This window comes from Aegilops tauschii, chromosome 3 (assembly GCF_002575655.3).
Source record: "Aegilops tauschii subsp. strangulata cultivar AL8/78 chromosome 3, Aet v6.0, whole genome shotgun sequence".
NCBI classification, from domain to species: Eukaryota; Viridiplantae; Streptophyta; class Magnoliopsida; order Poales; family Poaceae; genus Aegilops; species Aegilops tauschii.
This window is the reverse complement of record NC_053037.3, coordinates 447624513-447694702: the sequence shown is the minus strand read 5'-3', so window position 1 is coordinate 447694702 and position 70190 is coordinate 447624513. Positions and strand designations below refer to the sequence as shown.

General features: G+C 47.5%; 6 protein-coding genes and 1 long non-coding RNA gene across 14 annotated transcripts; 3 read left to right on the top strand and 4 right to left on the bottom strand.

The window, feature by feature from the left end:
* Nucleotides 1-31416: 31416 nt before the first annotated feature.
* Nucleotides 31417-32890, bottom strand: LOC109731916 (psbP domain-containing protein 6, chloroplastic). The gene is made up of 3 exons (XM_020291090.4): nucleotides 32453-32890; nucleotides 32004-32320; nucleotides 31417-31913 (listed from the first exon to the last, which is right to left on the bottom strand). The coding sequence occupies exons 1-3, from the start codon at nucleotides 32778-32780 to the stop codon at nucleotides 31743-31745; spliced, it is 816 nt and encodes a 271-aa protein (XP_020146679.1). The 5' UTR covers nucleotides 32781-32890; the 3' UTR covers nucleotides 31417-31742.
* Nucleotides 32891-32906: 16 nt separating this feature from the next.
* Nucleotides 32907-34353, top strand: LOC109731917 (uncharacterized). The gene is made up of 5 exons (XM_020291091.4): nucleotides 32907-33194; nucleotides 33301-33404; nucleotides 33524-33610; nucleotides 33735-33893; nucleotides 33991-34353. Exons 1-5 carry the CDS (start codon nucleotides 33062-33064, stop codon nucleotides 34132-34134), a joined length of 627 nt encoding a protein of 208 aa, XP_020146680.1. The 5' UTR covers nucleotides 32907-33061; the 3' UTR covers nucleotides 34135-34353.
* Nucleotides 34354-39286: 4933 nt separating this feature from the next.
* On the top strand, nucleotides 39287-52439 carry LOC109731907 (uncharacterized). Of its 8 annotated transcripts, none has more exons than XR_005773317.3 (9): nucleotides 39287-39621; nucleotides 41497-41673; nucleotides 41761-41799; nucleotides 41939-43036; nucleotides 43768-44130; nucleotides 44351-44713; nucleotides 45337-45540; nucleotides 51393-51597; nucleotides 52158-52439. It is a non-coding gene; the product is annotated as an uncharacterized lncRNA (long non-coding RNA). The 8 variants fall into 8 exon arrangements; XR_005773313.3 differs by having other exon boundaries at nucleotides 39288-39621; nucleotides 41939-42057; nucleotides 42191-43036; nucleotides 43768-44713; nucleotides 52158-52438; XR_012205304.1 differs by having other exon boundaries at nucleotides 39289-39621; nucleotides 43768-44464; nucleotides 44547-44649; nucleotides 52158-52437.
* Nucleotides 52440-56688: 4249 nt separating this feature from the next.
* LOC109731918 (large ribosomal subunit protein bL34c) lies at nucleotides 56689-59078 on the top strand. The gene is made up of 2 exons (XM_020291092.4): nucleotides 56689-56991; nucleotides 58653-59078. The coding sequence occupies exons 1-2, from the start codon at nucleotides 56754-56756 to the stop codon at nucleotides 58904-58906; spliced, it is 492 nt and encodes a 163-aa protein (XP_020146681.1). The 5' UTR covers nucleotides 56689-56753; the 3' UTR covers nucleotides 58907-59078.
* Nucleotides 59079-59367: 289 nt separating this feature from the next.
* Nucleotides 59368-61237, bottom strand: LOC109731919 (cytochrome P450 CYP94D108). Its single transcript, XM_040404352.3, has one exon. The coding sequence runs from the start codon at nucleotides 61095-61097 to the stop codon at nucleotides 59469-59471; it is 1629 nt and encodes a 542-aa protein (XP_040260286.1). The 5' UTR covers nucleotides 61098-61237; the 3' UTR covers nucleotides 59368-59468.
* A 1111-nt stretch (nucleotides 61238-62348) lies between these two features.
* On the bottom strand, nucleotides 62349-64283 carry LOC120962008 (cytochrome P450 CYP94D108). The gene has a single exon (XM_040404353.3). The coding sequence runs from the start codon at nucleotides 64169-64171 to the stop codon at nucleotides 62561-62563; it is 1611 nt and encodes a 536-aa protein (XP_040260287.1). The 5' UTR covers nucleotides 64172-64283; the 3' UTR covers nucleotides 62349-62560.
* Nucleotides 64284-65690: 1407 nt separating this feature from the next.
* Nucleotides 65691-67625, bottom strand: LOC109731920 (cytochrome P450 CYP94D108). The gene has a single exon (XM_020291094.4). The coding sequence runs from the start codon at nucleotides 67425-67427 to the stop codon at nucleotides 65886-65888; it is 1542 nt and encodes a 513-aa protein (XP_020146683.1). The 5' UTR covers nucleotides 67428-67625; the 3' UTR covers nucleotides 65691-65885.
* Between the last annotated feature and the right edge of the window lie 2565 nt (nucleotides 67626-70190).

The window sequence follows — 70190 nt, the reverse complement described above, 5'->3', positions numbered from 1 at the left end:
GAGTAAGTAACATGCATTTGCGGGAAAGGGCATCCGCCACAACATTCTCTTTGCCCTTAATGTACTTGATCACATAGGGGTAAGATTCAATAAATTCACTCCATTTAGCATGTCGTTTATTCAACTTGGTTTGGCCTTTAAGGTACTTAAGTGTCTCATGATCGGTATGTATGACAAACTCATGCGGTCTAAGATAATGTTCCCAAGTATGCAACACACGCACTAAAGCATACAATTCTGCATCATAGATGGGGTAGTTAAGTTGAGCACCGGAGAGTTTTTCACTAAAATATGCAATAGCTCGCTTTTCTTGCATCAAAACTCCACCAATTCCATTACCACTCGCATCACAATGAACCTCAAAAGTTTTGTCAAAGTTGCGCAAAGCAAGAATCGGAGCATGAGTAAGCAAGGATTTGAGCTCATCAAAAGCGGTTGATTGCAAAGGTCCCCAAACAAAAGGAGCATTTTTCTTACTAAAGGCATGCAACGGTGTGGCAATAGTGCTAAAATCTTTCACAAAGCAACGATAGAAACCCGCAAGGCCAAGAAAACTACGCACTTGTTGCAAATTGGTGGGTTGTGGCCAAGTTTTAATTGCTTCAATTTTAGACTCATCAACATGGACACCCTTTGAGGAAACAACGAAACCCAAGAAAACAAGCTTGTCAACACCAAAAGTGCACTTTTTCATGTTTGCATAGAGACGTTCCTTGCGAAGAGTTTGCAAAACAGCCCGAACATGTTTTAGATGCTCTTTGATGGATTTGCTAAAAACAAGTATGTCATCGAAGTAGACCACAACAAAAACTCCATGTAAGGACGAAGCACAAAATGCATAAGACGCATGAAAGTACCGGGAGCTTCCGATAAACCCATAGGCATAACCAACCACTCGTACAAGCCAAATTTGGTTTTGAAAGCGGTTTTCCATTCATCACCTTCTTGTATGCGGATTTGATAATAGCCACTTTTCAGATCAATTTTTGAGAAGATGGTGGCACCGCTAAGCTCATCTAGCATATCATCTAGGCGAGGAATGGGATGCCTATAACGAACGGTGATAGCATTGATGGGTCTACAATTGGAGCACATGCGAAAACTACCATCTTGCTTGGGCACAAGTATAACCGGAACGGCACAAGGGCTTAAGCTTTCACGTACATGACCGTTGTCGATGAGTTGTTGTACTTGCCGTTGGATCTCCTTAGTTTCTTCGGGGTTGACGCGGTAGGGAGCCTTGTTCGGAAGAGGTGCTCCAGGGATGAGGTCGATCCTATGTTCAATGCCACATAGAGGAGGAAGACCGGGAGGAAGCTCATCGGGGAAGACATCCTCGAATTCCTGCAACAAGTTAGAAAACACTAGAGGAAGAGGATTAGGAGTGTTAGATTTTTCCACCTCATCTTTGCATAGGAGAACAAAGTGGATGACACTCGATGGGTTCTCACACACTTCTCTCATCTATCTTTTTGTGGCTAGGAGGACTAAGTTTTTCTCTCTTGGCGAAGAGGCGCTCAATTTTGGCTTGTGTCTCTCACTTTCTTTTTGGTGGGTCACTCTCTCACTAGGATCTCCATGATGGGTGGATGCTTGCTTATCGGCGATCACTTGGCTTGGTGACATTGGTCGAAGCACATATTCCTTGCCTTTCATCTTGAAGCTATAGTAGTTGGTTCGGCCGTTGTGGATGACTCCACGGTCAAATTGCCAAGGTCGTCCCAAGAGAAGGTGGCACACCGACATAGGAACTACATCACACTCCAAGGTGTCCTCGTAGGCGCCGATCTTGAAAGAAACTTGCACCGTATGCTCCACTTGAATAGTGCCGGAGTCGCTTAACCATTGCACCTTGTAGGGACGAGGGTGCTTCTTCTTGACCAATTGCAGCTTAGAGCATAGCTCTTCACTTGCCAAGTTGTGACAACTTTCTCCATCGATGATGACTTTCACGGAACGCCCATTGATGCCGGCCTTTGTGTGGAAGATGTGGCACCGTTGGTCTTCGTCTTGGTGGTGTTGAAGCGTCAAGACCTTGGAGACCACGAGAGAGAGACTTGAATCGTTGTCACAAAACACTTGGTCGTCTTCATCTTCGTTCATGTGCCGATGCATTGCCACGTGCTCAGTGGCTTCCATTTCTTCTTCACTCATCGAGTCATATGTGCCATCATCGTTGAATATCATCGTACGCTTGTTGGTGCATTCGAAGGACTTGTGTCCTCGGCCACCACATGTGAAGCACTTGAATGAACTTGTCTTGACGGTGTCAGTTGGTGGCGCCGAAGATGAGGAATACTTGGGCTTGTAGGTGCTTGCCGGAGGACGAGTCGAGGAGGGCGTAGCTTGCTTGGAACTTGACTTGTCGCCGGTACTTGGTGATGCTCTAGTTGAGGTAGGAGGTGCCAAAGTCGCGGGAGCTTGAGAGTAGGAGCCGTAGGTCTTGGACGAGTACTTGGCGTATTTGAAGTCATCTTGGACTTGTCGCTCGGCCTTGGTCGCTTGATGAACTAGCTCGAGAAGGTTTGAGTATGGTTGGAAGTCCGCAATCCACTTGATTGGGTGGTTGAGGCCGTTCAAGAAGCGTGCCATTGTTTGCTCGTCGTCTTCCTTGACATTGGCTCGTATCATGGCAATCTCCATTTCTTGGTAGTATTCTTCCACCGTCTTCGTGCCTTGTTTGACGAGTTGCAACTTCTTGAAGAGATCTCGGGTGTAGTGTGTAGGCACGAAGCGAGCTCTCATGACATCCTTCATTTCCGCCCACGTTGTGATTGGTGGTTCGCCTCTTGTATGTCGTCGCTCGATCACTTGTTCCCACCAAATGAGAACATAGTCTTGAAACTCGAGGGAGTCCATGGCGATCTTCTTTTCCTCGTCGTAGTTGTGAAGACGGAATATCTTGTCCACCTTCAAAGCCAATGAGAGATACTCTTCGGGATCATTGCTTCCTGAGAACTTGGGCATGGTGAACTTGAGCTTGCGTAGCGGAGTTCTTCATCGAAGTAGCGGTTTTGATGTCGCTCTTGCCGTGGGGGAAGGTCCTCAAATGCTCGTTCCTCGAGATGTCGCTCTTGCCGTGGAGGAGGGTCTTGAAGCACTTGATTCTCTTGATGTCGTTCTTGTCATGGAGGAGGACGAGGGATATGCGCTTGGTTGTGCCTTTCTTGTTTCTCTTCGTGTCGCGCGGCTTCTTCTTGTATCTCTCGACGAAGAGCTTCCTCCTATTCTCGCACTTGGCAGTTGCGCTCTTCAACGGCTCGAGTGGTGTCGTGGAGTGCGCGTTGTGCTTCGAGTGCTTGCGCTTCACGTTCGAGGGCTTGTGCTTCATGGCGCTCTTGTGCTTGTCGAATTGCCTCACCATCTTGAGGTTCGTGATGAGGCACTTGTGGAGGTATTTGCTCTTGCTCCATTGCTTCTTGCGCTTGGTGTCTTGCCCTTTCACGTGCTCGAACTCGGTCTTGTAAAGCATTTCCATGGAATGGATTTTCTTGAGAATGCCGATCTTGGGGAGCATCCCGTCGAGGGGCTCGAGCTCGGAGAGGACTTGTATAATAAGATGAGTAGTCCGAAGTGTGTCGACTTGAGCGGTGGCTTGAGTGGCGCCGTCTTGTTGAAGTAGACAAGGAAGGCGGGCGTCGCACGATCATGTTGCGAAGCTCTTCCATTTGTGTAGTGAACTTGTCGTCGATGTAGTCACGGTTCCTTGCTTCCGCTTGACGAACGTCGGCGGCGAGTCGGTCGAGGCGTTCACCCAAGGCCTCATTTTCTTGATGGAGAGCTCTTTGCGCGATGAAGAAGTGGTTCTTGGTGACGAAGTCGTTATCACCATCTTGCTCCACGAAAAGCGGGTTCGCCGATGAACTTGGCCTATCCATCATAACCAAGTGGGGTGAGTAGGAAAGTGAGAGAACAATACCGAAGTTACCTTTTCCGAGGATTGAGGATGTAACAAGTGTCACTCAATGTAATGCCACAATAGGAGAATTGGAACCGGGTTTGTTTCTCACACCAACAAGTAAAAGGCTTATAACACTACAAAAAAAATACACTTCCGTGATGATACGTGTTTTTCACAGTAGGTCGCGTTTTTTGTCATGCATGTACATCCATGACAAATTTATGACAGAATCAAGATAGTCATACCTGTGCTGTCGTAGAAGTGTTCCATGACATTACCAAAATTATCATCACGGAAGTGTCCACTTCCATGATGATAAATCGCGCGTCACAGAAGTGCTTTCGTCAAGGGTGACCAACACGTGGCATCCACCGTAACGGAACACCGTTAAGCTACCGGGTCGGGTTTTGGATCCGATAACCCGTTAACAGCCCCGACCAATGGGGATTTTCCACGTGTAAAATCATCATTGGCTGGAGGAAACACGTGTCGGCTCACCGCTGGGACAGATGTCATCCACTCATTGGACAGAAGGCGCCTATGATACGTCGACACGTGGCACGGCCCAACAGTGGCCCATTCCTGTGAAAAGGTCGGCCCGTTTGACTTGGGCAAAAGCTGGCAGGCCGGCCCATGGAAAGCCTGTTAACGGCCTGTTCGCATATAGCCCATTTACAGCCCGCTAACCCAAGGCCCGTTACGCCCTATTCGAATTAGGCCCAGTAGCGTCATCTGGGCCATCCAATATGATTCCAGCCCGTTTTCACTTCTGGCCCATGTATGGCCCATGACGTCTTTCGGCCCATATGAGGCCCTATGTAACTCTTGGCCTATTAACGACCCTTGCTGAAACTGGCCCGTAATGAACAGTGTATTACTTTACACCCATTAATGGCCCGTGGTGAAACTGGCCCGTAATGAATAGTGTATCACTTTATACCCATTAACGACCCGTTATTCCGTTGGGCCGTTTCCAGCCCATGTTATCTTTCGGCCTTCTTAGAGCCCATTTATTCTAGGGCTATTTTCCAGCATTCGTTTACTTACGGCCAGTTACTGTCATTTTCTGCTTGTGGGCCAAATTCAGCCCGTCGTTACAGTCGGCCTGTTTGTGGTCCGTTAATACGTTGGGCCGTTTTCATAGCGTCATCAAATACGGCCTATTAACGATGGCCCGTTATGGTCGGACCATGAACGAACAATTCCAACTCTAGCCCATTTACGGCCAGAATGTGGTCTGTTTGGCCCATGTTTGGCCAATCGATCATACGGCCCGTATAAGGCCCATTGATGATACGGCCCGTAGAAGGCCCATTGTTTCTACGGCCCATAGAGGGCCCATTGTTTCTACGGCCCGTAGAAGGCCCACTGTTTCTACGGCCCGTAGAAGGCCCACTGTTTCTACGGCCCGTAGGAGGCCCAGTGTCACTACAGTAAATATTAGCCCATGGTTATTGTGGCCTAGTTTTAAAAAATAGGTTATTGCAGCCACTAGCAAACCGCGGAAAAAGAACTGCAATGACTACAAGCAAACAAATAAACAAGACAACAAGGAAATAAATAAGCAAGCAACTTACGCTAGGCTATCACGGCTATCACACATATTACATCCACTGGGCATCAAAGTTCGCCACCAGTGCAAATAAACGTGCCGACAAAAGAATATACAAAACTGAGAGCACTTCAGAAGGCACTAGGCCTGGCCATGTCGGGCCCCCCAAACAGCTGAAGAAGCTGAGTAGACCTCAGTTGTGTCAACGATAGATGCATTAACACTAGATTTAAGGCATGATGGTGCGCACGGCAGTCCTCTGACATCTTCATTGCATCTTTGACTTCAAGTCGGAGCTGAGATGAAACAAGCCTTTCCGCTTTAAGTTGAGACTGAAGAAGTCGAACTGATTGAGGCAGAGACTGCACAGAGGTTGTCTCACACCTGCTGGTGAGTAGCTTCAACTCACTGTCTTCATCAAGACAGGACCTTGGGGTCATCTCGCTGTCCTCAAGATGGTTTGGCTCACTATCTTCCCTAAAGTTCTGCCTGGCGTAAGAGATACGAGTCTGAAAGAGAAACAAGGAGACACGTAACAGGTTTCACAATTATATAAGCAAATAAATGGATCTGTTCTGCATAAGGAACATGTTTTTACAACTACAATTTGAAACTGGTAGTTGTTGCAAACATCCAATCAGATGTAAACAGCAAAGCAAACAACAGTGGAGGAAATGATGCCTATCCAAATCTATACTAGAACAAAGTTTGAAGGCTTGAGAAGGATGAACTTACATTACATGTTAACACGGGCTGGACAAAGCCCTTCTCCATGTTGATGGAAGGATAATTCAATAAATTCCCCAAAGAAAATTCTTTATAAGCGTTGCCATTATTCTACATTTTGCAAAGAGTAAATATAGATCAAATAATATTGGAAGAAACAGAGGATAATGAAGCTCAGGTGCAGACTGATGATACATAATCAAATAGCAATTAATTAAGTACAGCGTTACAAGGCAAAAGGGAGAGAGGTACTAACAAGAGCAATGCAGAGCCCATTATTGTTTTGAGATCGTATGATCCTTTGAGCAAGGAGATTCATCTGAAATTAGTTTTCATACAAGAGAGAAGGTAAGGCACAAGCAGAAATTTAGGAGTTCAAATTTTGAATTGATATCATAGACAGTACCTGACGCTGGGCTCCCAGCAGTTCTAATAGGGGTTTGGCCACTGGAGTAGGGGTAAAGTGTGGTACAGTTGGGCCTGTGTTTTCTGTGGCTGCTGATCTATCTGATTTGACAGGTATCACTACCTTTTCCAAATACCTAGTTTGTACTCCTTGAGGATCTGCACTCACCCTCTTCCTTTTGGACATCTATTACGAAAGAACAACATTTGACTGGAAAAACATAGTGTGACGACACATGGAATAGGTACAGAAAATGGATAGGTATGGCATATACTCATATATGATGCTTAAACTAAGAAGATGGTGTAACGAAGTAGAAGTAATGCAAGAGGTCAGATGCAAAATATGTGCGACCAATACAACTTTGCAAAGTTAGAGCAAGCACCTTGATGGGTGAATAAGATAGGCCATCCTCCACCATGCCAAGTTTGTTAGCCAGTGGATCGTTCCGCAATATTCCTCTCGTGCGCCCATTCTCATATTCATTTTGATAATGTTCAATATCTGACATGCATGAAAACATAAAAACAAGTGAGATTTTCTTTGTAATGCAGAAGTGATTCTAATCCAATACTGCCTGCCTGTAAACCCCTTTGTGCTATCTCTGCAATTCTTTTAAAAGATGCCATGCATGCTGTAATTTGTTGTGTGCATTAATATAATGTGGCCTACTACTCAAAATATGAGAGCTCCAGAAGTGATGACACTTTGCAGATGATAGCTTCAACAAATAGTAAAGAAGAACAACTCGACCTGACCAATCGACCGCAAGAGAAGAGTATCATCTTAAAGAAGAGCAGAAGAGCAAGCAGATTGAAGATATTACAAGTCTTTCAATACAATGTCGGTTGGCCACCCATGATGAACCAGAGCGCACAGAGAAATACTATTCTTTCCGGTCTCTCCATATGTGGCTCACATGCATTTCGAAACTAAAGTAGGAACATTTAGCTAACCAATTAAACATCTCTCAGTTTTACTAATATCAGCAATAATATCAGATATGAATTTGTACAACTAAGCTTGTTTAGCTCGATGGGTGGAGCAGTGCTATTACGACACGAACCACGTAGGCTGATTGTGGTCATCATAAAATGGGGAAAACATAAGCATGATGAGTACAGTGTTGACCGTGGCAGTGGGATGGCAGATCTGAAGCTGCAAACCGCGCAAAGTGTAGTTAGCAACCGATGTTTGCTTTGAAATAACGACTAAGATTTGGTATGGACAAGAAAGTACGGTCAACAAGTGACAAAGAAATGCAATTATGATGTCTCTCTATATGTCGCGACATGCATTTGGAAACTCAAGTGGGACCTTTAGCTAACCAACTAAATGTGTCGGTTAACTAATATCAGTATCATATCACAATCATATTTGAACAACTAAGCTTTCGAATTCTGAGTGTTGTGTTGTTTAGCTTGAAGGGTGGAGTAATGCTAGTACGATAGAAAGCACCTACGCAGATCATAGTAGAGTAGATAAAAGGGGAAAACCCTAAGCATCAAGAGAAAAATCAGGAAAGTGGAACTAGCTGGACCAGTGGGTGGCGCACATGCTTTTCGAAACGAATATAGGAACATTAGGTGACCAATTAAATTTTCTCTATTTTAGTGATATGAGCATCATATCAGATTCGTATTTCAACACGTAAGCTTTGGGTTGAGGTCTTGAGGAGCAGTGCTAGCACGACACGAAGCACCTACGATGATGGTAGTGAATATAAAGGGGGGAAACCATAAGCTTTAAGAGTATAGTGCCCGTGCCATGGCGGATCTGAAGGGGCAAACCGGACAAAGCTACTTCGCAACCAATGTTTGCTTTCAACTAGCCACTATGATTTGGTACGGACAAGAAAAGTACAGTAAACAAATTACGATCTATTTTCCAGGTGAGATCAATAACTTAAAGCACATATGGAAGAGTACCACCTCTCTTGCGATGCCGTGTAGGCCTATGCTGATACGTTGAGGGTGCTGCGGGTGCGATGACTGTCGGCGTCAGGGAAGAAGACTTTAGATGGCAGACGGCCGGGTCGGGGGATATATCCTGTTGTCGTGGACGAGGCGGTCGTAGGAGCAGCAATGGCAAGGTGGACGACGGCGCCGATGAAGCGAGAGGAGGCGATGAAAGGATCCTGGTCCAGCGCCGTGGATGAGAGACGTCCATCTCTTGCAGTGGACGACGGGGTAGGGGTAGCGGCTCCGGCAAGGTGGAGGATGGGGTGGCGGACGGAGGAGGCTGGCCGCAGTGCGGAGATTATCATGTCGCCGACGGTGTATGAATGGGGAAATGGAGGGGAGGGGGATCTCAAACTTTGGGACGCGCTTCTCTGAAATGGGGGTAAGTTACGAACTTATCCCCCGTTTAAAATTTCGGGCATCGCATCGGTTGGGGATAGGACGGTAATCTCGCATCTCCCAAATATTTGCCGGTAACTATTTCGGGCGAGGAGAGGGTGTTTTGCCGCCCACGGTTGGCGCCCACGGTGTATGAAAGGGGCTGACAGGTAGGGCGGTTGTGTCACATCTGATGGAAGTTACACATCTGCCCCTATTTAAAATATTAGCCTACATCGCTTTCGGACGAGGAGAGTTTGTTTTGCCGCCCACCGTGTATGAATGGGGAAATGGAGGAAGAGACACATGTCTTTTGGACGAGCTTGAATCAAATGTGTTTTGCCGCCCACGTTTGGCGCCCACCATGTCTGAATGGGCTTAGAGGCCGTCGTGTCACGTCTGATTGAAGTTACTAGTCTACCCCTATCGACAGCAGTGTAAATCCGGTCGATAAGGATGTCAAGTGTCAGGGGTAGACAGTAATTTCCATCTCGCAAACACTTTCTTCGGGCAGCCCACAAATTATAGTGGGTGTTTAGCCGCTTCGTTCAAAACTTGGGAGAATTAGCATTCACGTTTGCCCTGGGACCTGGCAAACTAAATTCAAGTCCAATTTGTATTCGATTACGAATATCCACACATAATTATACGTTTTGTTATTTATTTCTTCAAAACCACAACAAAGATTTATTCCACCTTTATATATGATTATGATTGAGAAATGCCGTGATCTTCGAATTCAGTAGGTTGGATACACTCTGAGTCAAACAGTTATTTCATCCAATACAATATGCTCACACGAAAAACAGTTCACCTTATGTCAATCATACAAGTACTGAGGATTACCTCACCTAAAAAATTCGGATCATTACAACACATGGACAACATAGGGGTTCTTGCAACATAATCCATTCAGAGACATGACACAACATGCAAGTACAATAATCTAATGACAATTTCAACTGGTATCTAAAGAAGAACCGAAATTACCTTGGGCTTTAGATAGCAGAAACAGCAGGACCTCCTCCGTCTTCAAATGCAACATTCTTACTTCCTCCAATTCTTGGGTTGCTTGCATAATGCGTGCCGCTAATTCCGTAATTTCCAGCCTCAAGATAAAGATTACCTCATTCATGGCAGCCACACCATCTCTTTCTGCCTCTAGTAGAGCCTCAAGCACTATAATATCTGTGCTCAGACTGCTCTCCGGCGGTGTTGCCTCTGAACTGCTACCATCTGGTAACATGGATGGCGCACTGCTTCCACAAATAGATTCTGGGGTTGTACATTGTGTCCTAGTGTGAACGGCATCCTGAAAGGTTTCCGCTGTACATCAGTAAGAGATAGTTATCGTATGATCCAGGCAGTAAGCTTACATGGTAAACGACGGACGAATTATTGCCGAGCATGGCAAACTATATTTAAATGGTTCGAAGCAGCATCAGCCGAAAAGAAATTAAAATGGTAAGATGAAACTAGGGATGTAAGTGGCAAATAAACGACATCCGCCAGTCCCATCTAGTTAGTTTTTGCTACCTCCCTAGTTCATTTTCCTCAAAAAACAAAAACTCTTTTGAACTATCATACCACTAGTGGACTTTAATCGGGATTAAACGGGACCCAGTTGACATCCCTAGTTGAAAGGGAGTGTACAACCGCTATATTTAAGTTGCCAAGGCATCTAAGCAGTTGAAATAATCTGAGAAAGCACTTAACAGTGTGGCCTCATATAAACTACGAAGACAGTCTTGTGATGAAGTTGAGAGGAAAAGTTAAGGACTCAAATGAAATAGGCATGCATTTCTTTACGATAGTACAGCAGGCACTGCTGACATATTGGCCAACTCAGGTATAGCATAACAACAAATAAGCATTCGAATCAAGCAATATAGCAAAGCAGACAACTGAACTATTTGTAATTCGGTAGGATTACACGTTGAGGGCACAAGCCAAGAAAGCAGCCCACTCGCATTACATTTCACATGTACTAAAACACACTGGCTTACCATATGTTGCTGTGAAGCCTAGCTGCTGTTGCAATGTTCTTTGAAGATATCGTCAGCATCTCGTGGTTGCAAATCTAGTTGTTGTAGTTTATTCTGCACCATCTATTTAGGTAAAATTAATTTTAATCGCATGCACTGGTCCAAATTGATCATCAATGGTTCATCTAAACTAATGAAAGAAGGGGGTGTGCATACACGACAATATATCTGCTTCCCTCTATTTTTATGCTTGTTCGAGGTGCCAGCCCCAAAAGAACAAATATTTTGCTTGATGGGGTTGGCAGCTCCATAATTAATAGAAGCATCAAATTAGTCATGCAACTTGGGAAGATCAAGAACACACAAACAAGTAATGAACAGAGGCTCGGAGCAGTGATGTAATAGCTAGCATCAGAAAATGTAGGGTAAAACGAACAAAAAGTAGCGGAACCACATGCTAGTTTGCTGATGTGTAATTAAGCATAGAGAACATTAAGCAGTCTGATGGAACCAACAGGTGGCATCAGAACAAAACTAAAGCATATTAACTATATGTGCACTGGTATGTAACTTAGCACATGTAACATGTTCACTGCCAGAAGTATGGCCCTACAGGTGCAAGCAGAATAACGCGTCTCATGAAAAACTGAATGATGCCCTGAAGAAATTCAAAGGTGCGGTGCTTATGCTAGGAAAGTGAACGTAGGCGCCGGCCGTTGGATAATAGTACCTGATTCTTGGCGGCGTATGGGTATCATTGTCATACTTGATAGCTAAGGATCGTCGATGGTGCTCGTGTTGCGGTTGAGTTTGGGCCGGCTGTCGCCGTTGCTGAAGCGGCTCCGGTGCTACGGTTGCGGCGCCTGTCGACATATAAGAAAGCTCATCTATGGTAAGTGAATAGTTGCACGATAAAGAGAAAAACTGAAGGAGTACAAATCGAAATAACCTGATGAGGCTGCGGCGTCGGTAAAGCAGGGCCGGTGGAGTTGAATATGGCGTCCGTGGAGCGGGTCCGGTGCAGTGGACGAAGGCTTCGGTGGGCACGTTGTACAGTGCTTTCGGTGAGGCGGATCTGTTGCGGCGGACGAGGGCTTGTATGAAGGGCCAGCGAAGGGGCGGACGAGGGAGCCAGTGAAGGGCCTACGCTGTGGTGGACGAGGGCACCGGTTAAGCAGATCTGGTGCGGTGGACCATGATGGCGGTCAAGGAGATCTGGAGTGGTGGACAAGCCAGTCGCTGAAGCGGCTCCGGTGAAGTGGTGAGTTGGCAGTTGGGGGTTCCAAGGTGCGGAAGGTAGATCCGGCGGGGTGTGAGGTCCACCGCTGCGGCGGAGGACTAGATTCGGCGGCTTGCCGTGGTTGGGGGGTCGGGAAGGGGAAGGGGAGGGGCTCTGGGGAAGAATGTTGGGGGCAAAGAGGGGAAAATAATGGAGTTACCAAAGCAGCCCTTTTCCGTTCATGTGGCAGGGGTAAAACAGGAATATCGCAGGGCTAAACTTTCGGGCGCGTGATATTTCGATGTGAGAGGGAAGTTTGAAAGCTTTTGGCGCCTAAAATTATAAGTATTCTGCTCTCGTACGGCCGACTATGATATCATGGCCGACAATTTGTTTGTTTTGCACGCAAAAAAAATGTGCAAGTTTTGAAAATCAATGTCTCCAACTTGAAACTTAGATTGTCCATTCAATTCAAATATGGATCATTGAGCTACTACAAGCAAATACCATCATACGGTCCAATTCAAATGAAATTCCAAATGTGTTTATCCTAAATATGATGACAAAAGCAAAAATGTGTATGTGTATGAATAAAGTGGATGATTATAAAGGTTTGATATATGAATTTGAAATCACGAAATCCCGGCTTAAAAAATGTACCTCCGTTTAAATGAATTACAAAAGCTAATGATGGAGTCGAATTCCAAAATTCCAATCTTAGGTTTGTAATTTTGGTACATCAAGGTATATCACGCATGTTCAAAAGAATCGTTATCTCATAGTACAAACTGTGAAACAAATTGATCAACCATGAGTGCACAATATCTCAATTACGCTAAAGTCCCTCAAATATAGACACCTCACTCTTTATCTGAAGTCAACCCCCCCACCACCACACACACACACACATAGAGAAGTCGTTCTCTCCCCCAAACACCAACACACGAGCACATCGAGCGATCACCCTTCCATCGTTGGATACCGCTGCCATCGAGCCTCGCGGCCCACCGGACACTCCTGCCTACTACGCACGAGACACGTCAAGCTTTTGGCTCGACCTTTGTTTGCAGAAAGTTGTAATCTGCGAAGTGCCCACACCATCGACTACATGGATTACAAGCTCATTGCCTTGTTTAACATGGAATTAGTCTATCTGGAATCCGGTCGCCATACATGGTTATGGCTCATCATCAATCCTGTTGAGGCAACATTTCTGTCTGATGCTATAGTGCACGATGGCATCGTTTACGCGGTCGACGCACAGATTGGTTGCCTATACTGGTGGAATCTATCATCGTGTAATTGTTCTATCTCATCTCATCTTTACCTTATGAATACGACTGCCTGTTCATTTGTTACAAATTTAGAATGCATAGCATGTCTATAACCACATCATTGATATATGTTCCTCTCATTTCCTAGATTTTTATGACCACACATGTTATTGTTAGAGTTGATATGAGAACAAATGGCATCTAATGATTGTTAGAATACATATTATGAGCATAACATCATGATTGCTATATGTTACTCTCGTTTACAAGATTTTTATAACAACGCATGTTATTGTTTAGAGTTGATATGAGAACAGTAGTAGTAAGTGCTATGGTAGAATATGAGTAGGCGCTGTCATAGTTGTTTTCCTCTCATTGTTACATGATGTTTGAACCATGACATATTGCTAGAATATGAAAGCCATTGGCTTATTTTTTTAACTTGGGGCATGATTTTGACCACGGCATTGCAATTCTCTGTCTATGATATGTGTCACTGTTATAATAATCTTAATTCCACACATACTCTGAACATGATTGTTTATTTTTGTCCTTTTGGTCTCCAATTTGAATTGTTGCAGCAGACGCAAATGCGCTGGCCTTCATGATTCAAGGACCTGGAATCATACCAGCCGATGGGTGGTGGTTTATCACTCGTTCAGCTGACGGTGGTCATTTGATGCTCATTCGCACGTACCAAATTGACCAAACCATTACATCAAACCACATGCAGTACAATGCGTGGGGCGTTCGTGACATTGATGGCTATGGCTGCTTCGTGTTCGAGAAAGATCCCAGCTCCGTTGGGCCAGGCGTATTCAACTGGAGGCGGGTTTACAGCCTCGGCAACCACTCCTTGTTCCTCGGGCTCAATTATCCGATCATCCAACCAATCATCGATCATATCACCGGCGATGATTACTGTGCTATGCAACTTCCATTCGCGAGGGGGGGCTGTGTTTACACATCATACCATGGGTTTCATGAATCACCATATCCAGAGATTCGTCGACACAGCTTGTTGCCAGATAATCTTCAGTGTGTGAAAGGCATCAAGCTTCCATGCGATGGATGGCTTTTGCAAACTCGACATGCGGCGATGTGGTTCATGCCAACAGCAAATATGCACAACTTGATTCGTGCTGATATCTAAACTGAGCCATGTATTCTGCTGCTGTAGCACGACCCTCTTTTGTTGGATATTATGTACTGTTGTTAGTTTGAAGCACTCCTCTGGTTTGAAGGATAGATACCTTCCTGGGATCAAGTGCATCCTAACTCACCTGCGTAGGATGTACTGATAATGATGATGGAGATGCTGTGCAGAAGCCATATATATATATATATATATATATATATATATATATATATATATATATATATATATATATATATATATATATATATATATATATGTATATATATATATAAGTTAGGCTTCAAGTGCGTACTTGTTAGTTAAACCTATGTATAAATTGTGACACTAAATACGACTAGTAAGTAGTACAGTAGCAGTACTAGTATACGTCCGTCAAATTATTCATCATGTCCACACATTGAATTGACGTGACAACACGCTGCGCGTGAGGTGACACAAGAATCCCGGCGGCGTGTTCGGGTATTCTGGACTTCAGATTTGGAGTACCACTTATCTGTCGAAATCTTTCATCATTCACTTAAAACAGTCGATTGATCATACATTAAGTACCATATAACTGGAATTACCGATGCAAGTCGAAGAAGGATTGGCCGGTGCTGCCGGCTGGCGTCAAGTTCGATCCCACGGATCAGGAGCTGATCGAGCACCTTGAGGCCAAAGTGAGTGCTGACAGCGCGACATTTCAGTCTCTCATCGATTTGTTCATACCAACCATCGACAGCGAGCACGACATATGCTACACCCAACCTGAGAAACTTCCAGGTAAGACACCGATCGGCCGTCTACTTGCACAAACATATTCCTTTGTTTATAGCTCTATTTTCTTTTTAGACGCAGACCTGGTGAAGCAATTACAATTTGACGGTTAATAAAAAGTGAAACAAGTGACTGCAACATGCCAAAGATGTTATGAAAATGCCAACTAGGTACACTAAAACCTGTATTCCACAATACTGCAGGTATCACACTGAGTGGCCTAAGGAAACATTCTTCCAACGCAATTCCAGGGCGTTCAAAAGGGGCACGTGGACGCGTCGCAAGATACAGTCGGAGTGCGGCATGCACGCGATGTGGCACAAGATCGGCAATACCTTGCCGGTGATGGTCAACGGCCGGCAAGACGGGCAGCAAAAAAGGTTCTGGTGCTCCACACCAACAAGAACTTCGACCAGCAGAGGACCAACTGGGTGATGCACCAGTACCACCTCGGGGACCTGGAGCAAGAGAAGGAGCGGGAGCTGGTCCTCCGCAAGATTTTCTACCAGACGAACACTAGTGCCAGGAGTAAAAAGATTATAAGTTAGTTTGGTATTGGTAGTTGTACTACCTTGTCGTCCGCAAGTTGGTATTGTTGTTAACGATCTTTTGGTATGAACTTGCATTTGCTTCCAACCATCATGCCGAGGGTCGACGTGGATATAAAGCTGAATCATTTGTTTCGAAACGAATTTTCAGGCACCTGATTTTTATTTGATGGGTAGCATAAGCACCCGCTGTTCGAATTCCCAGTTCTCCAATTTTTTTGAAACAAGTGCATGCACTTATTATCATGATAAAAAAACAATATCCGTGCTGCATCCCAGTTATCAGTCTGTACTTGTAGAATTCTCTCGTTTATTGAGCACGTATATTGTTTTTTCAGGTCGAGCAAGTTTCAACTGGGCTGTAGACTGCCCAGGGTTGGTTTTGTTTTTAACAGGCCCAGCCCATGACGACAACGGGGCACAAAGATCCAGCAGGTATCTACTGGCCTCTGGCCTGCCAGCGTTAGTTATATTTTGTCTTACAACATCCGCAGGCAGTTTTTTTATTGAATCAAACACACAGCCCAGTTCTATTTTCCTCTTGAAACGCATGTCCTGCATCCATTTTCTAATCTCTACCTATAGTTTTACTAGTTCATATACACGTATCATTATATTGAAAACACATAAAATTCCCTTTTCATGTTTACATCCCTATTTTTCTTGTTTTTTCCCACCCAGCGCTGATTTTTGACCACTGGTTTTCCCTTAAACCAACTCAATTGTCTCACGTCTTATTTGCTTACAAAAACAAAACGATTTTTTGGCAAATCAATAAGTTCTTAAAAAAATGTTTATCATTTCGGGATTACAACAGTTCAGACTCCACCGAAATATGCAAAATAAGGTTGAACTTTTTGACCGTGGTCCTGGGCAGAAAATGGGTTGTAATAAATTACTTAAGAATTAGCAAATGGGCTGCAAATTATAAAAAATAGCAAATGGGCTTTATGTTGTCTGCCACAGATTTGGAGGCTGACTTGTGGGCCTACTAAGTTCATGCATACACAAGGTTTCTCAAAAAAGAAACTTAGTCAACAATCGACTCTACCAGTGTCAGACCATTAGATGTCAATCTAACGGCAATCGTGCTTGTTCAGTCTCTGATCTGCCTGCCCCAGCCGCCCAAACCAGCGCCGTCGGAACCGCCTGCTCCCGCCTCCCGTGGCCGGCAGTGCTGCCGGGTAGGCCTCACGGCCCCATCATACTCGCATCCCTGGCTTGTCTATCCCTCTACTCACCCACACCTCCTGTTATTTTTCGGCGACGGCAGCCGAACCAATCAACCCTCGTACTCTCCACCGCGTGGGCAGCCACTGCCGTGTCTTCCCCGGCTCCGTGTCGTTCCCTTCGTAGGCCTCGCCGTCGTCCACCGCCCTGGTGCTCTCGGTGCGGCGTGGTCAACGATGTCCATCCAACAGCCGTAGTGCTTCTTCAACCTCTGGTCTTCTTGCCCCAGCCGCCCAAAGCAGCGCCGGTCGTGCCGCATGCTCCTGCCTCCCGTGGCCGGCTGTGCTGCCGCGGAGGCCTCACCGTTCCCATACAACTCCCACCGCTGGCCAGGCCATCCCTCCACTCACCCACTCCCCCTGTTATTCTGCGGCGACGGCAGCCTCACACCGCAGCCGAACCAGTGAACCCTCGTACTCATCTCCGCGTGGGCATCCACTGCCGCGTCTTCCCCGGCTCCGCGTCGTCCCCTTCCTAGGCCTCGCCGTCGTCCACCGCCGTGGTGCTCTCGGCGCGGCGTGGTCAATGTGGTCAACGACCGACTTATATCAGAAGAGTACTGTACGTGGAGAGGCTGACAGCTGGGTCCACGGCAGCCGCAAGGAAGTGCCTCCTTATTATGCGCAAAATAATTATTCCTCCACCTGACAGCAGGGACCCACCGGATGGGCCACCAGTATTTCGCAGAAAAAACGTTTCCCCCCTGACTGTTGGGACCCACCGGACGGGCCACCGTATTTCGTGAAAAAAACGTTTGCCCCTGACTGCTGGGACCCACCGGACGGACCACCGTATTTCGCGAAAAAAAAACGTTCCCCCCGTTGTCAGCTCGGACCCACCGGAAGTGCCTCCTTATTACGCACAAAAAAATGAATACTCCCCCTGCTAGCTGGGACCCACCATGGTGGGAGGCTGACTTGTGGGCCTACTAAGTTGATGGGGACGGAGGGCTTTGTCAACTTAGTCAATATGAACGATTCTAGCTCCAGTGACCGTACGATGTCCATCCAACGGCCGTCGTGCTTCTTCAATCTCTGCTCTTCCTGCTCCAGCCGATCAAACAAGCGCCGGCGGGACTGCCTGCTCCCTCCTCCCCGCGGTCGGCTCTGCTGCCGCGCAGGCCTCACCGCCCCCACCGTACTCCCATCGCTGGCCTAGCCATCCCTCTACTCACCCACACCTGCTGTTATTCTCCGGCGACGGCAGACGAACCAGTAAACCCTCGTACAGTCGTACTCCCCTCCGCGTGGGAAACAACTGCCGAGTCTTCCCTGCCTCCGTGTCGTTCCCTTCCTAGGCCTCGCCGCCGTCCACCGCCCTGGTGCTCTCGGCGTGGCCTGGTCAACGTGGTCAACGACCGACATGCATCTGAAGTGGACTGTACATGGAGAGGCCGACAGCTGGGTCCACGGCCGCACGCAAGGAAATGCCTCCTTATTACGCGCAAAATAATGATTCCTCCACCTGACATTAGGGACCCACCGAAAGGGCCTCTGTATTTCGCGAAAAAAAGTTACCGCCGCTGACAGCTCGGACCCACCAGCTATATCTTCGCACGCAAGGAAGTGCCTCCTTATTACGCACAAAAAAATGAATACTCCCCCTGTTAGCTGGGACCCAGTATAGTGGCAGGCTGACTTGTGGGCCTACTAAGTTGACGGGGATGGAGGGCTTTGTCAACTTAGTCAATATGCACGATTCTAGCTCCAATGACCGTACGATGTCCATCCAACGGCCGTAGTGCTTCTTCAACCTCTGGTCTTCTTGCTCCAGCCGCCCAAACCAGCGCCGGTCGTGCCTCGTGCTCCTGCCTCCCATGGCCGGCTGCGATGCGGCGGAGGCCTCACCGCCCCCTACTACTCCCACCGCTGGCCAGGCCATCCCTCTACTTACCCACACCCCCTGTTATTCTGCGATGACGGCAGCCTCACACCGCAGCGAACCAGTGAACCCTCGTAATCCTCTACGCGTGGGCATCCACTGCCGCGTCTTCCCCGGCTCCGCGTCGTCCCCTTCCTAGGCCTCGCCGTCATCCACCGCCCTGGTGCTCTCGGCGCGGCGTGGTCAACATGGTCAAGGAACGGCTTCCATCGGACGTGGACTGTACGTGGAGAGGCTCACAGCTGGGTCCACGGCCGCAGCAAGGAAGTGCCTCCTTATTATGTGCAAAATAATTATTCCTCCACCTGACAGCGGGGACCCACCGGACGGGCCACCGTATTTTGCGAAAAAACGTTTCCCCCCTGACTGCTGGGACCCACCAGCTACACCTTCGCACGCAAGGAAGTGCGTCCGGGCAAAAAAACGATTCGCCCCCTGACTGCTGGGACCGATCAGCTACATCTTCGCACGCAAGGAAGTGTCTGACAGTCGAGACCCACCTGGTCGAAGCGTACGTAGCGTTGTCATTCTGGTCGCGAACGTGTACGTACATATATACTGGTGGATGTAGAGGCGCGCACGTGTCGTAGTAGAGGCGCGTACGTGTCGTAGTAGAGGCGCGCACGTAGCATGTACACGTACGTACAACGGCCAGGGTGCAAGAAAGAAAATATGGCCACGTATGTGTACATACGGGCGGGGTCTCGAACGCCTACTCGCGCATACGTACGGCCAGGGCTCGTGTACAAGGCTGGGTCGGAACGGACAAACAGCGTCGTCGTCGTGTTCATGGGGAGGCAACGGAATGCGTCGTGTTCATGGGGAGGCAACGGAATGCGTCGTGTTCATGGGGAGGCAATGGAATGCGTCGTGTTCATCGGGAGGCAACGGAACGCGTGGGAGCCAACCGGCTGGGTCGGAACGGAATGCGTGGTCGTGTTCATCAGGAGGGCTTGGACGGAACAGGCGATGGAAACGAGGCCTGGCGTACCGCAAAACGAAGGAAACGGACCTCCTACGGTCGAAACGGAGGTCCTATTGATTAGGAGGGGTGTGGCGTACCGCAAAACAGAGGAAACGGACCTCCTACGGTCGAAACGGGGGTCCTGTTGATCGGGAGGGGTGTGGCGTACCGCAAAACGGAGGAAACGGACCTCCTACGGTCGAAACGGGGGTCCTGTTGATCGGGAGGGGTGTGGCGTACCGCAAAACGGAGGAAACGGACCTCCTACGGTCGAAATGGGGGTCCTGTTGATCGGGAGGGGTGTGGCGTACCACAAAACGGACGAAACGGACCTCCTACGGTCGAAACTGGGGTCCTGTTCATCGGGAGGGGTGTGGCGTACCGCAAAACGGAAGAAACGGACCTCCTATGGCCGAAATGGGGGTCCTGTTCATCGGGAGGGGTGTGGCGTACCGCAAAACGGGACTCCACGGGATACTGTTCATCTCCACCGTCGACCTCCTCCAGCTCCAGGGGTACCGTCGACCTCCTCCAGCCTCCACGGGCTCCTGTTCATCCAGCCTCCACCGTGCGCTACTCCACCGGCTACTGTTCAACCACCCCTCCACCGTCTACTATTCATCCAGCCCTCCACACCACGGGGTCCTGTTCAACCACCCCTCCACGGGCACCCCTCCACCGTCTACTGTTCATCCAGCCCTCCACACCACGGGGTCCTGTTCATCCAGAGGCAACGCCACCGGTCACTGTTCATCCAACCCCCCCCCCCCCGCAACGCTCACTGTTCATCCAATCGATCGGCTTCAGTTAGCAGCAGCGAAGGAATCGCTCGATCGGGTTCAGTTAATAGCCATCGATCGATCACTCGGGTTCAGTAACGTGTAGCCTGTAGTGCAATCGCTCAGGTTTAATTAGAGCCCAACGCCTCGCTCGGGTTCAGTTAGAGCCAATGCCTCGCACACACGCGCATACGTGTACAAGAGAAACGCGCATCGCTCGGCCCCCGACCTCCCATCGTAACCGGGAACTCCCCGAAATTTTCCTCGCCCTCGCTTCTACCATGGTTTTGTCCGTCATGGACGGCCCAAAGAATGTCATGCAGCTGCGTCTCCGGCCCGCCCAGGACGAAAAGCCCATTTTATGTCATGATTTTTTGTCATAGAAGTAGGAGACCACCACATCTATGATGATACCGGGTTTTGTCACAATTATCGTCATAGAAGTGTCATATGTATGACAGGAAAAAATTTCGTTCAGCCCAAAATGTCACGGATGTGTCTTTTTTTTTGTAGTGATGGAGTAGCTCGGTTAGGATGGTGGCAAAAATTTCAAGCAAATGTTAGTCAAGATATCGATAAGGTTGAGAAGGTTCACAAAAATGCAAGTAAAGCAAATAGATCAAAACCAAGGATATCACTAGGAACACACACACGGAAGATAGATGGGATCCGCACAACCAAGGGGTGAGCTCAAAATGTGTGACCACGGAAAATGCTCTTGTTGTGCGAATGCTAGAGAGACGCTAGCTCGATTGCTCAAATGGGCGAGATACGCATGTGCACCAACCTATAAGAGAAACGTGCCGTCTTCAACCCCGACTATGCTATGTATGCGGTGACCAAGATGATATGCAAAATGGCTCAATGCTATTGCTTATAAGCTCTTTGTGTCTCCTCTTTTTGCTTAAAAGCTTTTTTTCACTATGCTTGATGCTCGAGCCAAGTATGATATGAGACAAGTATGTAAGATATGCACGGGAGAGACTTATGGCACTAAGATGATAACAAGATCACTACGATGCACAATAGCGTGGCCCGGCAATTCTCAACTCGCTAGTCTCAATGGGTAAGCAACGCAAAAAGGCTCGGGCTATCAATGCAAAAGCAAGGTAAGGAGTAAGTGTCGTCGAGGTTACCGTCCTTTCTTATGGTTAGCGGTGAAGATGACTCCGAGGCGATGATGTCGATGTCACACGCTCCTAAGTAGCCGAGACACCTTAGGAAACGCAAATCGCAACTCAAAATCGGTCAAATGCGGAAGGTGGGAATTTTTTGATGATTTTTTGGATGGAGGCTAATGGTGGTGGTAATGATATATGTGGATGGGGGTGTCAAGAGCTTCCAAACAAGCTAAAGAACACAAAAAACGGACTTGGGAGGTGAAAGTTATGGTCAATTTGGTGTTGTAGTTGGGCTGATTCGGGGGGGTGCGTGTGCCCGGGGGTGGGAGGTGCGGGTGCCCGGGATGGTCCGAGGCAAACAGCCCGGGGTGCGGGCACCCGGTGGTCTCCGATTTGGGCAGAAAATTTGGGGGAAATGCAAAATTCGGGGGATTTCGTGGTGGGAAGGGTGGGGATTGTTGGGGAGGAGCTAGATCCACTTGCCAAACATCAAATCCATGGACCAAAACAACCAAATCTCACAAGATCCAACAAATTGCAAGAAAATTTTTTGGGGCTATTTTTGTGGGGAATTTTCGGATTTGGACGAAAAACAACAAAATCAAGCTAGCAAATGGGGGGATGGGACTCCAAGATGTGAATCAACCTTGCTCATGATACCAAGATGTTGTAGGGTTAAACCCTAGATGGGATCTTTTCACACTTGGAGGGGGAAAAGGAGGAAGAACACTCAAGAACACAAGGCACAAATCACTCAAACAAACCCAAATATCACATCCACTAGAGTAGCATACATGATATCCACAAGATTACAAGATCAATCCAAGGAAATAAGCACAAAGGTAAAGTTCTTTCCACTCCTAGAGGAGGTGAGGTCTTGATGATGATCTACTCCCTTGGGAGGTCTTGCAATCCACAAGGATTCTTCCCAAAGAGAGGTCTTGATCTCCAAGAGGAGGAGGATACAAGGAGCAAATTAAAGCTCTCTTTGGTGTTCTAAAATACTTTGCTAACCCACAAATGACCTAGGAGATAGATACTTATAGTCTAGGGATGGACTAGGAGGGGGAGAGGGGTTACATGGGTAAAACTTAAAAAAACGAGCTGTCCCGGAGGAGTCCGGGCACCCGGGGCACTTGGGGCCGGGCACCCGGCCTACACAGAGGCGTGGCTGGGAGAGGCCGAGCACCCGGGGGCCCAAGGCCCGGGCACCCGGGGGTGCAGCAGGAGGTCGGCTAGGGCGTGGGCTGGGCACCCGGGGCCTCAAGCCCGGGCACCCGGGGTGGCACCCAGCGGCTGGCGGGGCGACGGCCGGGCACCTGGGGGCCCAAGTCCCGGGCACCCGGGGGGGTGGCAGGCGGCTGGCGAGGGGCCCGGGCACCTGGAGCCCAAGTGGCCGGGCACCCGGGGCGGGCGTGGCAGCGCCCAAGGGAGGAGGGACCGGGCACCCGGTGTTGGGGGGCCGGGCACCCGGGGTGTCTAGGGGGTTTCGCCTCCTTGCTCTCTCTTCACTCTTCTCCTTCTTCTCTTCTTTCCCTTGCTCCGTGGTCGCTCGAGTCTCCTTCCTCTCCTTCTCACGGTCATCTTCCTCGTGCCTAAGAATGAACAATGTTTCCGTTCGAGGTAGAATCCAATTCTCACATGAATCCAAATGAGACTTGAGTAGGAAAGAGTTCACCTTGTTCTCGATGTTGCGTGCGCGTGCTCTTGTCATTGGCCCTCTTGGTGCTTGCGGTGGTGATGGAGTGTCGGTGCGGGTAGTCGAGGGATGCTCTGCATCACGATGTTTACCCAGGTTCGGGCCCTCTCTATGGAGGTAATACCCTACTTCCTGCTTGATTGTCTTGATGAATATGAGTGTTACAAGAGTTGATCTACCACGAGATCGTAATGGCTAAACCCTAGAAGTCTAGCCTATGTGAATATGGTAATGAGTACTCGCCTATCCGGACTACGCTCTCCGGTTTATATAGACACCGGAGAGATCTAAGGTTACATGGGGTCGGTTACATAAGAAGGAATCTTCATAGTTGGTCGCCTAGCTTGCCTTCCACGCCAAGGAAAGTCCAATCCGCACACGGGTATAGTCTTCGGCCTTCATATCTTCACAGCCCATCAGTCGGCCCAATGAATAACTAGCCGGACGACCGAGGACCCCTTAGTCCAGGACTCCCTTAGGGGGGCGCCCCTGACCCCCGTGGCCACCCCGTAAGGCGGTTGGTGCCCTTATTTCGCCATAAGAAAGCCAATATCCGGATAAAAATCGTGTCCAAATTTCAGCCCAATCGGAGTTACGAATTTCCGGGAATATAAGAAACGGTGAAAGGCCAGAATCCGGAGCGCAGAAACAGAGAGAGACAGAGAGACAAATCCAATCTCGGAGGGGCTCTCGCCCCTCCCATGCCATGGAAGCCAAGGACTAGAGGGGAAAACCTTCTCCCATCTAGGGGGAGGTCAAGGAAGAAGAAGAAGGAGGGGGCCCTCTCCCCCTCTCGCCCGGTGGCGCCGGAACGCCGCCGGGGTCATCATCATCACCGCAATCTACACCAACACCTCCATCATCTTCACCAACATCTTCATCACCTTCCCCCATCTATCTACAACGGTCCACTCTCCCGCAACCCGTTGTACCCTCTACTTGAACATGGTGCTTTATGCTTCATATTATTATCCAATGATGTGTTGCCATCCTATGATGTCTGAATAGATTTTCGTTGTCCTATCGGTAATTGGTGAATTGCTATGATTGGTTTAATTTTCTTGTGGTTATGTTGTTGTCCTTTGGTGCCCATCATATGAGCGTGCACATGGATCACACTTTAGGGTTAGTTGTATGTTGATAGGACTATGTATTGGAAGGCAAGAGTGACAGAAGCTTCAACCTAGCATAGAAATTGATGCATACGGGATTGAAGGGGGACCAATATATCTTAATGCTATGGTTGGGTTTTACCTTAATGAACGTTAGTAGTTGTGGATGCTTGCTAATAGTTCCAATCATAAGTGCATAGAATTCCAAGTCAGGGATGACATGCTAGCAGTGGCCTCTCCCACATAAAACTTGCTATCGGTCTAGTAAAGTAGTCAATTGTTTAGGGACAATTTCGCAACTCCTACCACCACTTTTCCACACTCGCTATACTAACTTTATTGCTTCTTTACCTAAACAGCCCCTAGTTTATATTTACGTGCTCTTTATATTCTTGCAAACCTACCCCGTTACACCTACAAAGTACTTCTAGTTTCATACTTGTTCTAGGTAAAGCGAATGTTAAGCGTGCGTAGAGTTGTATCGGTGGTCGATAGACTTGAGGGAATATTTGTTCTACCTTTAGCTCCTCGTTGGGTTTGACACTCTTACTTATCGAAAGAGGCTACAATTGATCCCCTATACTTGTGGGTTATCAAGACCTTTTTCTAGCGCTGTTGCCGGGGAGTTATAGCGTGGGGTGAATATTCTCGTGTGTGCTTGTTTGCTTTATCACTAAGTAGATTTTATTTTGTGCTCTTGTTTTCTATCTTTAGTTATGGGTAGGAAACGCAAAATACCAAAAAAATTAGTTGTACCTACTACACCAATGGTTGAAGAACCACTCAAAATCTATCAGACTCCTGAAGCTTTTTACTTGGATCATCTTCGATCCCTATGTGCTCGTGCTGAAACCCCAACTAGCTTAGTTGAGGGCAAATCTTTAGATGAGTATGCTTGTTATGTGCGACACCGCTTATCTCAAAAAGGGAAACTTTTACTAGATCAAATTCATCGTTTGCAATGATATGCTTGGAATTTATGTGAAATATATGATGTTACTTGTTGTTCTAAAAACCCTAAGAAACACCTTCCCTACCAATGTGAGTTTAGTGATAATGGAATCGTATCTTTGTATGCTAAGGGTGTTTATAATTACTATGGTGTTCAACAAATTGAAGAATTTGTTGCTTTTAAGGGTGCTTATGAAATTGCTTCTTTGATTGAAACGTATGATGCTACTCTTTACAAATCTGAAATTTTTTCCATACTTAAATATTGTTATGATAATTATGCTTCTAATGCCTATGTTAAACCATATATTGAGGACTCCTCCGCTGTCCAAGAAGAGACTAATATTTTGCAGGAGTCTATGGATGAAGGAATTGATGAAACTGTGGGCTCATTGGATGAAAAAGATGATGATGAGAGCGAAGAACAAAAGGAGGAAGAGCGGATTAGCTACCCGTACCCACCTTCTAATGAGAGTAACTCTTCAACTCATACATTGTTTAATTTCCCTTCGTGCTTACCGAAGGATGATTGCTATGATGATTGTTATGATCCCGTTGATTCATTTGAAATATCCCTTTTTGATGATGCTTGCTATGCTTGTGGCCAAGATGCCAATATGAATTATGCTTATGGAGATGAACTTGCTATAGTTCCTTATGTTAAACATGAAATTATTGCTATTGCACCCACGCATGATAGTCCTATTATCTTTTTGAATTCTCCCGACTACACTATATCGGAGAAGTTCGCCCTTATTAAGGATTATATTGATGGGTTGCGTTTTACTACTACACATGATGATTTTGATAGATATAATATGCATATGCTTGCTGCTCCTACTTGCAATTTTTATGAGAGAGGAACTACATCTCCGCCTCTCCATGTTTCCAATATGATAAAATTGCAAGAAACTGTTTATACTATGCATTGGCCTTTACTATGTGTGCATGAATTGTTCTTTTATGACATGCCGATGTATAGGAAGAGAGTTATACTTCGTTGTTGCATGATATATGTTACTTTGTGCTCACTACTAAATCACAAATCATTGTTAATTAAAATTGGCTTTGATATACCTTGGGATCTGGGTGGATCCATTACTTGAGCACTGTATGCCTAGCTTAATGGCTTTAAAGAAAGCGCTGCCAGGGAGACAACCCGGAAGTTTTAGAGTCATTTATTTCCGTTGTGTGCTTTTTATAAAGTTTAAAAATAAAAATAATGTGCCAAGATTTGCCTTTAGGATGTTTACATTGCTTGTTGGTTTGTGCGGTGCAAGACAGAAACTTTGGCTGTAGCGCGCGATTTTACGTTTTTTACTGGAACGCCAAACGGTTCTGAAACTTTTTGCACTGTCTTGCTATACAAATTGTTTATTTTTCCTAATATTTTCAGAATTTTTGGAGTACCATAAGTATGGTGAATATTCAGATTACTACAGACTATCCTGTTTAAGACAGATTCTGTTTTTGATGCATAGTTTGCTTGTTTTGATGAAACTGTCGATTCCTATCAGTGGATTAAGCCATGGAAAATTTATATTACAGTAGCTACAATGCAAAAACAAAATATGAATTGGTTTGCAACAGTACTTAGAGTAGTTATTTGCTTTATTATACTAACGGATCTTACCGAGCTTTCTGTTGAGTTTTGTGTGGATGAAGTGTTCGAAGATCGAGGAGGTCTCGATGTGAGGAGAAGGAGGAGAGGCAAGAGCTCAAGCTTGGGGATGCCCAAGGCACCCCAAGTAAATATTCAAGGAGACTCAAGCGTCTAAGCTTGGGGATTCCCCGGAAGGCATCCCATCTTTCTTCAACAAGTATCGGTATGTTCTCGGATTCGTTTCGTTCATGTGATATGTGCAAATCTTGAAGTGTTTTTTGCATTTAGTTTTCACTTTTATTTTATGCACCATGCTGGTATGAGATAGTCCTTGGTTGATTTATAGAATGCTCATTGCACTTCACTTATAGTTTTTGAGTATGGCTTTATAGAATACTTCATGTGCTTCACTTATATCATTTGAAGTATGGATTGCCTATTTCCCTACACATAAAAAACCGCCATTTGTAGAATACTCTTTTGCTTCACTTATATTTGTTAGAGCGTGGGCATATCTTTTGTAGAAAGAATTAAACTCTCGTGCTTCACTTATATCTATTTAGAGAGTTGACAGGAATTGGTCATTCACATGGTTAGTCATAAAATCCTACATAAAACTTGTAGATCACTGAATATGATATGTTTGATTCCTTGCAATAGTTTTGCGATATAAAGATGGTGATATTAGAGTCATGCTAGTGGGTAATTATGAATTTGAGAAATACTTGTGTTGAGGTTTGCAAGTCCCATAGCATGCACGTATGGTAACCGTTGTGTAACAAATTTGAAGCATGAGGTGTTTCTTTGATTGTCTTCCTTATGAGTGGCGGTCGGGGACGAGCGATGGTCTTTTCCTACCAATCTATCCCCCTAGGAGCATGCGCGTAGTGCTTGGTTTTGATGACTTGTAAATTTTTGCAATAAGTATGTGAGTTCTTTATGACTAATGTTGAGTCCATGGATTATACGCACTCTCATCCTTCCATCATTGCTAGCCTCTTCGGTACCGTGCATTGCCCTTTCTCACCTCGAGAGTCGGTGCAAACTTTGCCGGTGCATCCAAACCCCGTGATATGATATGCTCTGTCACACATAAGCCTCCTTATATCTTCCTCAAAACAGCCACCATACCTACCTATCATGGCATTTTCATAGCGATTCCGAGATATATTGCCATGCAACTTCCATCATCATCATATACATGACTTGAGCATTTATTGTCATATTGCTTTGCATGATCGTAGCTAGCATGATATTTTCATGGCTTGTCCGTTTTTTGATATCTTTGCTACGCTAGATCATTGCACATCCCGGTACACCGCCGGAGACATTCATATAGAGTCATATCTTTGTTCTAGTATCGAGTTGTAATATTGAGTTGTAAGTAAATAAAAGTGTGATGATCATCATTATTAGAACATTGTCCCATGTGAGGTTATCAAAATAAAAGTGGCCAAAGAAGCCCCCCAAAAAAAGGGAGAGAGAGGCCAAAGAAGCCTAAAAAATGAGAGAAAAGAGAGAAGGGACAATGTTACTATCCTTTTACCACACTTGTGCTATAAAGTAGCACCATGTTCTTCATATAGAGAGTCTCTTGAGTTATCACTTTCATATACTAGTGGGAATTTTCATTATAGAACTTGGCTTGTATATTCCAACGACGGGCTTCCTCAAATGCCCTAGGTCTTCACGAGCAAGCAAGTTGGATGCACACCCACTTAGTTTCAGTTTGAGCTTTCATACACTTATAACTCTAGTGCATCCGTATCCCTACTCCTCGCATTGACATCAATTGATGGGCATCTCCATAGCCCATTGATTAGCTGCGTCGATGTGAGACTTTCTCCCTTTTTGTCTTCTCCACACAACCTCCATCATCATATTCTATTCCACCTATAGTGCTATGTCCATGGCTCACGCTCATGTATTGCGTGAAAGTTGAAAAGGTTTGAGAACGTCAAAAGTATGAAACAATTACTTGGCTTGTCATCGGGGTTGTGCATGATTTGAATACTTTGTGTGGTGAAGATGGAGCATAGCCAGACCATATGATTTTGTAGGGATAACTTTCTTTGGCCATGTTATTTTGAAAATACATGATTGCTTTATTAGTATGCTTGAAGTATTATTGTCTTGATGTCAAATGATAGACTATTGCTTTGAATCACTCGTGTCTTAATATTCATGCCAGGATTAGATTACATGATCAAGATTATGCTAGTAGCATTCCACATCAAAAATAATCTTTATCATTTACCTACTCGAGGACGAGCAGGAACTAAGCTTGGGGATGCTGATACGTCTCCGTCGTATCTATAATTTTTTATTGTTCCATGCCAATATTATACAACTTTCATATACTTTTGGTAACTTTTTATACTATTTTTGGGACTAACATATTGATCCAGTGCCCAGTGCCTGTTCCTGTTTGTTGCATGTTTTTTGTTTTGCAGAAAATCCATATCAAACGGAGTCCAAACGGCATAAAAACTAACGGAGATTTTTTTTGGAATATATGTGATTTTTGGGAAGAAGAATCAACGCGAGACGATGCCCGAGGGGGCCACGAGGCAGGGGGCGCGCCCCTGACCCTCATGGCCACCCCGTAAGGCGGTTGGTGCTCTTCTTTCGTCGCAAGAAAGCCAATATCCGGATAAAAATCGTGTCCCAATTTCAGCCCGATCGGAGTTACGGATTTCCGGAAATATAAGAAACGGTGAAAGGCCAGAATCAGGAGCGCAGAAACAGAGAGAGACAGATCCAATCTCGGAGGGGCTCTCGCCCATCCCATGCCATGGAAGCCAAGGACCAGAGGGGAAACCCTTCTCCCATCTAGGGGGAAGGTCAAGGAAGAAGAAGAAGGAGGGGGCCCTCTCCCCCTCTCTCCCGGTGGCGCTGGAACGCCGCCGGGGTCATCATCATCACCGCAATCTACACCAACACCTCCATCATCTTCACTAACATCTTCATCACCTTCCCCCATCTATCTACAGCGGTCCACTCTCCCGCAACCTGCTGTACCCTCTAGTTGAACATGGTGTTTTATGCTTCATATTATTATCCAATGGTGTGTTGCCATCCTATGATGTCCGAGTAGATTTTCATTGTCCTGTCGGTAATTGATGAATTGCTATGATTGGTTTAATTTGTTTGTGGTTATGTTGCTATCCTTTGGTGCCCATCATATGAGCGCGCGCGTGGATCACACCATAGGGTTAGTTGTATGTTGATAGGACTATGTATTGGAGGGCAAGAGTGACATAAGCTTCAACCTAGCATAGAAATTGATGCATACGGGATTGAAGGGGGACCAATATATCTTAATGCTATGGTTGAGTTTTACCTTAATGAACGTTAGTAGTTGCGGATGCTTGCTAATAGTTCCAATCATAAGTGCATAGAATTCCAAGTCAGGGATGACATGCTAGCAGTGGCCTCTCCCACATAAAACTTGCTATCGGTCTAGTAAAGTAGTCAATTGCTTAGGGACAATTTCGCAACTCCTACCACCACTTTTCCACACTCGCTATACTAACTTTATTGCTTCTTTACCTAAATAGCCCCTAGTTTATATTTGTGTGCTCTTTATATTCTTGCAAACCTATCCCGTTACACCTACAAAGTACTTCTAGTTTCATACTTGTTCTAGGTAAAGCAAACGTTAAGCGTGTGTAGAGTTGTATCGGTGGTCGATAGAACTTGAGGGAATATTTGTTCTACCTTTAGCTCATCGTTGGGTTCAACACTCTTACTTATCGAAAGAGGCTACAATTGATCCCCTATACGTGTGGGTTATCATTGAGCGACGATGCGAGCGGTATGAGGAGGACTACATACCACGAGGCGGCGCGGCGAGCTCCGGGTGGCTGCGCCTGACAAACCCCGACAAAATATGACGGCGCCGGGCCTGGGTGTGTCGAATCCGATGACGGGATGCGTCGAATCCGGCAGTGCGGGGACGAGCGGTGACCGAATCAAAGTGAGTGGAGGAGCGGCAGGTGGTACGAGGCGACTGCGGTGGTGCATGGTGGCTGGGGGAGGCAAGGACGGCCGCACCGGAGTGGATGCGGTTGAGCGGGGGAGAGAGGCGGCCGTTGGGGAGGGGGAAATTTTCCTGAAAAGCAGCGCCGGTCAAGTAAATTAAGGGGCAACCGCCGTGCGGTGTAAAATTTTTTACTCCTCCAATGCTGATAAGGATCGGCTAGATTCGGTTTAGGCCTTTAAAATATATTTTTACTTCTTTAAAGTTTTTTAAGAGATCAGCTAGAGATGCTCCAAGCGCTGCATGGTAGAAAATCCAGACTCAAGAGTTTTTTGCTGTTTGGAAGAAGAGACCAATTGATTCTGATCAGTGTGTGTGTACATGGAATTACCTCTATAATAAGCTAGTGTACAAGCTTATAGTCACACCTTAGTCGATCAAGTAGCTCATTACAAGTGTTCCAAGCCTCAAAAACAGGTACCAGTTTCTCTTGTGGAAGTAGTAAGCAAGCAAACCCGCGCGTCCAGGTCTGGAGGCCGCCTGCACTTGCTGCAATCATATTTGGAACGAATCTACCATAGCCTTCAGAATCTTTTCCGACGACTGCCACTGCTTGTCGCTGGCGCTCGCGACGAAGAGCACCACAGTGCTCCCCTTGGCCGTGGCCTTGGCCAGATTGTGAGAGCCCGTCAGTGCCAGTGGAGTCTCCAACACATAGCTGTAGTACTGCATCACAAATAATTTACGCCCATGCATCAGGAATTCAGGTTTCAGCAACACCATCATGTAAAAACGGAACCTGACTGATAAACTTACAGTTAGGTCGCCGATCTTCTCGACAGAGGTCTCGATGATCTCTTCGGGCTCCAAGGTGTTGCCGGTGACGAAAGGCCCCAGGGAGGCGATCAGCTTCTCGGGGCTGCCGATGTCCTCGATGGTGGCGTTCGGCCTGTTGGTCAGGCGGATGAGCGGCGAGGCGACTACCTGCACTTTGCCCTGCCTCTCATCCTCGAATTTCACCTCCACCCATGGCTCCGCGCACTTGGGCTGGCAGTAGTTGCCGGAAAGTATGTTGGCCACTCGCAGCTGCTTCCAGGTGGGCGGCAGGATGAACTCGTATGGTTCCACATTGCCTGAATTTCATGACAAAACTCAACTCAGCTGACTAATCGACAGCGTGCATCGGGTTGCAAGATAGGTACTAGCACCAACGAGGAACAATGCATGGAGATGGCTAGAAAGTACAGCAAGAATCGAGTGATCACCAGCCCGGAGGGCAGGGGTGTCCTTGGTGCTGGCCTTGAAGAACACGAAGCCCGGGCTGGACGGCGCCGGCGGCAGGTACTTGCCGGCCTCGACCTCCCGCGCACCAACGGGCAGCGGCGTCGCCGACAACAGCGCGCCGAGCGCCGTCCCCACCACCAGCTCCCTCCTGTGACTGACAACCGCTAGAGGCGCCGGCTGCGTGGCAGCGGCCGCGCTGTCCACCGACACAGCGTGGGGAACAGAGGAGCGCGTGGTGACCGAGGCGACGGGCAGCCGGAGGGACGGCCGCAGGAGCGGGGAGAAGACGGAGGAGGAGGAAGAAGCCATGAGCGCGCGAGGGCCACGGGTTCGCGCCCGCGGGAGGGTCGGAAGAACGGCCACTCTTATCCAGACGAGTGTGATATTTGGCCTTGTCGACGCGCTCGAGGCATTTTTTGGCCTCGATGTGGCCAGCTTGTGTACGTGTACGTGTACGGGAGGGGTGCCGGGGACGCGGCTGAGCAGCGCCCCCTCAGTCAGTCAGCACGTCGAGGATAAGGTGGGATAAAGGGAGCCAGAGGCGCGGGTGTGCGGCCGAGCAGCAACGGTGGACTGACTACTCGGCAACCATGGCGCCAGCAGCCCTGTCCGCCCCCGTCCTTCGCGTCTCTGCCCGCTCGACGGGGACTAGGGCCGCCGCGCCCGCGCCCGCCGGCGGACTCCGCTTTGGCAAGACGGCTTGCCAGCACTCCGGCCACTCTGGTATGTTTGCTTCTGCCCCATGCTATTTTCTTGTGATAATGAGCTGCACAGATCCACCGAGCAGATCGATTTGTTAACAAATTGATCTTGTTATGTTCTCCAAAAGGCCAAGCTGTGCTGCGATCGAAGGTGCTGCTGAGGCCCGTGGGACAGAGGAGGCGCTTAGCGCTGAGAAGCAGCGTGGATGACTCCAAAGCCACGGATGACAAGGTCAGCACAGCATGCGTTGCGTCCTGAAAGCTGAAATCGTCAGCGACTCGTTCAGTCTTCCACGCCGCGTCGGGAGCTAACCAGGCAATTCGCCCGCCCGCCCGCTTGCGTTTCCGCAGGTAGAGTTCGGGTACTCGAGGAAAGACGTGCTGCTGATCGGCGTCGGCGTCACCCTCCTCGGCTACGGCCTCAAGTCCGGCCTCGAGGTGACCCTCTTCTTGATTTCCCTAGCAAAAACCAGCAGCGGCTCGGTTTGCCATCGATGAAGAAGCTGTCTGTTTTTACGTGAACCTAATCCTGATCACGAAACCGTTCCCTGACCGTGCGCAGTTCGTCGGCGTCGACCCCCTGCAAGCCGGCAACGTGGTCCAGCTGTTCATCGTGCTCGGGATGACGGTGGGGTGGATCTCCTCCTACATGATCCGGGTGGCCAACAAGGACATGACCTACGCCACGCAGCTCAGGAACTACGAGAAGCAAGTCATGGAGGTGAGCTAGTGACCCTTTTTGCCACTCTCTGCCTGAGGCACACGACGTTCAAGTGTGAGTCGTGACTGGGTGCCACCATTAACTGTTTTCGTTGCAGAAACGGCTGGAGAGCCTGTCGGAGGCGGAGCTGCAGGTGCTGCTGGAGCAGGTGGAGGAGGAGAAGGAACGCCTGCCGCCGACGAGGAGGGATCAGGGGATCACCATCAACAGGAAGACGGAGGATCAGACCACTGCCAACTAATAGCTCCTAGAACACCTCGATCATGATATTAGCCCAGTACACACTGTTAGGATAGCTTGCATCGATTGATTATGGCCTTTCCTTTGTTATAAGAACTCTGTAGCACAATACTAGTAGTAGTGCTCGTAGCAGCAGCACTGAGTTATACTCCGATCTCCGAAGAATAGTACCGAGATTCACATGGATGAACGCGATACATAAATCAACGTGACAGCAAAACTGAGATATTGTGTGAACCAACCTATGGTTTGGATACTTGGATATTTAGGACGACAATGATATCTCCGGTCCATCAGGGTTCAAATCCTTGTGCTCGCATTTATCCTGGATTTATTTTAAAATTTCTGGCGATACGCGTTCAATGGGAGGAGACGTTTTGGTCGACTACGACGCGTCTACGCTGACTTCGTAAAATCTCAAGATGATATGCCGCCTCAGTGTCTCGAAGGTACTTATACAGGCAGAGTAAATTGCAAGAAACCACCAGTTTGAAGGCTAGGGTTTCAGAAAACACTACGTTACAGTTTTTCGACAGAAAGCACCACGTCTTGTGTAATCTTGTTGCAAATAACACTGATGGGCGGATCAGAGCACTTTAAGTATGTTTATGACAAGTGGGTCTAGATTTTGCCGACGTGGCGTAACGAATCGGCGTCGATGGCGTCAGAGTCTACATGGGACCGACCTGTCAGCTGGAATCTTCAATTCATCCTTTTTCTCACCGGAAATTCCTCCCTGATCCCCGACGCAGCCCACGCCCGATCCCAACTGCCACCACATGGCCGGACTGCGCCGTGACCGCCGGCGTCGGCGAGGAGCCCAACCCTCCCTCTACTCCTCCCAGCCGCCTGGATCGACTATGCCGCGCCATGGACGAGCGCCAAGGACGCCGCCGCCATGGACGAGCGCCAAGGATGCCGCCGCCTCGCCGTCGCGGCTACGCTGCCCGCAACGACAATTCTTGCGGCCACCGATGGACCGGCGTCGCGCCAATCGCTCGCCGCCGCCTCCCAGTTCCCGATGGCGCGGCCACCTATGCTCTGTCATCGCGCCACTCACTCGTCGTCGCCTTTTAGACCCCGAAGACCGCCGCCGCCGCCTCCCAGACCCCAAAGACCGCCGCCGCCGCCTCCCAGACCCCGACGACTTCCGCTGCTGCCTCCTAGACCATGATGGCGCGCCCGTCGCCAGTGACGAGATCCATCGTCGTATTCATGTTCTACTCGCATGCTTGCGTAGGCTCCAGGGAGCTGATTGCTTTTCTTGTTTTCATCAAAGGGCGTTCCTTTAAAATTACAGGGACTTTTTTGTAAATTGACAAATTCACCATCTAACGCCGTCTCCGCCCAGTCGTTACGCCACGTCGGCAAAATCTGGACCCACCTGTCATAAACATGCTTAAAGCGCTCTGCTCCGCCGATCAGTGTTATTTGCAACAAGATTACACAAGACATGGTGCTTTGTGTCGAATAACTGTAACGTAGTGTTTTTTGAAACCCTAGCCTTCAAACTGGTGGTTTCTTGCAATTTACTCTATACAGGCAAGGTGTGCGTTCATAGGGATGAGTATATGCGCGTATATACTTTCATAACAAAACTCAGACATTGTCTACATAAGAATCGCTTGAAAAATAATGAACCAGTACCACTATGTAGAAAATTGTTGTAGAGCTAAAACTGGCACCGAGAGATCACTCTATACTCCCCCACCCTCATTGCATACGGTTTTATTTTATTTGCAAAAAAAACTTTCAATCTATTCATCTTCAATTACGATACTACAATGAACACTAAAAATAGTAAATATTACATCTCAATATGTAGACCACCTAACGACGATTACAAACACTGAAGCGAGTCGAAGGCACGCCACCGTCAACATCTCTCTTTCACTGGAGCCAGACAAAACTTGTTCTAGTAGACAGTCGGGAAGTCGTCGTGCTAAGACCCCATAGGACCAGCGCACCAAAACAGCAACCGCTGCCGTTGAAGAGTAGTATAGATCGGAATGATCTAACCTGAAGACACAGGAACGTAGATGAACTACGACAAGATCTGAGCAAATTCACCAAGGACAGATCCCGGAGACACACCTCCACACGCTCACCGATGATGCTAGATGCACCACCGGGACGGGAACTAGACGGGGAGAACCTTATTCCATTTTCAGGGAGCCGTCGTCGTCTCGTCTTTCTAAGAAAAACACAAACCCTAACAAAAATCGAAGAACGGAGCCCTCCCGCCGGCAAGGGCCGGGATTCACCGCACTGCCATGGCCCTAAGGCCACCGAAGACGAGGTGGACCGGCGGCGGAGCCTGCGGGAGACAGAAGAAACCTAGTTGGGGGAGGAGGCGTACGCGAGAGCGTATGACATTGCTTCAAAGTCTTGCTGATTAGTTGCTGACAGAAACCATTTGTACCGCTTTATTTAATCCGTAGAGTTTTTGTAAGATCTTTTTGGTAGGATTTTTGTTATTTAATTTTCAGGCACCGCTAGGCATTGCACCTTGTTAATTGAGTGCTTTGGTCTTCGTTGGACTAGGTTTTGATGTTAGTAGAACTAGCATAGTGGCCCTCGCAATCTTGTGTGCGTTGGATGTGTTAGAGGAATATTATTTTACGTTTCGCATAAAAATATATTAGAAGATATGGCAAGTAATGATATTCTAAAACCACCACAGATATTTTGCCAAATAACATATCACTTTTGTGGTGTGTATCTTTAATCGTATTGATATGGGGGCAAATGGTTATTTTGACATTTCCAAAAATGTCATACATCAAGAGCTTCTTGTTAGTACCCTAAAAAAAGAGCTTCTTATTAGTTTTTGTGTGATGTTAGGTCACCATGTGAGGTTAAAATTCGGATTATTGGTCATATTTATTTTTTATACGATTGTAGAACTCTATACTTTACGCTTGAACCAATAATTAAGGTCCACCAAAGCATTGGCCAAAAGGTTTTATAGCTGGTGATGAAGATCTATTGACTATGGTTCAAATAATAGAATTATGTTACATAGAAGGAATGGCCACAAGAGATGTATCAATTACTATTCATACCTCTTGCCTAGACTATCCAATTATCTAATATGTTGATGATACCATTTTGGTGGCCAAGGCTGATGATAGACAACTGATGCACATTAAGAATCTCCTGCTGCATTCTGCTGAGTACACAGGGCTAAAAGTTAATTGCTCCAAGTCCATTATGATTTCTATCAACACTCCTGCACAGAAGATGAGTGAATTATCCAACCTCCTGGGATGCAAGATTGGATCTCTCCCCCATACTTATCTGGGGCTACCACTCTGTTTATCCAAGCCAAGGGTAGAGGACTTTGTTCCCATGCTTAAACGTATTGAGAGTAGGTTGCTGAGTTGTTCCACTATGCTTTCCACTGGTGACAAGTTAACCATGTTGAAATCAGTTTTCACTAGTCTACCCACATTTTCCATGTGCACCTTGGAAATTCGAAAGATTGTGATCAAACAAATCAACACATATCTAATGAACTGCTTTTGGAGGAAATATGGTACACAAGAAAGAGGGACAATCCACATTTCATGGGACACGGTATGCAAATCCAAAGATCAGGGAGGACTGGGAGTCCTTGACTTGGAGATTCACAACCAAGCTCTGCTCATCAAATACCTTCATAAGTTCTTCAACAAGATTGATACTCCATGGGTACACATTATCTAGGAAGCTTACTACCAAGACAAATTACCAAATGACACCAAGGTTGGATCATTCTGGTGGAGAACAGTTCTGAAACTTCTTCCTACCTTCAAGCAGCATGCAGTGTGTAAGGCAGGTCAAGGGAACACAATTCTCTTCTGGTCTGATAGATGGCAAGACTCACCACTTTCTATCAACTACCCAGAACTATTCTCATTTGCTATACAGCAGAATATAACTCTTCAGAGAGCACTGGAACACAATGATATCAACCTACTATTTCACAGACCCATGTCACAGGAAGCTTTTGCTCAATACAATGCATTGCAGACTTTAATCAATAAGAGACCGTTAGTAAATGGACAAGACAATTGGTCTTACGCATGGAAGGCTCCTAAGTACTAATCTATGAAGATGTACAAAGCTATTCAGGGATATAGTCCAGCACACAGCACATTCAGACTTCTTTGGAAAACAGCATGCTGTCTGAGACATAAGATCTTCTTCTGGTTATTATTACATGACGGAATCAGCACCCGAAATATGCTACACAGAAGAAGCATGTATCACGAAGACTATAATTGTGCCCTCTGTGCTGAAATCAATGAAGAAACTGTGACTCATCTATTCTGGGACTGCCTCTTTGCACTGATGTGCTGGCATTCTATTACACCCAATAAGAATCAGGGCATGCCGACCTATGATGAAATCTACCTCACATTGGAATCACTCCCCTCGGAATTTGCTATGGATACCATTGTCATGGGATGCGGAGTATTTGGATGATAAGAAATGACAAGATCTTCAAAAGAGCCACACCATCAGTGAATAGTTGGACATTTTATTTAAAAGAAGGAATGAGACCAGTAGAATTAAGAGCAAAGACAAATAAGGCAGACAAAATCAACAGTTGGATAGAGAATAATCTTTAATTCCTTTGGTGTTTCATAAGACGGGCATTGGTTGAATGGCCTTTTTATTTTTATTTTCTTTTTTAATTGTACATATTAATTAATGAAAAAAATATACCATAGAGCAATTGTTTCATGGTTTCGCCTAAAAAATGATCTACTCCCTCCGCCCCAAAATAAATGTCGCTGAGGAAGTATTAAAATAAGAAGTGTCCTTCGAATCAATGGTAGGCAGATTAGGAATGCACAAACCAGTTATGGTACTATCTCTACTTCTAATGTCTCATTTAGTAGTCTCCGTTCCGGGTTTATTTTGGTCCCACCTACCACGGTTTATTTTCGTCCTCCCTCCCACCTCCCAAGTAGTTGCCTCCACGTCAAAAAAATCGAACCAACCAATGTTACTAGGGAGCGATGCCTCCAGGTAGTACTCCCCTCCACGCCAAAAAAAAGGACGAAAGAAAACCAGCGAAAAAAACCCGTCTTGGACTGGCAACGTGCGAACGAGCGAGCGAGCGAGCAAAGCCTCCAGGTGCCCTCGAGCGATGCCACAGCAGATCCCCTCGCCGTTGCCCTCGCCCTCGCAGCCGCCGCCGATCCCCTCCCCCATCTTCCTCCCTCAAACGCTAACCCGTCTCGCGGTGCGCCACCGCCCGTCGCGGCCGCCCCCGCCACCTCCCGCCGCGGTCGCCGCCCCAGCTCCAATCGTGGCCGTCGCGCCCAGATCCAGCCGCGGCCGCCGGCCCCACGTCCCACCGCGGCCGCTGCCCTGCGCGCCAACGACCCCTTCCCCCGCCGCCGCGCCACAGGTCCACTTCGCCATGAGCTCCAGCGTCGACCATCCCGCCGCTGCTCGTGATCCCCTCTTCCATCAGCTCCACTTCACCGGAACCGTAAGTCCATATGAGTATGCGTAGCAGGTTCATCAGATCCTCCTGAAATGTTCTTCCTTCTCTAAAAATATTTTCTTTTTTATGTTTAATTCTTCGTCATATGATCATTTCCCATTATCCCAGTGCCTTTCGCTTGAATTCTTGCTGATGTTGGCTGTAGCTTCAAACGGCTTCGCCTGCATGCCTACGTAAATTTGTACCGAGCGATGCCATTTTGAAAGAAAAAAAACTGAATAAACTACAACCCATCAGACGAGAAAAGGCTGATTCTGCCAATTCAAGTTCGATGTCTGGCTAGGTGTCTTGTGCAGACTTGACATAGGCTATGTTGGACACTAGCAAGTGTTCCCGATCACATCTTAAAGAAATTCAAGTTCGATGCAGGAAATGTTTGCTCTTTCAAAATCAATGTATTTGTGAGTACCAAGCTGAATAAGGTTTATTATGCATGCTGAATAAGGTACTGAAATGATCTGAATTTCAAACTCTGTTTTCTTTGCTTGCTTGGTAGTACAGTCTGCAGTACATAACACATCTCATTTCTTCTGTTATAGTTACATTTTTCAGAAACTTGAGGTTCTAAGGGCTGCTTTATAAAAGCTTTGTACCAAATTTACTGAATTAGAAATAACAGTTGATAGAGCTGGTATGTTAATCTCATAGCCCTGACGTTGAACATTTTCTGCTTTTGTCCTGTATATGCACACTTACCTTCCTGCAACTGTATGTACATCCTCCGTAAGGAAATATAGGAGCGTTTAGAATGCTAAAGTAGTGATCTAAATGCTCTTATATTTCTTTACAGAGGGATTACTAACTAGCCAATTGCTTTCATTTAATTATCATTATTCTGGAACATGTTGCTCACTTGATATTAAACATTTTAATTAGAATAAGCTATCCAAGGAGGTTTTATTAGGAAAATTTAGTTTATGCGACTTTTTTTATTTGAACAAGCATACGCATCTCCATTTTTTCATTTTTAGTTTTTTATTTGTATAGTTGGAACATTAGTTTGATGTGAGTTTCAGCTACCTGCTTGTTATTGAAACTGCAAGAACTTGCTAGCTTTTGTCAAAAGAAATGGAATGTGATGGAAGTAAAAGAAGATAAGGTGTTTTTGTTGATCCTTGTGTTTGATTTTAGGGTGTGTGTGTGTGTGTGTGTGCCTAATCACTGTAAATAGTAAATACTCTACAGTTAGGACAGCGAAATCCTTGTGAATATGGACAGATGGAGATGTATGAACGGGCAATTCTTGCAGTTAATTATTGTCAGTTTGCGATTCCAAAATACAATGACCCAGATGTCATCAGAAGATAGCAATTGAATACCGAGACTATTCTGATGAAGTTTTTTTTTAATATATTTTTATAGTGTCTTGACTTTTGTTAACTACGGCATTTTAGGCTGTATGTGTATCGGAATACATACATGGCAAGAAGGGATTATACAATACCTAGGACCTGAGCAGGAATGCTTGATGAAATGCTTTATAATATTTTAGCACTGTTTTTCGGCAGTCCTTGTGGTAGGAAAGTGATCCATTCAAAAACTCATCTACTACTACTCACCTTGTATAATTTTTTATTCTGCTGCATATTTGGTTTTATCATAAAATGAATGGATTATTCTGAAATACAGTGTAACGCCCCCCTCCCCCCCCCTTCAAAGATTATTATTTGAGCATTTATTTATTATTATTCTTTTGCCTCTTGCTATTGCTTGCTAAAGGCACATGCATACACGAATCTTTCCTCGTGCCATTGTTTCTTCTGCAAGCACCTAGCAGTGTAATTTCATGAATCAAGTAAGATTCTGCTATTTGGCCCAAAGAATTATCTGATGATACATTTTCCCCTTTGCTTTCTATAGTTCCTTTCAGTCAGCTAAACGTCAATATGTTGGATGATGTTGTGGAGAGGGCCACCGAGAGGGAGTTTGCATTGCCAAAGTCGAAGGTGGCCATCGCCTTGACCTGCCTGGACCTCCTGACCTTTCACAATGCTCAAATAGGAAACACATGTTGGAGGAGGAGACCACAAGCTAATTGTAAGCATCAACTATTTGTTAGCTATCAATCTTGTCCTTTGAGCATATATACTTTATTTCTTAAACCATTATGCATGAGCTTTTTAGGATGATTTGGATGAGTGGATCAGAGGACGACATGAGCAGGTATTTCCATTTGATCATACCCAAAATGATAATGTATACCCTAACTTAAGATGATGGCTCTTCTACTCTGCTAACATAACATGCATGTGCTTGTGTGGAGTGCCTGCAAAATTAATAGCTCAAGTCTCTCAACACGCAGATGTGGAGAGGGTTCTCCTAGCGGTCATTGCAACTGTGATATGCATTTCCTTGCTCTCGGCTCTGATCAAGTTTGTAGCGTCTGGGAATGTGCATATGAAAGTCCACACGTGCAATTTGGTTGTTATATTTTTTCCACACTGGTTTCTAGAGATGTTCAAGTTATCTCATATACTATATCGAATTATAATGGATAAGTTAGTGTACATACTGATTCGAAGATCCTTTTGCTGTCATACACATATTACTGCAGGACCATAGCGGACTATTGCAATGCGGCAAATCAAATTTCAAAACTCAGCACTCTTCTATGTGGATTAAGTTGTTTATCTACTTTCACTTTTAAATTGCTTGTTGAAGACACTTGATTCACTTTGTGCCTGTTACTTTAATCTTGCTAAGTGCATACAGAAAAAATTCTACTTGCCCCTTGTCATGCACAAAATCGAATAAACCTTGCAAATTAGTTTACGTGAATCTGGTCATGTAGTTAAATCTTATTTGGTCTAAGAAATGAGATGAAGTTTGTCCCTAGAATATATAATGGACTGAAAACAAAACCCAAGATGTGGCAATTCAAACACCCAAAAGAAATTACTTGCATACCTTGTTGAGATGATCTTTTTAAAGTTTCTGCGTTTATCTTTGGTATCTTTAGTATCTTCAGCCACAATACGACCTGCAGGAAGACCGCAGGTGGAGTGTGCTTGGACGGCAGCTTGGCCGCCAGCTGCACGCTCTTTTAGGTGGCCAGGCAGAGATTCTTTGCCTCGGCAACCGCCTTGGCCTAGAGCCATGCCAGGTCGTCGTCGCCGAGGATGGACGCCAGCAACAACATCGATCTCTGTGATACCGATGAAGTTGGTTGTGGGGCGGGACCATGGCGGGGCCGCACGTCGATCTATGTGATACCGACGGCGTTGGTTGTGGGGCAAGACCATGGCGGGGTGGCGCGGGGTCATGGTGGGGAGAGGACATGGGCACGAGGCTGTGGAGGCTGACGCGAGAGGAGGTCGGCAGAGCAACGCCGTGGTGGGGACAAGTGACTTGTGTGAGCGGCTGCTGTGCAGTGAGGGGGCTACCTGTACGGTGAGAAGCGGTACGGTGAGGTACCTGTACATATAGGAGTGGCTACCTGTACATTGAGAGCAGTCCTAAATACGCCCAACAAGTGATCTAGACGTACCACACGGCACATGTGGCCAACTATCCATGGCACATGTGACCAACTATCCAAGTTAAGTTGATGATGAGTATTTGATGAAAGTGATCTAGACATGAGCCCGTGTACATAAGATCTAGATATATGGAAATCTCACAAATTCGGAGAGACCATCTAGCGTACTTCTCAATTTTGGTATTGGTGGTGACATTGTTATTCGAGATTATTTTGATGTTAATTTTTTGTCTTTTGAATTTAAAATACTTGAATCATGATCTGGGTGCTTCTTCTTGATCTAGTCGGTGAGTGAGGATGTAAGAAACAGGGACATAGATGCACATTGGGGTTAGAATTTAGGGAGATAGAAACCATCTAAAGTCTCTCTACCCTAAAATAAATCTGAACCCTTATAATGAAACTTGATGCCCGTGCAGATGAATCAGAATATTTAATTATCTTATAACTATGCATATGGTGATGGAGCAGCTATTTGGGTTGATCTCCTGCTGTTCTAGCAAAGTTTGGTTTAGTATTTTGTTTTTCTCTACGAAAGATCAAGTAATCTGATATCGAGCTCCTTCTTTTACAGTAATCGAATTTTGAGTTTGCAATGATTGTTCATGCCTAATTGGCAATACATATTGACAACAAATTATTTTTGTTGTCAGACGAAGGGCATGACGGATGGCACCAGCGGAAAGGTGAGCGCCGGTGGAGATAAGCGAGAAAAGGAGTAGCGCGAGGCGGTAGGCAGCCTTGAAGATGATGAGAGGGCCCGCTGCTGGGGGATGGTACTAGGGATTTTTTGATCAACGAGAGCAGTGTCGGCCCAGGTATCTTCTTCCATCTCTGGATCCTAAACTATATATCTCTCTAATCTGCATTGACACGCAGTAGTGCCGGGTACAAGTGTGTGGCTGCTCCAGTGCCACCGCATGCCCCAGTACCGCCCAAACGTGGATGCAGGTGGACGTGGGCACCGTGGCCGCCACCAAGGATGTAGGGGTCCCGCCACAACCGGCGAGGACGCGGTAGGCGTGCCGAAACTGTCAAAGACATAGGAGCCGTACTGCGGCCTTGGTGTTTTTCCTAATTTCTTTAGATATGTGAGGTCGATTTAATATTCACATATATGCTGAAATTCAGACACCGAAGAACCAGCAGTGGAGTTATATGAAATTTCTTGCGAGAGCTATACCATTCTTTTTAGTACTGACTAATTCTCATGAGTACCAATGGTGAAATTTTCAGGCCTAAATACTGGATGAGATTCTCATTGCCGGCATTCTTCATGAACCTATCAAGGAGAACATTTCAATACTAATTGCAGCACATGTTTTCTCACCACCGGCTAGCAAGAAGAGAGTATGATTTTCTAATGCTCAGTGTTGTAAGCTTGATTCACGAGGAGCTTCTCAATGTTGTACATGTTGTTTGTGAGTAACAGAAATAAATCATTTCCTGGAATCAGACGCTATATTTTCTGTGGGAATTCGTTGACACAATTCCTTACAACACTGAGAATCTTCGAAATGGGCAAACCGCTCTATGTAATTCTATCATCCATTCTGATTTTGAGACAAGTATATCAGTTATCTTTTTCCTTCTAGCAAGGTACCATATACATGTTTCGAAATTCTCCTTTGCCTTCTAGATCAACCAAATAGGCATCTTTTTAACAAATGGAGGGAATTCATTTGTCAATATAAATAGATTTGTCACAGGGGATCTTATCTTATTTATTCATTATAAGCAAATGAACAGTGCGATGAAGTTAACAGCTCTCTATCCTTATTCCTCTTATTCATTGTGTATTTCCCCGTTTTATACATGTAACAATGATGAATGATGATGAACTTAGACTTGGTGTAAGGAGAGTCATTCTGTTTCCTTGAACAAAACAGCCCTCTATCCTTATTTATCCTAAAAGCTTCCAGACGATACTCAGAACATATGATTCCTTGAAGCATAGAAGTATTTTTTTCGCATCTGTTACAATCCAATATTTGTTAGTTAATCATATTCTTTATATTCGCAAGTAGTATAAAGTTGCCCCAAAATTGGTAATATGATTTTGGATTATACATTATATGCCGACAAGGAGGTTAATGGTGCTCAATAAACTAGCAGTATGAAATAACCCTGCATATATTTGTTGATTTTTAATTTGAGCCTTTCCATTCAACTAAAAAAATTATTTGTACAATATTTACTGACTTTTACCTCTTGTTTTGCAGGCTATCTGGAATGATTGCATGTATTAATGAAGTAGTCCACGTTAGGTGGATTGGCTCAAAATGGAGAAGCATGATTGTATTAAGCATTTAAGCTCTAAGCAATTTAGAGTGTCAATGTCTTGGGGCTCCCTTGCAATATTTCAGAGAACTATATTTTTTTTAGACATTTTATATTGCCTCACGATGTTTGGGGGATCTGATTAGGTATTGTTTCTCTATATATCTATCTATCTCTCTATTTTAGTTGCTAATAGAATAATGAACAATTGATAGGACTAATCTTAGACTTGTGTTCTCCTCAATCCGACTGTGTATTTTTCAAGTTTTGTGCTAAAACGGGGAAAAAAAACATATGTTTTAAACTTGCGACAACATATTCTCTGTGCAAATTTTAGCCTTGTTGTTCACAATTGATGCTGCCTGTGATTCACACTTATATTTGAGCTTAAAGTCTGAGTGTATACCGAATTAGGCTTTCCCTTCAGTCGGTTTATGTCAGAGTTCACACTACAACACACATTTCCTTTTGAGTCTTATGTGAGTTACTTTTGAACCGATACACCAAATCAGGTGTTACGCCGCTCAAACAAACTAGAAGAAAACCATCAATGGATTTATCACAATATTATAAAAATACAAATAAATGTATACACAATTTTTTAACAATAAATGTTATCAAAGATTGATGTATTTACCTCTTCCAAGATAGGTAACATGTTCTAGAAGATGTGTTTTGTTGCAGTAGTACCTAAATGGTGAATTGCATGTTCTAGAATATAGGCTTTTGCATATTGCAATCAAGTTCTTTTTTTTAAGGAATTGAGTTTCTGGTTGTAACTTGTTCGAACATTTGTTTAAAGGGAACAAAATACTCCATGTGTTTGTCTTCAATTAATGGATAATAACAATACACTTGCTTTTGTGAGATGGTATCTTAAGCATAAATAATAAAGGCATTCAAGTGTTATTATCATTTGTAATGCAGAGCACAATAAAGAGTTCAATGTTTTTGTAGCCCCTTCTTTATTTTGTGAATCAGATATGATAGGTCTTTCTATTATACAGTCGATTTTTTATCGAAATACATTGCAAGTGAAGGGGATTTTAAATCATTTTTTTGTGTTATTGGCTATCTTTTTTGTAACGCCCGGATAATTAAGCTACAGTAATCCCACGATAACGATGCCACGTCACCCCGGTTACTGTTGCTAATATCACGTTGGATCAAAACTTTTCAAAATTTAAAACAAAAATGTTCGGGGTGTGCAAATAAATGCCTAGGAATTTATGGTGTGGGATCCATGCTTTTATAAAGACCTAAATACTTAAAATGAATTAAAACAGAAAAGAAACTAAATAAAGAAAAGAAAATACAAAAACAGAAAACAAACTAACAAAAAAAATAGAAAAGAACCCCCCACTGGCCCAGCTGGCCCAGCTGTTAGCCAGGCAGGCCCAACTGGCCCAACCGGCCACCCCCCAATTCCCTTATCCCCCACCCGGTGAGACCCCGAACCCCCACCGACACCCCACTCCTCCCCCGAAATATCTCCTCCCCCCTCTCTCCCGATTGGATCGGGAGGGGGAACAAACCGCGCCGACGCCGCCGACGATCCCCGCCGCCCTCCACCTCGCCGGACCTCCCCACCGGCCTGCTACCCCTACGCATGTCGTCTCCGTCCCCTCCTCGCCCCGCGTTGCCACGTTCCCTACAACCGCGGTGAGGACCGCAACCGCCCCTCTCCCTCACCCCGCGGTCACCGCGCTCCGCCCGCGGCCACTGCCACTTTTGCCTCGTCCGTGCGCACGCGCCTCGCCCGAACGCCGCCGTCCATGTCCCCGCTTCACCGCGACGCTTGCCGAGCGCCGTCACCGCGCCCGCCGTCCACCCCGCGCGCGCTCGCCCCGCTGCTACCTCCTGCCTCGTGCGGCGTAGCCACTGCAGCCCCGCGCTCGCCCGCTCGTGCGTGGCCTTGCCCGCGCCCTTGCCCACCGGAGCTGTGCCGCTGGCCGCGCCGTCCGCAAGCCCTGCTGCGCTCGTCGCCAGGCCGCGTCCGCCGCCTCCCCGCACCGATGCGCGTGGCCTCCCCACATGCGCCGTAGTCGCCCGCAACCGCACCCCTCCACGCCGGCTTCCTTCGCCGGAGACGGCTGGCCGGCGAGCCCCGCCGTGGCCGCCGGCGCGCTATGGCGCCCGTACCCCCCGCTGCGGCCCGGTCAGCCCCTCGTTCGGGTGCCGCCCCGTTAAACGCCACCCGTGCGCCCGCTAAGGCCTTGGGCCCATGACACGAGGGGCCCACGCCCCAGAACGTTTTTTAGAAAATAATAAAAATAATAATTAATTAATTAATTAAATTAAGTTAATTAATCCTATTTAATTAATCTAATTAACCTGTTAGTTTAAATAAACAGTAATTAGTTTAACCTAAACCCTAATTAACCTAACAGTGTATGACAGGTGGGTCCCACTGGGCCCACACGTCAGTTTGACCAGTCAACACCTCTGTTGACTGCTGACGTCATGATGACGTCAGCAGACACTGTTCTGGATAATGTTGAATTAAAATATTTAAATTAATCCTAAAAATGATTTAACTCTTTTAAAATTAATATAAAATTAACCGTAGCTCAGATAAAAATACTTTCTACATGAAAGTTGCTCAAAACGATGAGACGAATCCGGATACGCAGCTCGTTCGTCCGCCACACATCCGTAGCATAGCAAACACGCAACTTTCCCCCTCCGGTTCATCTGTCCGAAAACGCGAAACACCGGGGATATTTTCCCGGATGTTTCCCCCCTTCACCGGTATCACCCCATACCGCGTTAGAACACGTCTAGCTCTGCTTGTTGTCCTGTTATGCACTTGCTTGCTATGTATTTACTGTTTCTTCCCCCTCTTCTCTTCGGTAGACCCCGTGACGATGTTGATGCCCCTGTGGTCGACTACGTCACCGACGACCCCTCCTTCTTGTCTGAGCAACCAGGCAAGCCCCCCTCCCTTGATCACCAGATATCGCCTATTCTTCTCTATACTGCTTGCATTAGAGTAGTGTAGCATGTTACTGATTTCGGTTAATCCTATTCTGTTGCATAGCCTGTCATTGTTGCTACAGTTGTTACCCTTACCTGCTATCCTACTGCTTAGTATAGGACGCTAGTGTTCCATCAGTGGCCCTACACTCTTGTCCGTCTGCCATGCTATACTACTGGGCCGTGATCACTTCGGGAGGTGATCACGGGTATATACTATATACTTTATATACATGACACATGTGGTGACTAAAGTCGGGTCGGCTCGTTGAGTACCCGCAAGTGATTCTGATGAGGGGCTGAAAGGACAGGTGGCTCCATCCCGGTAGAGGTGGGCCTGGGTTCCTGACGGCCCCCGACTGTTACTTTGTGGCGGAGCGACAGGGCAGGTTGAGACCACCTAGGAGAGAGGTGGGCCTGGCCCTGGTCGGCGTTCGCGGATACTTAACACGCTTAACGAGATCTTGGTATTTGATCTGAGTCTGGCCATTTGGTCTATACGCACTAACCAACTACGCGGGAACAGTTATGGGCACTCGACGTCGTGGTATCAGCCGAAGCCTTTGTGACGTCAGCGACCGAGCGGCGCGCGCCGGATTGGACTGGAACGCCACTAGGCTAGGTCTGCTTTCGGCCGCGTACGCAACGTGCAGGTGTGCAATGGGCGATGGGCCCAGACCCCTGCGCACATAGGATTTAGACCGGCGTGCTGACCTCTCTATTGTGCCTAGGTGGGGCTGCGACGTGTTGATCTTACGAGGCCGGGCATGACCCAGGAAAGTGTGTCCGGCCAAATGGGATCGAGCGTGTTGGGTTATGTGGTGCACCCCTGCAGGGAAGTTTATCTATTCGAATAGCCGTGTCTCTCGGTAAAAGGACGACCCGGAGTTGTACCTTGACCTTATGACAACTAGAACCGGATACTTAATAAAACACACCCTTCCAAGTGCCAGATACAACCCGGTGATCGCTCTCTAACAGGGCGACGAGGAGGGGATCGCCGGGTAGGATTATGCTATGCGATGCTACTTGGTGAACTTACCATCTACTCTCTTCTACATGCTGCAAGATGGAGGTGGCCAGAAGCGTAGTCTTCGACAGGATTAGCTATCCCCCTCTTATTCTGGCATTCTGCAGTTCAGTCCACCGATATGGCCCTTTACACATATACCCATGCATATGTAGTGTAGCTCCTTGCTTGCGAGTACTTTGGATGAGTACTCACGGTTGCTTTTCTCCCTCTTTTCCCCTTTCTATACCTGGTTGTCGCAACCAGATGCTGGAGTCTAGGAGCTAGAGATCCCGAGGATGATTCTACATGGAGTTCGGCTTCGGGGAGTAGTTAGGAGGTCCCAGGCAGGAGGCCTTGCCTCTTCGATCGTTGCTACTTTTGTGCTAGCCTTCTTAAGGCAAACTTGTTTAACTTATGTCCGTACTCAGATATTGTTGCTTCCGCTGACTCGTCTATGATCGAGCACTTGTATTCGAGCCCTCGAGGCCCCTGGATTGTATTATGATGCTTGTATGACTTATTTATGTTTTAGAGTTGTGTTGTGATATCTTCCTGTGAGTCCCTGATCTTGATCGTACACATTTGCGTGCATGATTAGTGTACGGTCAAATCGGGGGCGTCACATTTTCTGTCCATATTAAATTCGATATGCAACAAGTACAAATTTTACAAAGCCCGTGGCAACGCACGGGCAGTCTACTAGTTATAATAAGGTTTGATATGTCAATCGGTCATGGGCTATATTGTGCACTAAGTGCAATGCACGTTGATATTTGGGAGAAAATTAATTACACGTTCATAATATGTAGGATATCAATCATGTGTTAATTAAATGATTAGCACGTACGTTGATGTTTAGTATGAGATTAATTGCACGATAAATATGTTGAGCACTCATCATTGGAGCAATCTAAGTCATTGGATTAACATGATTTAATAGCCTAAATTGATTGGTTCTGCCCTTTTGGGTCTTTTTGTATTGGTATAGATGATCTAGCTCAGTTAACCTTTTCCAGTCAATCATACTCTACAAAAAATTTAGTGGGTGGTGAGCATGCATGCTATATTTTAGACTACATACATCGCCACAAAATTTTTAAAGATTGTACTAAAATTTGTCCAAATGACTAATGAAGTGAATAGAAAATTGATGGTAATCATGAATCTTCTTCTCCACCTAGAATACCTCGTTTGTAATTTCACTGAAAACTTTGATGTAATGTTCCTTTGATGAATAATTTCTTCAGGAACCTTTGTTCCTCGTGTTGAAGAACATGGTATGAGTATTTATCCATTACATCTTCAACTTGGTAGGACACCTTATAGATGTCCCCAATACAACTCTTGGGAACTTTGTCTGTGAGGTATATCGTGTCTATCGGCCTTATAACATTGCTCCTCATGGCCAACTACTTTCTTATTTTCTCAACCTTTATCGCCAGTTCCTTTAGACTAGTAAGTTTTTTTGAAAGCTTAGATATGGTGTACCACTTGGCTTCGTCTATCTAAAAGTAATCAATCTTCATCACAACAATGAGTACCGCCTCGATCATTTGATCTGGTCATCGAAGACAGAGAAAATTACATGGTAGGATTAATAAACCCATCCAGAAATATAGGTGCCCAATTAGCTCATACACTCACACTAACAAGTAGATATAGAACTCTAAGAGATGCATGGTTGGGTGTAGAAACTAAAACCAAAAGCACGAAATCATTACATATTTTTTATTGTGTTTTTTAAGACTATTTGTCTCACATGTCCCATTTTAAGTAAATGTGTATATGTTTACTTATGTCTCTTAGAAGGTTGCTAGTCCCATATGTGGGCCTAATGCATTGGGGGAGGTGACCTTGGCCCCCTCCCTCTCACCTATTTTTTGCAATTATATAAGGTTATTGTAAGTGTCCCTGAACCCCAGCACACATATATAAGCATAAATTTATGTAGGCTTTGGAGACCTGCAACGAGAGAGGTCCTTACCGGGCTGCCATTGCCTCTTTATGTAGCTTTTGTTGGCCGTTCGCACTGAGCATGTGATAGATCAAAATGCCCCTAGGAGGTCGCAGAGAAGTACTTGACGATCAAGGTGACCTGGCCATCATTCCGTTGGATGAACACTTATGGCGCGGACAACCGAAGGTGATCCAATGCCTCATCTACTTCATCCTTTTCCAGAACGTTCTCAAGATCATGCTCTTCTTTTGGATCCTGGTAAGTTTACTTGTAAAAATGTGAATTCCACATAGGAGTAGAAGAGAGCAGACATTGACTAAAATATTGATGAACAATGAGACATTGCTCGCTGAATCACGTGTTGCCAAGAACATAGGAGTAGAAGGCGTTTCATGCTCATTGAATCACATGTTATCGAACAACTAGCTCAAATGACATGAATAATGTGAAAGACCAATAAATATCTTGTCCAAACATTTGTCAAAAAAGAGAGAAATGTTCATTTTCCTAATTTCCTACAATACTCGATCCACTTAGAAAAGTAGTAAAAATAAGTGTTGTTGTTGTTGTTGTTATTGTTATCATCATCACCACCACCACCATCATTATTATTATTGTTATTGTTATTATTATTATTATCATCATCATCATTGTCACCACCACCATCTTCATCATCATTATTATTATTGTCATTATTAGTAGTAAAAATAAATGTGAAAGACCAATAAAGTATTGATGTGATGTTTGTTGCTGACTCCAATTCAACTATAACAACCACTTTAGTCGGTTCACCAACATGTTTGTCATCGTATTTGTAGGCCAACAATGAGGCCGCAAGATTTCTCCAACCCTTACCTTGATGCAAGATGTGTTGAAAAAAATGGGTCTAGTTTCTCCAACTCATACCTTGATGCAAGATGGAATGAAAAAGAAATGTGTCCTGATACAAGTCAAGCCACATGATATTTCTTGGATTCAAAGAATTAAATTTATTGTCCTAATGCATTTTTCATGACAAGCTTTAGTATTTTTCTTCCATACCTTGTTGAATACAAGCTTTGAACCTTTGTTTTACTTGTGTTAGACGTGCATTTGTGCTTTATTGTGACGCCCCCGATTTGACCGTACACTAATCATGCACGCAAATGTGTACGACCAAGATCAGGGACTCACGGGAAGATATCACAACACAACTCTAAAACATAAATAAGTCATACAAGCGTCATAATACAAGCCAGGGGCCTCGAGGGCTCGAATACAAGTGCTCGATCACAGACGAGTCAGCGGAAGCAACAATATCTGAGTACAGACATAAGTTAAACAAGTTTGCCTTAAGAAGGCTAGCACAAACAGGGATACAGATCGAACGAGGCGCAGGCCTCCTGCCTGGGATCCTCCTAACTACTCCTGGTCGTCGTCAGCGGCCTGCACGTAGTAGTAGGCACCTCCAGTGTCGTAGGTGTCGTCGTCGACGGTGGCGTCTGGCTCCTGGACTCCAGCATCTGGTTGCGACAACCAGATAGAAAGGAAAAAGGGGGAAAAGAGGGAGAGAAGCAACCGTGAGTACTCATCCAAAGTACTCGCAAGCAAGGAGCTATACTACATATGCATGGGTATATGTGTAAAGGGGCATATCAGTGGACTGAACTGCAGAATGCCAGAATAAAAGGGGGATAGCTAGTCCTGTCGAAGACTACGCTTCTGGACATCTCCATCTTGCAGCATGTAGAAGAGAATAGATTGAAGTCCTCCAAGTAGCATCACATAGCATAATCCTACCCGGCGATCCCCTCCTCGTCGCCCTGTTAGAGAGCGATCACCGGGTTGTATCTGGCACTTGGAAGGGTGTATTTTATTCAGTATCCAGTTCTAGTTGTCATAAGCTCAAGGTACAACTCCGGGTCGTCCTTTTACCGAGGGACACGGCTATTCGAATAGATAAACTTCCCTGCAGGGGTGCACCACATAACCCAACACGCTCGATCCCATTTGGCCGGACACACTTTTCTGGGTCATGCCCGGCCTCGTAAGATCAACACGTCGCAGCCCCACCTAGGCTCAACAGAGAGGTCAGCACGCCGGTCTAACCCTATGCGCGCAGGGGTCTGGGCCCATCGCCCTATGCACACCTGCACGTTGCGTACGCGGCCGGAAGCAGACCTAGCCTAGTGGCGTTCCAGTCCAATCCGGCGCGCGCCACTCAGTTGCTGACGTCAAAAGAGCTTCGGCTGATACCACGACGTCGGGATACCCATAACTACTCCCACGTAGATAGTTAGTGCGTATAGACCAAATGGCCAGACTCAGATCAAATACCAAGATCTCGTTAAGCGTGTTAAGTAACCGCGAACGCCGACCAGGGCCAGGCCCACCTCTCACCTAGGCAGTCTCAACCTGCCCTGTCGCTCCGCCACAAAGATCCACTTGCGGGTACTCCTACGAGCCGACCCGACTTTAGTCATCACATGTATCATGTATGTAGTATATAAGTATATACCCGTGATCACCGCCCAGGTGATCACGGCCCGATAGTATAGCACAGCAGACGGACAAGAATGTAGGGCCACTGATGGAAATCTAGCATCCTATACTAAGCATGTAGGATTGCAGGTAAAGGTAACAACAGTAGTAGCAAGAATAGGCTATGCATCAGGATATGATATCGGAAAACAGTAACATGCTACACTACTCTAATGCAAGCAGTATAGAGAAGAATAGGCGATATCTGATGATCAAGGGGGGGGGCTTGCCTGGTTGCTCTGGCAAGTAGGAGGGGTCGTCGACTCCGTAGTCGAACTGGGCAGCAGCAGTGTCGGTTCGTAGTCTACCAGAGAGAAGAGGGGGAAGAAACAGTAAATACAATGCAAACATAAGCATGACGATGCGTGACATGACAGTGAGCGGTGCTAGGGGTGTCCTAACGCGACAGTAGGTGGTACCGGTGAAGGGGGGGACATCCGGGAGGTATTCCCGATGTTTCGCGTTTTCGGACAGACGGACCGGAGGGGGAAAGTTGCTACTTCGATAGGTTAGGGAGGTGTGGTGGATGAACGGACAGCGTATTTGGATTCGTCTCGTCGTTCTGAGCAACTTTCATATAGAAAACATTTTCATCCGAGTTACGGTTTAAAAGATATGCATTTTCAAAGTTTATTTGAATTTCTGGAATTATTTATATTCAGCAAAAATGAATTATGACGTCAGCATGAGGCAATGCTGACGTCAGCAGGTCAACAGGTCGGCTGACCAGTCAAACCAGACAGGTGGGTCCAGTGGGACCCACATGTCAGCCTCTGTTAGTCTAATATTTAGTTAAACTAATCTAAAAATCTAATTAGAGGGGTGGGCCCCATATGTCAGTGAGTGATTAGTTAATTTAATTATTTTTATTTATAAAACAATTTTCTTTTTCTTTTCTTTTTTTTAATTTTGCGGCGGGGCCCGCATGTCAGTGACTGGGCCTGCCCAGTCAGCAGTTGACTGGGTCAACCCAGTCAACTGGGGCCCGTGGGGGCCACTGGCAGGGGCACTGGGGTGGCCCCAGGCCAGCCACGTCGGCGGCCGGCGCCGGAGCAACACCGGCGCGGCTCGGGAGGGGTACGGGTTTCACGTACAGGGGGTCTTCGGGGGCGTGGCTGGGCGCGTTCGACGCGGCTCGGCGTCGCGCGTCCAACTGCGGTGGTCGGAGGGGCTGGAACGGCCGGGGACGAGCGCTACGAGCTCGCCGGCGGCGAGGTGCTACGGGTGCCCGACGGAAACGCGGCTACGGCGGGCTAACGAGCAAGCGAAGGGGCTGGGGAGCATCTACGTACGGCGGGGAGTGCAACGGGCTTGACCCCGTGACCATTTGGTCACCGGAGACCCGCCGGCGGCGAGCTCCGCGGCGCGGCGTTCGGGCGCGCGTGGGGGAGCAGCTACGGAGCGCGGGCGAGCTAACGGAGAGGGGGAGGAGATGCGGGAGCTCACAGCGGAGCCGTAGGGAGTGGCAGTGAGCTCGGGGAGGGCGCAGGGTAGCCGGAACCGGCGACGAAGGACGGCGACCCGAAGGTTGAAGACGAGCTCGTGGAGGTCGGTGCAGTGGCGCTCAGCTCGTTCCCGATGGCGTAGTCGACGGCGGGGAGTCGTTTGGGCACGTCGTCGGGGCGATCTGGGCACGGTGGCCGCGGGAACTAGGTGAACGGCGGCGAGCGCGCTCGGGCAGAGGGGATCGAAGGGGAGAAGGAGGTGGATCTGGCGGGGGGAAGGCGCAGAGGCCGAGGGACGAGCGGGGCGAGTGGGAGAGAGGCCCGAGGAGGCGGGGGGAGCTGGCGCCCTTATCTTCCCCGTCGCCGGCGAGGGGGTGCGGCGGGGACGGCCACTGTTCTGCCCCCGGTCGGGGGAACAGGGAAGGGGGCGAGGGGGAAGAGTGGGCTGGGCCGGGGGTCGGGGGGTGGCGGCCCAGTTTGGGCCGGGGGTTCGGTCCAGATGGGCCACGGGTCCAGTGGGGGGGGGGAAGGGCTTCTCCTTTTTCTTTTTCTGCTCTGTTTGTTCTGCTTTCTTTTTATTTGCTTATTTTTTTTCTGTTTTATTTCATTTAAAAGTATTTAGGTGTTTTATAAAAATGTGTTTTCTCCACCATAATTACCAGTGTATTATTTAGCACCCACAGAACATTTTTGTTTAAATTTTTGAAAACTTTTATTTTCCACTTTTAAATTTAATTGAAGTTTGAACTAGGAGTTTGAAAAGGGTGTGATTCAAATGTGATCAAGCCCTGTTTAGCAACATGATTAGCTTAACCACAGGGAGTTACTGTAGCATGATTCTCAGGGTGTTACATTTATGACACGAGCATGGCAGTTGTAATTGAATTTGATCATATGGATTTGTGCTTTATGGAGCAGCTTCATATATGAAAGATTGTGTGCCGCAACTTGTTTAATGTTGACATGAATGTCAAATTTTGGAAAGATGATGTTTTGTGTATTATGAAGACCATTTTTAAGCCAAACTATGTGTGGGTTCATTGATTCTTGCCAAAATGGCAGCCATACATGACACAATAATGATTTCAATTTATAAATCCTTATGGCAACCAAGCATGTCTTTTGTAGTTGGATTTCCATTTCAACCAACTGAAATCCTAACAGAGATTTCATTTCTATCAAATGAAAAGAAATGAGGGAGTATCTGGATATATAGTAAGCACACTGCATATTCGAGAGAGAGAAAAATGAGGGTATTAAACTTTTTTCTTTTTTGAGAAAATGAGGGTATCAAACGAGCTGTTAGAGAATCGAGAGGGCCTACCGATGGGCTAACAGGTTAGCTGCCCAAAATTAAGGCCCATAAAGCCCAAACTTTTTATCCAGCCGTGGATATGATGATAACAGCATCGAGTGTGAGAGGATAGCCCGCACTCCCACTGCCCAGACATGGCGCTTGCCCTCGCCTCCACAATGGCGTCCCTCTCGCTCCACTCCGGGAGGATCTCGGCGGTGGCTATCGGCGGCGGTCTCCGCCCCCACAAGGCGGGCCCCATGGGGGCCTCCGCCTCCCCGTTTCTCCGGAGCTCATTCATCTCCTCTTCCTCCACCTCCTCCGCCCCCACCTCCTCGCTCTCGGCTGCGGTCTCGGCGTCGCTCGCCTTCACGTCCGCCTCCTCGTTCGGCGGTGAGACGAACTCCTCCTTCCCTTTGTCACGAGAGAAATTTCCTATTGAATGTGTTTGATATGTTGGTACTGTTCAGCTAGTTTTATTGGGTTCAGCTTGAGGGGTTGGAGGGGAAAATTACCTGCAATGGAAATGGCGGGTTTGAACAGTAGAACGGTAGAAGTGTGTAAACTATGGATGTTCTGCTGTTGCACAATGCCGTGGTGCTGTATAAGTATTAGTCTTAGTTTTTCTGCCGCGTGCTCTGCAAATTCAGTGACAAGAAGAGAGTCAAACATTATGAACACAGGGTGAGCCTCCATAGTTATGGGCTCCTTTTGACACTTGCTGTATTTGTCCCAAACTGTAAACAGTAGAATTTAGGCAGGTGTCGAAGGAAAAATGTACCTCAGCAGGTATTCGCAAACTTCAACGTGTCCAGCATTTTGTCTGAAAAATATATACTCCAGTATTAAATTTCATTATTGTTGGAAATGTTGGTTCATGTACATAGTACGATGGAATCATGGAATCTACAATGTCTGGCCCGGAGGATGAGCACCCCTGCAGTTATCTGAGAGCAAGCAAGTTCTGCATAAGTCGTTCTAGTCTTAGGCCCAATTTTTGTTTTCTTGTCCATACTTGAACTGATAATGTTCATATTTCTCTCTATGAAAATAAAAAGCATCTTCATACTTCAAATATCACTTTCAGTGAATATAAATTACTAAATTAGGAAGATGTGCATGGCTGACGGTTAACTTGTGTCATCGTGTCCTGCAATTTCTACCAGTTTTTTTTTTTTGAGGATGCCGTGTGACCGCCGATTTCGTTAGACAATCTAAATTGCAAATTCTCACAAACAAGCTACATATTACCATATGACTGCGGTTCTTATTTTGTTAATTAGTACTCAAGTGTTAAGAAGAAATGGGATACAACTACTATATGTATCTGAATTTGATGGCCTAAAACCCTGAATCATATAGACGATGGAAAGTCTCACAGATCCTTCAGACATAAATGTAGCTCATGTACATGGTTGAACAACAAACTGATAATGTAATAAATTGTCTACCACAGTTAAACAATGAACGGACAACTTCAAGAATGAAGACTCTCGTTCCTCAAGCTTCAATACCTACTCATTCTCAGCCAGTTTATCTACCTCTGAAATGGTTAAAAATGACCCAGTATGCTTCTAAACGCAGCACAACAATGTTATATTAAATGAACTAGCTAAAGTGGGAATGAACCAATGCAATGTAGTAGAATGTTTTCATACACAATGAAGTGATCTTCAGAGAACAGCCAAAGGCAGCTAATAGTTTATTTTGGAATACTTTTGTCTGAACTTCTGTTTAGCAAATTTTGGATTTACATGCAACAGCAATAGACCATCAAAGCGTGGAATTTAGAACTGCACAGGGTAGTGGGTTAACGAGGCAAATCACAAGTTCTTAGTTGTAACATGTGGTTTAGAGCTTCTCTTTTGATCTATTACAACATTTGTCTAATGATCAAGTACTACTGTTTACGTCTTTGTAACAGATAACCTTTTCATCCTTAATACGGTCAAGTTTAGACCTCATGGGTGTTCACTAAAAGAAGATTTTATGTATCCAATCCTAGTGTTGATTATGTAGAACTGACTATGATATTTTATCATTATGTACGCCAGGTTCATCTTTGGGAATTGAGTTCAGCTACAACAGATTAACAACACGCAGACCTCGCGGTCTACAGATTAGGGCCGGAAAGGCTGCCCTCTGCCTGACCAAGAGGTCAAGATCCAGGAAGTCACTTGCCCGTGTGCATGGTTTCCGAAGGCGGATGCGGACTACTGCTGGAAGAAAGGTTCTGAAGCGTAGACGTGACAGAGGAAGGAAGGTTCTGTGCACAAAGTCGAACTCACCCACTGGGACAAAGTACTGATTACAGCGCAATGTGAGGCGTTATGTATTCCAGCTGTAAGTTTTACTCTTTTTGCACCCCATGTTCTCAGCCATGTTCATCTGTAACAATTGCGGCACATCTTTTCCCTGTTACTCTGGTTGATAACTTGATACCTGAATTAAATTCCAACACCGGTACAATTTATCCTTTTTGGTTGTGGCAGTCTTTAATGCTATGTTGTTTCGTGAGATTATATCATCTTGGGCGCTGCATTCTATAACTTTGTAGGACCCAAATGCTATATATCATCCTAGTATTTTTGTGCAGTAGGACAAATTGGTGCTTACCTACACGCTAACAGTTTTGAGAACACTTCTTTGGTTGAAAACTTCAGGCAGTCAGTGGAATACATTTATCTCCTACGCTATCATGGAGTATTAAGTACCAGTACCTGTCTGCTCTTGGTTGAGTCATCTAGTGAATACGTTGAGTGCCTGAATACATGGTACCTCAAGACTGGCTAGAACCTGAATATGTAGGACTAGGACCAGTAGCCGTGAGAGAGGAGCAGCCTGTAGGCAAAGGGAACATGCCTAGCTGCTCAGTGCCCCCTCTTCTTCACTTGCATCGGCAAGCCGCCCTCCATACGCAAGGTCACGGAGAACACAAGCCCTGGCCGGCTCTCGCCTCCGACGAACTGGAAGCTGAACCTCTCCAACACGCAGGCGGCAATGGACTTCATCTGTATGTAAGCCATCTCCTTGCCGAGGCACATCCTCGGCCCGGCATGGAAGACTGGGTACTTAAACGAGCTCTCCGGCCGGAACGCACCCTCCTCATCAAGCCACCGCTCTGGCCGGTACTCTGCACAGTCGTTGCCCCATATCTCCTCTAACCGCGCCATGGCATACGCGCTGTAGGAGACCTGCCAACCTTTGCCCACAAATGTGCCGTCGGGGAGGACGTCGTCATGCTTGCAGCAGCGCGAGTCCATGGCCACGGGCGGGTATAGCCGCATGGACTCCGTGACCGCTGCGTGCAGGTAGTGCATCTCACGCAGCTCGTCCAAGCTGAAGGCTGCATCCGCGCTCCCATAGGACGCTCGCACCGCGCGTATCTCGCGCACGATCTTGGCCTCCACCTCGTGCCGGCTGGACACGAGCCAGAAGAACCAAGTGAGCGCCGACGAGGTTGTGTCCCGCCCGGCTATGATGAAGCTGGTGACCACATCACGAAGGCTCTCGTTGCTGTGCTCGCCGCTGGAGACGAAGCGTGAGAGGAAGTCGTCCTTGCGCGCCAGCCCGGCCGCTCCCCTCTCGCTGCGGTCACGGATGATCCTGTCGACGTAGCCGTGGATCGTGGCGAGTGCCTCACTCATCCGCCTCTCCGGTCCCATGTTGAGTAACTTCTTCACCCGCCATGCCCACTTGACCGGCGACATGAACCGGGCCATGATCATGATCTGCGCGTCGTTCAAGGCATGCATGAACTCCGCACGCCCATTCACCCCCAGGCCGTTGTCGGTGAGGCACGCCGGGTCCTCGTCGAAGGCGACGCAGCAGATGTTGTCGAACGCGAAGCGCTCGAGAACGTCCTGCATGTCCAGCGTCAGGCCTTCTAGCTCCGCCCGGGAGAGCAGAGGCAGCAGCCGCTCGACGACCTCGAACCGGACGGTGCTGACCACGAAGTTTCTCAGCGACCGCTTGCTGAACTCGTAGCTTGCGGCCTTGCGCTGCGAAAGCCACTGATCGCCGTCGGAGTTGAAGATGCCGTGGCCGAGGAAGTCCGCCATGGCGGACACCACGAACTCGCCCTTGGGGTAGTTCTGGAAGTTGGTCTTCACGATGTATTCCACATTGGCCGGGTTCGCGGTGATGGCACCGGCCATGAGGCCAAGGCCCTTGAAGTCGAAGGCCATGGTGTGCGTGGGGCAACGAGCGACGACGCCGGCCGACCACTCGACGAGGCAGTCTTGGTTCTTCACGAAGTGTGGGAGGGTGCCGATGATGGGGTAGGCCTTGAGGCCGTCGGCGTGAGGTTGCTTTCTGGTGTTCCGACGTAGGCGGAGGACATAGAGTAGAGGTAGGAGCAGGAAGAGGAGCATGGGATGGGCCGAGGTCAACCAAAGCTCCATGGCGATCGAGATCTCTGGCTTGCCTAGTCTAAATAAAACTGTAGGAGTGAGTGGGGGTGCTTGGAGGTTGACACAGAAAAGGGGATTCTGAAGCATAGTTGTTGCATCTTTGATATACTTCTATGTAACCATTTTTCTCTTTGATTTATCTGGTCTAGTTGGAAGTGTGAGCTGGATGAGTGTACTTTGAGTCTTTGGCTTCAGTATATGTCAATGGCACTTGTAGATGAAGACTGATTGGGGCTGTGTAATTAGTTTGTGCGCGGATGCGACACCAACCAATGCTCCGAATACTGCTGTTGGTTTCAGGCATGTGTCCATGGGAAACTACAAGTTGACGTGATTCCTGCTTCCTGGCAACTATAAGCAAGTGAACCATCAACTAAAACATGACCAATTTTACAAGATAAATCACTTGGACACAAACTTAACCATGAACAAAGACTAGTCAATTTTGATGTCCACATCTTCGCAAAAAAAGCTTGTATTCCATTGCTCTTGTATAGTTTAATGCTGCCTACATTTAAAAAAAAAACTGCCTCACTCGGTTGATCTGCTACCTGATTCTTTTTTCTTTCTTTCCTTTTTTTTTGGAATGATCTGCTACCTGATTCGTTCAGCTGCAACGGAACCATTAACAAACACTGTATATTGTGATGCTCACAAGTGATTCGTTCATGGTGTGGCATTTAAAAAACTATGTTTGATGCATAGATAATCTTCTATAACTGAATGAAATGGTTTATTCGTACTCCTTGGTTCCATTCCATAACGTAACTACGCCACATACGTTCAGTACATCAAATGCCTCCGGCCCAAGGTCAGAGAAAGATTATAGTTTGTTCAGGGCCAACGAGTATCATTCTTTTTTTCTTCTGTCTCCAGCATCCACACGAGAAACTCATGAGTCGGGACAAGTTAGCTAGTTTGGATGTACGTACGGTGCACTGCAACCAGCAGTCATGCGATAACGATGAAGGTCTGAGGCTCTGAGCAATCTGGTGTCAAGTTTTTTTCCCTTGTTCTGCTGCTGAGTGCCCTTCTGAACCACGTCGATTTCACGTGCAGCGTGGCATTTCCTGCATAGATCATCTGGCATCTTCTCCCAGTGGCTAGCTAGCTTATTTCTCTGCTACTAAGATTGATTTTTCTCAACGACAACAACAATAACAACAACAACAACAACAACAACAAAAAACTACTCTCTCCAATCCAAAAAGAGAGTCGTGGCTTTAGTTGAGGAAGTACCTACTGAAGAGTGAAGACGGTTGAAGAAAGAAAGATGACTGATGAGAACATTGAGAAGTGTCTGCCCCTTCGATCGATCCCCTCCCCGTCGGCGTAACGTATCAAACTCGCTATGCCATTGGATGTTGGAACAATACAAGCGGACCAAATTCTTCTACTTTTCCGGCAAGTGATGTACCGACGTGTAGAAGCGTACCACCATACCATCAACAAGGTGTGCAATAACGGAAGATTTACACCAGAAATAATGGAGTAGTACAGTACAGAGCATTGTTGACCTGTGACGAAATGGACTCCTGCAAGTAGCCTAGCTAGCTCCCTCTGCTCTTCACCTGCATCGGCAAGCCGCCTCCCATGCGCAGCGTCAGCGACATGACGAGCCGGGGGTGCCCCTCGCCGCCGACGTGCCGGAGGCTGAACCTCTCCAGCACGCCGGCCACGATGGACTTCATCTGTATGTAGGCCATCTCCTTGCCGAGGCACATCCTCGGCCCCGCGTGGAACACCGGGTACTTGCTCGTGCTCTCCGGCCGGAACGCCCCCTCCTCGTCGAGCCACCGCTCCGGCCGGAACTCCGCGCAGTCCGCGCCCCATAGCTCCTCCAGCCGCGCCATGGCGTACGCGCTGTAGGTGACCTGCCACCCTTTGCCGACGAGCGTGCCGTCGGGCAGGACATCCTCGCGCTGGCAGCAGTGCGTGTCCATGGCCACGGGCGGGTACAGCCGCATCGACTCCGTGATCGCCGCCTGCAGGTACTGCATCGAGCGCAGCTCCTCGTAGCCGAACGACCCCTCCCCGCTCGACGCGCGCGCCGCGCGGACCTCGCGCACGATCTTGTCCTCCACGTCGGGCCGGCCGGACAGCACCCAGAAGAACCAGCTGAGCGCCGAGGACGTCGTGTCCCGCCCGGCGACGATGAAGTTGGTGACCACGTCGCGGAGGCCCTCGTCGCTGTGCTCGCCGCTCGAGGCGAAGCGCGACAGGAAGTCGTCCTTGCGGGCCAGCCCGGCGGCCGCCCCCCTCTCGCCGCGCTCGCGGACGGCCCTGTCGATGTAGCCGTGGATCGTGGCGACCGCGTCGCGCATCCGCCTCTCCGGCCCCACGTTGAGCAGCCTCTGGAGCCGCCACGCCCACTTGACCGGCGACATGAACCGGGCCATGACGATGTTCTGAGCGTCGGTCAAGGCGCGCATGAACTCCGCACGCCCGTCCGCCCCCGGCCACTCCTCCTCGGCGAGGCACGCCGGGTCCTCGTCGAAGACGACGCAGCAGATGGTGTCGAACGCGAAGCGCTCCAGCACGTCCTGCACGTCCACCGTCCGCCCGTCGCGCCCCGCGCGCTCCAGCAGCGGCAGCAGCCGGTCGACGACCTCGGAGCCGACGGCGCTGACCACGAAGTTCCGCAGCGACCGCGTGTTGAACTCGTAGCTGGCGGCCTTGCGCTGCCGGAGCCACTGGTCGCCGTCGGAGTTGAAGATGCCGTGGCCGAGCAGGTCCTCGATGACGGACACCACGAACTCGCCCTTGGGGTAGTTCTGGAAGTTGGCCTTGGCGACGTGCTCGACGTTGGCCGGGTTGGCCGTCATGACGCCGGCCCCGAGGCCGAGGCCCCTGAAGTTGAAGGTCATGGTGTAGGTGGGGCACCGCGCCAGGACGCCGGCCGACCACTCGATGAGGCGGTGCTGGTTCTTGACGAAGTGGGGGAGCGTGCCGATGATGGGGTAGGCCTTGAGGCCGTCGGAGCGACTCTGCCTCCTGGTGTCCCGGCGTAGCCAGAGGAAGCAGAGTAGAGGTAGGAGCAGGAGGAGGGCCGAGGTCAACGGAAGCTCCATGGCGATCGGGATCTCAGGCTTGACAAGTCCAAACTGTAGGAGTGAGTTAGTACAGCAAAAGGGGAAGATTCCCAGATAGAGTTGTTGCATTTTTTTATGCTATTAACCATTATTATTTCTCTTGATTAATTTGGTTTTTTTTTCTGTGCGATTATATATTAAAGAGGGAGATGGGGAAAGAAGCCCCTTCAAGTTGGCGGTTACAAAAGTTTCATAACCCCAACTCCACCCATTATCTCACATGCTAGCTACTCGCCGCATGACCCACCTCCATGGCCGCTAGGAACCGGTCCACGTCTACTTTAAGTAAGCCTGCCATCTTCCACGCCCTACACTCTACCGCTACCTTTTGAATTACATATGCGCTCGACGAAGCATCGCCGTCATACACGATGCCATTCCGATACTTCCATAGCTCCCACATTACAAGTATGATTAGTGCCCGTGCATCCTTTTTCCCAGGCGCATTCCGCGGTGGCCGTGCACCACTCCCCTAGTAGTGATGTTGTTGTCGGAACCCATTCTGGCTTTCCCCAAGCTGTACAGACACGCAGCCACACTTCCCTCGCGAAGGCACACTGTAGCATTATGTGATTGATACTTTCCTCCACTTGGTCACAGAAAGGGCATGCTTCCTGATGGTCCAATCCTCGGCTCGCCAGTCTATCCGAGGTCCAGCATCTGTTATGAAATACGAGCCAAGTAAAGAATCGGCATCTCAGAGGAGTTTTGGACTTCCACGTGAACTGCGCCATTGGAACTCTTTCCCTTGCCCAGAATTTTGCTTAGTATGTCGATCGCGTGGAGAAGGACCCGCTTGGCTCCCAAGCCCACCGAACTGAGTCAACCGTATCTTGGTGCAATTGGACCCGCGCCATTTGCTCCCACAATCACAGGTCCTCATGAAGCATCTGGCTCGTAACCTCCGGGCCTATGTCCAACGCCCAGGCTCCGTTCATCAATCCTTGGCTCACTGTACGGGTGCGTCGTATCCTCGCCCGCACCGTTCCATAAATTGTTGGTGCCAACTCCTCCACTCTATAGCCATCCACCCATCTATCCTCCCAGAACAACGTGCTTTCTCCATTCCCCACCGTTGCGTGGGTGGCAGCCTGAAAGATTTGCATTGACCTTTTAGGAATTGTAATATCAAACTCCGCCCACGGTCTCGATGGATCCACTCGTTTCAGCCATGGCCATCTTGCCTGCATGGCAGTATTGAGCCACTTGAGGTTAGGGATGCCAAGTCCACCTGCCCACCTTGGCGAGCACACGGTCTCCCACGCCACTCTGCACTGACCACCTGACGCCTGCTCTTTGGCACACCACAAGAAACCTCTGCAGATTTTGTTCATGGCCTGGATGACCTTCTAGTTACTGGGTTACTGCAGTAATGCTGAGTAGATTTCAGTAAAGTTGAGTGCAGTTCTAGATCAAGCATGACTCTGCTTGTGCGATTAGTCTGAGTGAAATGTGGAATCAACTAGTAATCCCAAAGTTGTCCAGTTGGTTTCTGCCACATGACTTGCATGTCCCCATGGTTTCTGCAACGAGTTAAGATAATTTCTGAACTATGTGTAACTGAACCCTAACACAAAACAAATGAGCCTTGAACAAACACCAGCACATTATATGGCATAACAACACACATAAATATCGTTACTACTAGTTTAATAAACGTTGCACTTATAAATGAAAACCTTTAAACCCGCTAGTGAAATTTATTTCCCGAACCAAGCAAGAACACTACAGAAATGGAGTACAGAGCAATTGTGATTTGTGACTCCTCCAAGCATGAAGCATCCTAGGCGTTAGCCTCCCCTGTTCTGCTCTTGACCTGCATCGGCAGGCCGCCTCCCATCCGCAGCGTCAGTGACATTATGAGCCTGGGATGCCCCTCGCCGCCGGCGTACCGGAGGCTGAACCTCTCCAGCACGCACGCCACGATGGACTTCATCTGAATGTAGGCCATCTCCTTGCCGAGGCACATCCTCGGCCCCGCGTGGAACACCGCGTACTTGAACGGGCTCTCCGGCCGGAACGCGCCCTCCTCGTCGAGCCACCGCTCCGGCCTGAACTCCTCGCAGTCCTTGCCCCACACGCCCTCCAGCCGCGCCATGGCGAACGCGCAGTACGTCATCAGCCACCCTTTCCCGACGAACGTGCCGTCCGGGAGGAAGTCGTCCTCCTTGCAGCTGTGCGTGTCGGCGGCCACCGGCGGGTACAGCCGCATCGACTCCGTGATGGCCGCGTGGAGGTAGTGCATTTCGCGCAGCTCGTCGAAGCTGAAAGTCGACGCATCCTCGCCGTCGCCCGACGCGCGCACGGCGCGGATCTCGCGCGTGATCTTGTCCTCCACGTCGGGCCGCGTGGACACCAGCCAGAAGAACCAGGTCAGCGCGGACGAGGTCGTGTCGCGGCCGGCGAGGATGAAGTTGGTCACCACGTCGCGGAGGCTCTCGTCGCTGTGCTCGCCGGCCGCGGCGAAGCGCGACAGGAAGTCGTCCCTGCTCGCCAGCCCAGCCTCCCCTCTCTCCTTGCGCTCACGGACGATCTTGTCGGCGTAGCCGTGGATCGTGGCGAGCGCCGACCGCATCCGCCTCTCCGGCTCCATGTCGAGCAGCCTCTTGACGCGCCACAGCCACTTGGCGGGCGACATGAACCGGGCCATGATGGTGTTCTGCGCGTCGTTGAACGCGGCCATGAACTCGGCGCTCTCGGGCGCGGCCATGCCCTCCTCGGCGAGGCAGGCCGGGTCCTCGCCGAAGGCCACGCGGCAGATGTTGTCGAACGCGAAGCGCTCCAGCACGTCCTGCACCTCCAGCGTCCGCCCGTCGCGCCCCGCGCGGTCCAGCAGCGGCAGCAGCCGCTCGACGACCTCGAAGCGGACGGCGTCCACCACGAAGTTCCTCAGCGAGCGCTTGTTGAACTCGTAGCTGGCGGCCTTGCGCTGCCACAGCCACTGCTCGCCGTCGGAGTTGAAGATGCCGTGGCCGAGGAAGTCCTGGAGCATGGAGACCGAGAGCTCGCCCTTGGGGTAGTTCGCGAAGTTGGCCTTGAGTATGTGCTCGACGCATGCCGGGTCGGCGGTGATGGCGCCGCCGGTGAGGCCGGGCACCTTGAAGGCCAGGGTGTGCGTGGGGCTGCCCTGCATGACGCCGGTGTACCACTCGAGGAAGCGGTCCTGGTTCTTGACGAAGTGCGGCAGCGTGCCGAGGATGGGGTAGACCTTGAGGCCATGGCCGCGAGGCTGCTTCTTGGGGTCCGGCCGCAGGTAGAGAAAGTAGAGAAGAGGGAGGAGCGGCAGGAGGAGGAGGGGAAGGGATGAGGCCAAGGAGAGTTCCATGGCGAGTGAGTGAGTGAGTTGGTCTTGCCTAGCTCGCGAGCGGTGCGGGTGATACTCCAGTTAGATCACTCTGCTTGCGATGAGAGGTGAGGGATTGTTCAGTTTTCTTGTATCGGCGACTGGTCAGAGTTGCCTCCCGATTCAGTTGTTTGATTCATGCATCGGGTTGCTACATTGGCATAATAGCATGGTAACCCTGAGTCGTGGACATCACTAGACACCAGTTGCATATATATGAAAAGCAATAATTCTGGTGGGGAAGTTCATACCCCTCCCCCAGCTCTCTGAAATTTTAAAATAAAATGGAAAACTAATCAAGGTGTTAGCGGATATATAAAAGGTTTTCTTAAACTAAAATCAAGGTGTCACGCGGATCTTAGCATTGACTTTGAAAAACAAAAGATTTTTTTAGGATCATTGAAAAACAAAATTTTATGGGCATATGTCAGACTAGTTGACGCGGTAATAAGCGGCTCCTGGGCTAATTTTATGACTTTGTTAGTAGTAGCGTGTTCCACCCGCTCTACTGCTATTACGTACGCGCTACTACGAATGAAATAATAGTAGCGTGGATAAACAACCAACGCTACTAGTATCCTATATACTAGTAGCGTCCAGTTTCCTCCCCACGCTACTACTAACTTATTAGAAATTAAAAAAAATAAACCAGTACACATTATTACAAATACAAGATTTATAATAAACCATTATTAGAACACATCAAGTAAGAGCATACATAATTGACATGGGCTCCGGATAAATGAGCCAAAACCCCATCATTATGCATTGGTACTCACGATTGACCACTTCAAAGGACATGCAAGTATGTATGTCATTAACAATTGCAAACATAAGTTTCTTTTTACTACAGTTGTTGTATCTACTATCACACAGTTCCTCATTCTACCTGTTCTCACTCTAATAATAAGAAAAATGAAAAGAAAAAATAGAGATAATCTGCCGAAATTGCACTTCGGTGTCATAGATTCAGTCAGCCGCTTCAACATCTTATTATCCTGCAGCAATGGAAATTTGCCCCCAAATTACCTTTTGCAACTCTTCAAATCTCTTCGTTGAAGCAGACAGTGTTGGGGAATGTAGTATTTCAAAATTTTACCTACGATCATGCAAGATCTCTCTATGTGATGCATAGCAACGAGCGGGAGAGTGTGTCCACGTACCCTCGTAGACCGAAAGCGGAAGCGTTAAGTAACGCGGTTGATGTAGTCGAACATCTTCGCGATCCAACCGATCAAGTACCGAACGCACGACACCTCCGCGATCTGCATACGTTCAGCTCGGTGACGTCTCTCGAACTCTTGATCCAGCTGAGTGCCAAGGGAGAGTTTCGTCAGCACGACGGCATGATGACGGTGATGATGAAGTTACCGACGCAGGGCTTCGCCTAAGCACTACAACGATATGACCGAGGTGGAAATCTGTGGAGGGGGGCACCACACATGGCTAAAACAACTGTTGACTTGTGTGTTCTAGGGTGCCCCCTGCCCCCATATATAAAGGAGTAAGGGGGAGGCCGGCCGGCCCTCCTAGGGCGCGCCCCAAGTAGGATTCCTAGTAGGTTTCCAACAAGGGAAGAGAGGGGGAAGGAAGGAGAGGGAGAGAGGGAGAAGGAAAGGGGGGGCGCCGCCCCCTTCCCTTGTCCTATTCGGACTACAAGGGAGGGGGGGGGGCGCGACCTGCCCTGGCTGCCCTCCTCTCTCTCCACTAAGGCCCATGTTGGCCCATTAGTTCCCCCGGGGTTCCGATAACCCCCCGGCACTCCGATATTTATCCGGTGACCCTCGGAACTCATCCAGTGTCCGAATAACACTGGTGCGCGTCGGTCCTAAACAAACGGTTTTTAACCCCTTTTCGCGACGGCATTTGGAACCGTCGCCAAGTGAGTGTGGGCGATAGGGGGGTCCTTCCCACACGACCCAGAAACCATCGGAGATATGCCCTCTTGGCACACACGTTCGGCAAAATGAGGTCGTGTGCAATCGGCGAGCGCTCAAATACAGAAATACGTACAGTAGAGCTAAAAAATATAATTATACGGTGAAATTGTTTCCGGTCGCAAGTACATCCCACACAGTCAGTCCCCGCTAAACGTTTCCGTTCGTATGCACATCCCACACAGTCGCTCCAAGGAAAATGTTTCCGTTCACAGGTACATCACACACAATTTTTCCCATTAAATCGTTTGCGTTATTCAATGTATCACACACGGTCCGTAGAAGAGACTGTGTGGAAAAGGCTGTCCATCACACACAGTTTTATGTGGTAAACGTTTGCGCAAGGTGGCCTAACGCAAATAGTTTTCAAGAGAAAATCATGTGTGATTGTTCATTGATCCAACACGGTTTATTCCTAGAAACTGTGTGCGTTGCCTAATCAGGTCATCGCCCACGGTATTTTTTCAACAACCGTTTGCAATAGCAAAACCCAATTAGCAGGCAAATTCGCCATTAGCAGGCTAATTATCCGATTATTCATAATCCATTTATTAATCTAATTGACATTTCATATTAAGCACATAGTATATATTTCATTTCCATATTAAGGAAGCAGAATTTCATAATTGAAATACATCAGAGTACAACATGATATAGCTTCAACACTCAGCTACCCCATTACACAACTGCACCAGCAGCAAGTTCCACATGCAACATGTAGAACCTTTCGAAATTAGCATCATATACGGTATATAGACAGATGCATCTCATCTAGAAAACTGCTGAAGCGGAAGGCGAATATTGAGCC

What these genes read in the sequence shown, in the direction of transcription:
- LOC120962008 (XM_040404353.3), bottom strand. Translation starts at nt 64,171, where the DNA reads ATGCAACAACTCTATCTGGGAATCTTCCCCTTTTGCTGTACTAACTCA.
- LOC109731918 (XM_020291092.4), top strand. Translation starts at nt 56,754, where the DNA reads ATGGCGCTTGCCCTCGCCTCCACAATGGCGTCCCTCTCGCTCCACTCC. An exon ending in GTCCGCCTCCTCGTTCGGCG is followed by an intron (nt 56,992 to 58,652) that starts GTGAGACGAACT and finishes TATGTACGCCAG; the next exon opens with GTTCATCTTTGGGAATTGAG.
- LOC109731919 (XM_040404352.3), bottom strand. Translation starts at nt 61,097, where the DNA reads ATGCTTCAGAATCCCCTTTTCTGTGTCAACCTCCAAGCACCCCCACTC.
- LOC109731916 (XM_020291090.4), bottom strand. Translation starts at nt 32,780, where the DNA reads ATGGCTTCTTCCTCCTCCTCCGTCTTCTCCCCGCTCCTGCGGCCGTCC. An exon ending in CACCCCTGCCCTCCGGGCTG is followed by an intron (nt 32,321 to 32,452) that starts GTGATCACTCGA and finishes CATGAAATTCAG; the next exon opens with GCAATGTGGAACCATACGAG. An exon ending in AGAAGATCGGCGACCTAACT is followed by an intron (nt 31,914 to 32,003) that starts GTAAGTTTATCA and finishes TTTGTGATGCAG; the next exon opens with TACTACAGCTATGTGTTGGA.
- LOC109731920 (XM_020291094.4), bottom strand. Translation starts at nt 67,427, where the DNA reads ATGGAACTCTCCTTGGCCTCATCCCTTCCCCTCCTCCTCCTGCCGCTC.
- LOC109731917 (XM_020291091.4), top strand. Translation starts at nt 33,062, where the DNA reads ATGGCGCCAGCAGCCCTGTCCGCCCCCGTCCTTCGCGTCTCTGCCCGC. An exon ending in CCAGCACTCCGGCCACTCTG is followed by an intron (nt 33,195 to 33,300) that starts GTATGTTTGCTT and finishes GTTCTCCAAAAG; the next exon opens with GCCAAGCTGTGCTGCGATCG. An exon ending in CCAAAGCCACGGATGACAAG is followed by an intron (nt 33,405 to 33,523) that starts GTCAGCACAGCA and finishes GCGTTTCCGCAG; the next exon opens with GTAGAGTTCGGGTACTCGAG.